The sequence below is a fragment of the Neltuma alba genome, unplaced genomic scaffold, assembly GCF_004799145.2.
Source record: "Neltuma alba isolate B1F8T4 unplaced genomic scaffold, ASM479914v2 tig00003988_pilon, whole genome shotgun sequence".
Taxonomy (NCBI): domain Eukaryota; kingdom Viridiplantae; phylum Streptophyta; class Magnoliopsida; order Fabales; family Fabaceae; genus Neltuma; species Neltuma alba.
Genome location: NW_021633509.1, coordinates 326,773 through 389,076, shown reverse-complemented (window position 1 = coordinate 389,076; position 62,304 = coordinate 326,773). Strand labels below are relative to the sequence as shown.

The 62,304-nt window shown below is 31.7% G+C and overlaps 6 protein-coding genes and 1 pseudogene across 6 annotated transcripts; 5 read left to right on the top strand and 2 right to left on the bottom strand.

Moving 5' to 3' along the window:
* Positions 1 to 1,707: 1,707 nt before the first annotated feature.
* LOC114743279 (UPF0481 protein At3g47200-like) lies at positions 1,708 to 3,599 on the top strand. The gene is made up of 2 exons (XM_028931481.1): positions 1,708 to 2,495; positions 2,779 to 3,599. The coding sequence occupies exons 1-2, from the start codon at positions 1,708 to 1,710 to the stop codon at positions 3,461 to 3,463; spliced, it is 1,473 nt and encodes a 490-aa protein (XP_028787314.1). The 3' UTR covers positions 3,464 to 3,599.
* A 7,563-nt stretch (positions 3,600 to 11,162) lies between these two features.
* On the top strand, positions 11,163 to 24,213 carry LOC114743278 (UPF0481 protein At3g47200-like). The gene is made up of 3 exons (XM_028931480.1): positions 11,163 to 11,313; positions 22,456 to 23,263; positions 23,547 to 24,213. Exons 1-3 carry the CDS (start codon positions 11,163 to 11,165, stop codon positions 24,211 to 24,213), a joined length of 1,626 nt encoding a protein of 541 aa, XP_028787313.1.
* A 2,945-nt stretch (positions 24,214 to 27,158) lies between these two features.
* On the bottom strand, positions 27,159 to 28,788 carry LOC114743277 (putative UPF0481 protein At3g02645). Its single transcript, XM_028931479.1, has 2 exons — positions 28,532 to 28,788; positions 27,159 to 27,795 (listed from the first exon to the last, which is right to left on the bottom strand). Exons 1-2 carry the CDS (start codon positions 28,786 to 28,788, stop codon positions 27,159 to 27,161), a joined length of 894 nt encoding a protein of 297 aa, XP_028787312.1.
* Positions 28,789 to 36,707: 7,919 nt separating this feature from the next.
* LOC114743274 (uncharacterized) lies at positions 36,708 to 42,098 on the top strand (annotated as a pseudogene).
* Positions 42,099 to 47,206: 5,108 nt separating this feature from the next.
* LOC114743273 (uncharacterized) lies at positions 47,207 to 50,605 on the top strand. The gene is made up of 3 exons (XM_028931478.1): positions 47,207 to 47,375; positions 49,677 to 49,889; positions 49,950 to 50,605. The coding sequence occupies exons 1-3, from the start codon at positions 47,207 to 47,209 to the stop codon at positions 50,603 to 50,605; spliced, it is 1,038 nt and encodes a 345-aa protein (XP_028787311.1).
* Positions 50,606 to 50,764: 159 nt separating this feature from the next.
* LOC114743272 (UPF0481 protein At3g47200-like) lies at positions 50,765 to 51,485 on the top strand. Its single transcript, XM_028931477.1, has 2 exons — positions 50,765 to 50,783; positions 50,869 to 51,485. Exons 1-2 carry the CDS (start codon positions 50,765 to 50,767, stop codon positions 51,483 to 51,485), a joined length of 636 nt encoding a protein of 211 aa, XP_028787310.1.
* A 3,343-nt stretch (positions 51,486 to 54,828) lies between these two features.
* Positions 54,829 to 55,665, bottom strand: LOC114743271 (putative UPF0481 protein At3g02645). The gene has a single exon (XM_028931476.1). It carries the CDS (start codon positions 55,663 to 55,665, stop codon positions 55,030 to 55,032), a length of 636 nt encoding a protein of 211 aa, XP_028787309.1. The 3' UTR covers positions 54,829 to 55,029.
* Positions 55,666 to 62,304: the final 6,639 nt, after the last annotated feature.

The window sequence follows — 62,304 nt, the reverse complement described above, 5'->3', positions numbered from 1 at the left end:
TTAAATTTGGAGTTTTAAACTTAAGTATTAGGTTGTAATAAAATAGTTTAAAGATTAATCCATAATTTAAAAAGATATTTCAGAAAAACTAACAAATATTTTTTTATAAATAATTAATTTAAATATTTTTTTATCCAAATCAATTAAATAGATCTTTTTATGTGTATGTGTAAGCATCACATATTTATTTAATCTTATAACGGTGTGTATAGTAACAATAAATAGATGAAAAATAAAAGATGGATGATGCTCTTTATATAACTACGCATATATAAAGTGCTTAATTACATAATATGAATGAGGCAATGTTACGTGGAATTTGAGGTCTAACAATATTATATGGTATATTGAGAATTTTATGGGAAAAAAAAAGACGGGTTAGAGTAGCCAACCCGCCAAGACAAAACACTGATCTGAGCCTGGCCCCATGGAGCCAACCTGTATTACTGGCTCTTCTTGTTATCAAGATTTTTTAAGAGAAGATTCTATCTTCTACTTCACAATGATTTTTCTTTAATATTAAGTGCGTCTCCTATTCGGACCATGAATGTGATGATTGAGCAGCAAGCCGTAAAATGTCGGTAGGACTATTATAAGTGGTTGAGTCTGATCTTATTTGATTAATTTCGATTATTTTTTGAAAAGAAGTATAAATAATAACAATTAAATTTAGTTATATTTTTTCAAGGGAACTGAAAGTTTATAAATAAAAAGGATCATACGAAAAGTCACTTAAGATTTCTACAAAACCCCTCAACATCCATCACCTCCTCGGAATAAAGGGAGTTTTAATTATACTATAAGCCTTTTTAAAACATTAGTCACTAATCATGTTTCATGTTATACTTATCATCACATAAGTTAATTTTAAATAACTCGAGATAATTCTAAGAAGTCGGAGAATTTCTCTTTCAGTAATAATATTAAATTTTTAGCTCTGAACAAGATCATCAAGATGAGACAAATTGATTAGTAAATTAAGGACCTTCGCATAACAGCCAACATACTGCTGACTCAGAACGCACGATCCAACAGAGCTATGTCATATCTATCCATATCATATGTTTACTAATTCTTTTACAATATATTTTTTTCGGCTATAATGAAGCTTGCTTGGAATCACTTTTTGGGTGTCAAAAGGTGGTTTTGGCGAAAGAAAAACAGCTAGGAGAGTCGAGGGGATCATAAACACATTTCCTTTTTAGCCAAATACTTCTTAGCTTGAAAATTCAATATAAGAACTAGTATTAGAGAACTAGTAGAAGGATTTATCTTGATTTTAATTTATTTTGTCTTCTAAATTAATAATTTTTCCCTCTAAGCTTTTACATATTGACTGCGCTTTTACATATTGATCGCATACATGAACAGAGCTAATACAAATTATTTAAAGAGTGCTTTCGAAAAATCAACAAATAATTATCTTAACTATTTTTTTTAATGTTTACAAATTAATTATTTAGTCCTTACATTTAGAACTTGAGAGTATCATATATATGTCTCAATAAAAATAAAAAAGGCTTTGTGCAAATCAAGGGCTTGTCTAACTTAAATTTCACTTTGGCATACAAGAATTGCTTTAATTTATGACTACTTTTGTCGCTGCTCATCGTCATTTCACTTGCAGGTTGGGATTCAATGGCATCTAATGATCACGAAAACGTCTCTGTTTCATCATCTCCTAAATACGAGATAGTGAAACACGTTATGATCGATATAGACGAACCGGAAGATCTGAAAACAACGGAGTGGAACATCTATAAGGTCCCATGCAGTCTTCGGAGTTGGAAACCAGAGGCCTACACTCCTCAGTTGGTCTCAATAGGACCCCTTCACTATCGCCCAAAAGAAGACCCAAAAGAAGACCCAAAAGAATGCCCAAAAGAAGGCCCAAAAGAAGACCCAAAAAAAGAGTTCAATCCAATGCCAATGCAAAAGCAGAAACTACGATACCTTGATTTCTTCAGGGGTCGTATCAAGAACACTCCTGAAGCCATGGACAATTTCAAGAGGTTCCTTAAAGATCAAGTAAAAGACATACGCCAATGTTATGCAGAAAAGCTCTGTGATAAGATCCATGACGAAAAGTTGGTGGATATGATGTTATTAGATTCTGTATTCATCATGGAGCTGTTTCTGAGGATTCAAAGGCAAAAATCAGAAGAGGACAGGAATGATGACGAACTGACCGATCAAACATATTCAGATGATATTATACTGAAACAATCATGGCTGAACAAGAGTATCCAGAGAGACTTGCTTCTGCTTGAAAACCAGATCCCAATGTTCATCTTAAAAAAGCTGTACAAGACTGTTTTCCCTGACACAGACCCTTGTAAGAAGCGACCCTCATTTATTGGACTTGCCCATGACTATTTCGACTGTTTTCATGCCTGTAAAAAGGGCGACCCTTCTAAACAAGAAACTAGAAGCTCAAATTCCAACCGGTGTCTTTTCTGGGATAGTAAACCACAACATTTCACTGATCTGATTAGGTACGCATTTTTCAATATTACTACTGTTTATCAGCATGCTATTGCTGTTTTCAAGGACTAATTAATGACTGATCGGCTATAATATACTGTTTGTTGCTTATAGTGCTGCGTTCCTACAAGTTTTGGTGATATTGTCATAATTAAATCGTAACACTTGATTAGCCATTTGGAGCATTATTATCGTTGAAAATTTAATGGCAGAATCCAAATAACAAGTTTAATGTACATACGATACTATGGTGTTCACTGACTGACATGTTTTGTGTTGATTTGGTTTGACTAGGTCTTTCTACATTTGTAGGTCTTCCTACATTTGTAAGGGTCTTATTGCTTGCAAAAAAGGGTCTCCCTTAAGCACTGCAACAAAGTTGCGGCAAGCAGGAGTGAGCTTTGAGAAAGTCATCAACAGGCCCTTACTTGACATAAATTTTGAGAAAGTTCGACCCTTAAGCTGGTTTCTGTGTCTAGGTTGTATTCCAAATTTCACTCACTTCAAAGCTCGTTTACAAATCCCAGAGTTAAAAATAGAAGACTCAACCGAATGTGTTCTGAGGAATCTGATCGCCTTCGAGCAGTGTCATTACCCAAATCAACCTTACATTTGCAACTACGTCTCCTTCATTGACTCTCTCATTCACACCAAGGACGATGTTGAATTGTTGGTTGAGAAGGAAGTCATCGTCCATGAACTTGGAAGCGACAAGGAAGTTGCAACGTTGGTGAATAGTCTCTGCAAACATGTTGTCACAGACAAGACATGTTATAGAGGACTTATAGATAGTCTGAACAAACATTACCAGAGACAATGGAATCGTACTATGGCTGCATTGAGGTTAGTTTACTTTAGAGATGCTTGGAGAGCAAGCTCTACTTTGGTCGCAACGGCTGTCCTCGTATTCACAATCTTCAACTTCTGGCGAGTTGTTAGATTGGTCCTCGACCTTGAAGCAGGCGGCCGGCAACCTTAATTAGTTATATAATGTAGCATATAGTATCTATAATTTGAATTATAATTAGGAAACCAATTAATGGGTGTGTTTTGTGATAAAATAACGTGAAATGATCTTCCCCTTGGGTCAAGTTTGGTTGTAGAATCATCTTCTTGCTGGTGTTTTGTTCAGTGTTTCACGAATCTTAGCAATGCGTGTATTATTTGTGGATGTGTTGTAAGACTTAGCCATCATCTATTTGTGTAATTTATAAATAAAGCATTCATGGTGCCACTTTATTTCTAGGAAATTGTTCTCAATGAACTGACATAAGATAAAAATAAAGCAAAGAGTTTTTAAACCTAAAAAAAAAACTTTTTTGAATGTTAAAAATTATACAACAATCAATGAATTAGGTTTTTTGGAAGAGGCTGGTCTCTTACCCATATTTAGTACCTGACAATATGTTGAACAGTATGTTTGAATTCCTATTATCCACATTTAATACCTGACAGTATGTCGAATGGGAGGATACTACGCATAGCAAAAAAGTGTTCAACAGTTTTTTTTTCTCACTTTATGATGTATGATATTGTCGACAACCTCAACCTGTCTTCCGATTTCCTCAGAAAGTGTGAATTGAAGAAAAGTTACTTTCAAAATAAAGAGACAAATTTGATATTTTCACATAAAAGTGATATTAATTAATTCATCATGTGTGGGTTCTTTCACCTTTCCTCTGGTCTTGCGGAGAATTTGCCTTTGCAGAAAGAATGAAGATTAAAGTAGAAGAGAATGAGATGTCATCTCACAAAGGTGTTGAATAAAACTAATAGAATAGACTTACCATAGAATGACCTTAAAATCTTTATTATCATAGGTGGGTTAATCATTCGGGTGAATTCTGACCAAAACCTATTGAACTGGTAAAGCACAAAGTCATCCAAACATATAATAAAACCGTAAGTTTGGTTATCAAAAAAAAAAAAAAAATCCAACACCTTAAGGACGGAGGAGGAGAGAAGAGAAGCACAAAGATATATAAAAACTACTTCCCCTAATCTTAAATGTAAGAAGTAGCTGGTAAGTTTATTTTTTTGATTTTAAATATAAAATCTCATCCAAATTTATATAATTTTTCTCCAAACATTTTTTTCATTGATGGTACATATTATGAAGTTTTTGTTTTTAATAATATATATAGCCGAAAAATATGTTAATTAAATTATAACAAGTTACGGGTATATCAGTAAATTATAAATTAGCTAGTGTTTTGCATGCTAATCACTTCAAGCTAGTTCCTTTTTTTTTTTCCCGTTTTGTTTTGGCCGTCTCACTTTAAGCTAATTCAAGTGATAAGAATAGGGTAAGATGTAGATATAAATGAAGAATTCAAATCCTCTTAATAAAAAAAAATTCAATTCTTTGCTAATTAGTTGTTGATTTACCTTTAAAGAGATAACGAAATGGTTGGTGAGGATATGAATTCTACGTACCTATAAACTTTATTGACCCAATTCATAAATTCCGAGAAGTATGATATTTGATATATAACGTATGCGAAAATTATAGAGATGTGGTCATTCACGTCCTCGGTCAATAATCAACTTAAATTATAAAAGCAGACTTCCCTTTCGACCTTTATTCAGCCTGGTAAAACTTTCTTTTCGTTTAATGCATTTTGTCTTTGGTAAAACGAAAACATATTTCCTCTAATCTTATTTGATTAATTTGGATAGATTAAAAAATTAAATAAATTAGTAAATTATAACAAAATGGGATACGATCTCCTTAAAATATTCATATATACAACGTTGAATTATATATTAGTTTACAAGTTAAAATAAATTAGTTTAAAAATATAAATATAAGAGATAAAACATGTATATTTATGACCAAATTTAACTCCTAATTTTTATATTAAGTACCAAATATAGCATTATTCATCAAATATATTTTTATTTAAAGAGAGGGGTAAGTGTTGACCAAAAAAAAAAAAGAGAGGGGTAAGTGAGTGGGAAAATAAGATAGAATTGGTTGGAAAAACAAATCAGTAAAATAAGAAAAATGACGGTGGCTGAAGCAGTTGAGGGCGGAGACTATTTGTTAGTCTGTGGGTGACTCAAAAACCATTACATTTTTACATCATTTAAAAATCTTATGTGTATTTTTGCACTTCTTTTTAATTGACACGTCTGCTAATGATTAATATTGATTAATGGTTGTGATTTTTTTTTTTTGCAGTTAATAATTTTTATGTGTATTTTTTACTTGAAACACCATTATGATGTTTGGTAGTGTAGAATAATACTTTGCACGTAAATTTATACCTTAAATCAAATTTATACCACACACCTACCTAATAATAGCAAAAACGTCTATGATAACTGACGTGAATCTAAATTGATTTTAATTACAACCACTTGAATGTGACAAATCACTCGGATGAGCATTCATTTATGTTTTGATAGTACTACACTACTTTCGGTCTTATTTATAAACAAGGTATTATAAATAAAATTGAAGGTAGTATTAAAATTATTGTATCAAAAAAATACTCATCTAGTTCTATTTATAAAGCATTTTCAACATATGTCATATATAATAAGAAAAATCTTAAAATAGATTAACTCTCAATTAAAATGTAACAACTTTTCAAATTTATCCTTATTTAATATATATATCCTTCAAAAAATAACTATTTATATTATAATAAATAAAAAATAAAATAATAGATTTACATAAAAATTTAATAAAATAACTTATAAATATGATCTAAAATTTTTTTTTCTATTTTATAAATAAGATAAGACAAGCATATATTTTTAAATCAATTTTTTTTTGTCAACAATACTAATGTATTCGTTGAAGGCACATGGGTTATAACGTGGAATCCGGAGGCACACTATCTTACGGCTCAAGAGGTGACAGAGCATCATTATTGTTACAAACGTCACTTGCTCCTCCTCTAGTGGATTCGATGCCCCGCAGAATTAGGATGACACATGCGAAAATGATACGGGTGACGTTACTCAAATTCATCGCCTACTAATACTCCCAATATTATTTATAAACTTCAAGTATATGATTTATTTATAAGTTTTGACTTGTTGTCTAAATATTTAATATATTTTTTTATAATTTTATTCTTAATTATTTATTTTCTCTTTTTTGCTATACCTTCTTGTTATGTCTTCCCATATATTCTTTTTCATTCTTTTCCTTATTTATTATAAAGATATATTTGAAAATAAAATTATATTTCTAACATATTTATTACTTTTAACTAATTTAAAATTATTGTTCGTTATCTGTAAATTAGTTATTTGAATAATAAGCACCAGAGGGAGTATAAAATATGGATAGAATAAACCGCCAACGTTTTGAAACCTTTTGGAATGATTTATAAGCAGCATTTCAATTAATTTACAAAATACGAAATAAATAAGTAAGATAAATTTTATCTCAACTCAAGTGCTAATAAGTGTTTATGAATGTGATTCCAAAGAAGTCCCAATTCTAACACGGTTGATGAATATGCAAGGCAAGATAGATAAAAACATGATATTTAAAGTTAAGTCTAACATACTAATATGAAAAGGGATAACGCGCTTAAATACTCTGGAAGTATTTATAAAGGAGCATTTAGGACCTGAATTTTTTTCTTTTTTTGCTTTTATATGCCTTAAAAATTTATTTTCATAGCAAAAATATCCTGATCGTTATTCATCATTAAGTTTGATCGTTCAATTATATAGTTTGACCAGTGTCTTTAACAGTCAAACATAATGACGGATAAAAGTTCAAGATAGAAATGCTCCAAAATAAAACTTCCAAGACATATAAAGGTAAAAAAAAAAAAGATTTCAAATACTGGGTACTGCTTTATAAACATTTTTGGGATATATAATCATCTTATCCCATATGAAAAGTACAAACACTAATTAGCGAGGCTCTTTTTCATTATTTGGAATAAGTTAGGCTCCCACCTTTTATTGAAGTTAGGGGTAAAAAATCAAAACGCATGCCAATTTTATTTGCATACAAGTTTAAAATCTTGAGTTAAATTAGCTAAAAATTCCAAATGCTATTTCTTTATTTCAATAAAAGAATTTATACCCTTGATATCTAATCACATTTTATTTTATTGTTATTGCTTCGTCAAGCTCCAAATGACAAACTGAAATTTTGATATCTATTTTTATTTCTTTGGCACCAGTACTTGAATTTTGATTCGCAAGAATGTTAATAGTTACTCCCTCCGTTCCTTATTATAAGAGACATTTGATGCTTATGGCATGTTCCTATATATAAGAGACACTTACAAGTTGTCTCTACTTTTTTGTGTTGATTTACTATTTTACCCATATTTATTATCTCCAACTCACACTCTCTCTCCCTCCCATTTGTCTTTCTTTTAATAATTTAATTGTTATCTCTCATGCTCTCTTTTCTTATTAATGAGTGCATTTTTGAAAAAAAATTATACTTTTTACATATTAATTATTCTCAACTAATTTTAACTGTTTTTTTGATCAACGTACTTCGGTTATTTGTCTCTTATAATAAGGAACGGAGGGAGTATTACTTATGGAACATTATTTTTAAACCAGGAATTTCATTTTTCTTTTCTCATTACAAAAATTTCATTTCGTTATTTAAATATAAATATAAAAAAATTTAACTTCATTATACAGGGTTTCCCCTTTGTTTTTTTAACATGTCAAACATAATTTGCTGAATGAAATTAAACATTGCATTTCATTTCAAGCATGTGCTCTTTTCTTTTCTGTTCTTTTCTTCCACCTAATCCCGAGCAAATTAAACTTTCTCTTTAATAATACTCCTTCCAATTCAAAATATAAGCTAAATTTTATCTATTACGTTTATTAAGAAACTAATTAAAATTAATTTAAAACAATAAATGTCTAAGGCATATATTTGTTTTTCCTAATATACCCTTATTAATAAAGAAAATAAGTAAAAGATATAATAAATGAATTAAAGAGAAAACAGAATATACAGGGATAAAATTAGAAAAAACTCATTAAATATTTGGATAAAAATAAATGTTATCTTATAAAAAAAATCAACACTTTTAAAAAAAGTTTAGTTTATTTTGAACCAGAACGAGTAACGATGTGAAGTATCTGGGTCCACCCCTCGGAAATAATCTAGTATTCATTAAAAACCAGGAACTATATGGCGCCGTCGTCAGAATTCTCCACGCAACACATTAAAGATCCTCTCTCTCTCTCTCTCTCTCTCTCTCTCTCTCTCTATATACAGAGCTAAGGAAATTATTCCTGCAACTCAGATTTCAGACGGCTCATCCATATTTTTTTTGGGGAGTGATTTTCAAGTTTATACTTGTATATTTTCTTGGAGGGAGAGAGAGAAGACTTCGAAGAAACACCTGGGGGGTTGCATATATACTTGTATTTTTTTTTTCCAAGTTTCTTTTTTGGGGACTGATTTTCAAGTTTATTAAAGGTGCACAAGATGCTGATGAAGTAGATCCGTATGAGATCTGAGATGATACAAACACGACAAAATTGTAATAGTAATAAGATACTTGGAGCAAAATGATTGTCACTTCTCGTATCTTGATAAGGTTGAAACATGAAAGGGCATTGTGGTAAATTTATTTGGGCAACATCTTTAATATAGTTGTCCAAAGACACATTTGGAAGAAATCTAGACAACCGTAGGTAGTCCCACAAATCAGACAATAATGAATGGACAAGTTTTTCCCCCACAAGTAGGACCAGCCATATACAAAGCAGATAGATAATAAAATGAGTCTCCTATTTCTTTCTTTTGTTTTCTTTTTTTCTTTTAATCACTATAGCACTTCATAACACTACAAAAAAATTGACTTTCAACGGCCACAAAAAGTCGCCGTTGAAAGTTTTCAGTGGCGACTTGTCGCCGTTGAAAAGTCGTTGCTGCAGCAACCGTGGTTGAAAACTTTCAGCGACGACTTTTAGCTGGAAGACACTTTTAGTGGCGATATTCTTGTCGCCGCTAAAAGAATTGTTGCAGCCAAAAAGGATGTTTAGCGACGACTTTTTTGTCGCCGCTAAAAGTGATAGCTAAGAAGAATTGGCTTTACCAATGTCACGTCATTACCGCCAGCCACCACCTCATCATTGACCAGGTGCCACGTCATTGTCACATCACTCCTCCTCACCACATCATCGTCCAAATGTTTTCACCTTAAATGCGTCTTCTTCAAGGTTCGAACTCGTGACCACCTTCTTTCGGTTTCAATTTTCTTGCCGTTGAGCCAAATTGAATTTGTTTATTAATATTGTAAAATAATATATATATATTATTATATTAGACTTTCAACGGTGACATTATAAAGTCGCCGCTAAAAGTCAAACCTTCAGCGGCGACACTAATAGTCGCTGCTGAAAGTGAACCCAGTGGTTACATCACCTTCCACTCAAAGGTATATTTTCAGCGATGACATTCTATGGTCGTCGCTGAAAGTTAGACCTTCAGCAACGACACCAATAGTCGCCGCTAAAAGTAGACTTTCAGCAACAACAATAAAATGTTGCCGCTAAAAGTCAGACCTTTAGCGGCGACACCAATAGTCACTGCTGAAAGTCTACTTTCAGCGGTGACCATAGAATGTCACCGCTGAAAGTGAACCCAATGATTCTTAAAGGTATACTTTTAGCGGCGACAAAAAAAGTTGCCATTGAAAGTCGTCGCTTAAAGTCTTTTTTTTTGTAGTTTAATGATTTATCCTTAGTAACAAGTGCGTCTCCTATTCTTTAGTAGCGAGTATTATAAGAAATGGCCGAAAAGACTGCCGAAATTTGATATCAATAATAAGGAACCAAATAGAAATTAAGAATGGGGAGAGAAGAGAGAACTGAGATTGATAAATTCCCCACAGCTGTAAATCTTAGTGAGTTAATACAATTTACGATCTTTATTATCATATCTTATGGATGATAGATGATATCTTATGGATGCCGCGAGCTTGAAGGACACCGAAGGAGGCAGAGGCGGCGGCGCCGACGAAGAGAGATGCAATGACGAAGGCCTTGAATGGCATGAGGCGTGAATCTCTGGGATATCCTTTAGCGTAAAAACATACTTTTCTGTCTTTTATTATAAGATCTAATTTTTTGGATGGATCTATCCTTTTTATAATATTCTTTTTGAGTTTGTTTGAGTATTTAAAATATTATTACATATTTTATCTCTAATTTAATGCATTTAATAAATTTTTTTCTTTATTTATCTCACTATAACTCTCACATTTACCCATTTATATATTTATATATATTTAAAAAAATTATATTTTCTATATATTAATTGGTTTAAACTATATTTAACTGTTTTTTTAAACCACATAATTTAGCTAAAATGATACTCCTCCGGTCCTTAATATAAGACCCATTCAACTAATTTGATTAGATTAAGGAAGTTAGGTAAGTTAGTTAATTATAAAAAATATGACACGTTTTTCCTAAAATACCATAATCATATTTCTTAATACCTCATCTTTCTCTTCTACTTGATTATGGTTGAAAGGGTATCTATAGGGGTAATTTAGAGATAATTGATAAATATGAGAAATGAGTCTTATATTTAGGACCAAAACCAACTCACCAATTGGGTCCTATATTAAGGACCGGAGGAGTATTATAATAAGGGAAGGAGGGAGCATGCCCCACCCGAACTGAGTCGCACTTGCAAGAGCCCACCACCAGGGATGCCGATCACCACCGCTGGCAACGGCTCCATCCATCTGATCCAATCCCTCGTCGATCCCTCTCAGCATCTCGCCCCCGGGAACAAACGAACTCGATCACAGAGCAGGGGGGCCGAAGGCATTTCGGGCTTTGCACTCTATTCTTGGGCCTGTCTGTTGGATTTAATTTTGAATAGACATTTAGTCCGCACTTGTCACTACTTAAAAAATTGTAGTCTAATGACATATAAGTTCTTATTGTAAGTAGAAAGTTATGGGTTTGATCTTATTTGAAATCTCAGATTGCCCCTTTAAATCCCAAAAAATAGATGTATAAGGGCTAATTAGTTCGCTATTATATTAAGTAGTGAGGACTAAATTTGATATCATTATTTCCGATCATTAATACAGGAGTTAGTTTGACTTTCAATTTGGTCTTATATATAAAATGCCAATATACTTTATCTCTCATATTTATCTATTTTTTCAAGGTATTTCTTGTAATAGCTACAAATGTTAAATGTTTCATCACATAGTAGTTCTAACTAATACACATAATTAGTAAGGATATTTTAGAGAAGACAACACATATTTATTACAAATAACTAACTTAACTAATTTACTTAATCTACTCAAATTAGTCAACCAATTCTTATATTAAGGATTGGAAGTAGTAGTTAGTTATGGGTCATTCCCGGGTTCAGCAGATACTTGGATAGACATGTGAGCGTCTATTTAGCGTTTTGCTCGGATGGATCTAATATGTGAGTAAAGGAGCTAACCATAATTCCTTGTGTCTATTCTAGTAACTCGTTAAATGACGCACTTTTACTCCTCAAACTCAGACTTATATATTCCAATAGGCATGAGTGGCTTTTGATTAATTTCCTTGTTTAGTGATAGCAAGCTATTGCGAAGGTTAATTCAATTCTTAGTTATTCTTAGCTGTCAAAATTGGGGGTTTCAAACATGAAAAAAAGAAGCTATGGTTCCTGTTTTGTCTTTTTAAGAAGGGTAAGCGAAATGGTGTTTTGATTAATGCTTATATGGCAATACGCAATTCGAAATAGAAGCTAATGATGGCGGCATATAGAATCTTCACGTATATATGATGGAGTGGCATAATTTAGTGCAATGGTTTATTTTGTGTCTTATTCTTGACTTTTGTTTTTTGGGTACTGTCTCGTTCAAGTTGAACTGAAAAAAGAAATAGTTGATTTGCCAAAAAAAGAATAGTTGATTGCTCTTAATACAGTGGGGTTTATGATTAATATTGGTTTGATGGTAATGATTGCATCTACGAATTCTTTTCTCTGTGTGAAATTTCTCCCTCAATTAATTATATCTTATATTGGCGTTAAACCATTGCTTTGGCAGGAACTTTTCAATCCTGATTTATGGTGTACCAAAAAAGTATATGAGAGGAGTTTTGTTTAATTTACATAAATGTATCCAAACAAGTATCACCATATATGGGTACGTTTGTGTGTGGTGCGGGAGAGAATATACGTACACACCAAATTGGTATTATGGATTTCACCAAAAAAAAAAAAGTTTGGTATTATGGACAATGGTACTGCCGTTATTGTTTGGTTTCTTTGATAGGAAATGTTTAACCGTATGATAATTTCTTTTATTGATGTCTGGTCCTTGCTCCTATAAACGAAAATTGATGTTGATGGTATGGCCGGGTTAATTGTTGGATTTGTCTTCTTTTGACTTGTTGGCTGGATTGGTTTGAAATCATTATTGTTATTATTATAATTACCCTCATCATCATCCTTCTTATTTATTTGAGGAAATATCGTTTGTACCTTTCCCATTTTTGAAAACATCAATTGATTATACCATTCAACTAGAACGTAATACTGCAAATAATTAATGCTCCACTCCAATTCATGCCCATCTTTTTCGCCACTCTCTCTATCTGGAAAAAAAACCGGACTGGACACTAAACTGATCAAGATAGTGGGTTAAAGGTTAATGGGTCACATCGGGATTAGACCGGGTTAAACCGGTAAAAATTAAAATAATATAATTTAATTATAAAATATTTATGTGTATAATTTTTATTCTTATTCTTATTTCTTTTTTCTCTTTTCTCCGTCTTTTTCTTGATTTCCTCATATGATCGAATACAATCCTCTTTTTTTTATTTATTATTTTATAGGTTACACTTTTATCTCTTCCTTCTCTCTCTCACGTGAATGTCCATCACAAGGTCACCTTTTTGACTTTTTCTTCCTCTTTCCTTATGAACAGCCGAGTACTTTATCTTGGTTCTTCTCTTTTTTATTCAAAACTTCAAAGCCTGAAAGTTGTTCCTCCCTCTTCATCTTTCTTTCTTTCTCAGATAGAGAAGATAAATAGTGACCTTTTCTTTCGTTCTGCACATCTATTCTACTCTGGTATTTATCCTCCTCCTTGCCTTCAACTCTTTGACAAGCACAGGGTTGAGACTGCACACAAGAGGCTTCCAAATGTATCTTTCTTTCCATGATTTTTTTTGCTTCTACCACTTCTCTCAATCATGTTCATGTCTTCTTTGGCGGTGAGACGGTAAGAGTAAAGAAGAAGAAGGGAAGGAAAAGAAAACCGGCAACCCACCCAACCCAACGGTTTTGCCAGTTCTTACTGGTTTTTTCCGGTTTTTTTCGGTTCATTCCGGTTTGATTTGAAATCGGTTTATTCTTCAAACCAGACCGGACTGGAGGCTAGTTCACCGGTTTTTTCGGTTGAACCGGCCTTTTGGTCCAGTTTTTTCTTCATTGGTCTTCTCCACCTTGTCATGTGGCCACAAAGACTTGGCAAACTCTAGACTTTCTTGGTTGTTATGTTACAATCTTTGACACAATAAAAGCTTTTCAACAATTATCACATCTCTTGTTTTCATTGCTTTTTCACAAGGCTCTCCTATGCTCAATGCTAACAACCTTTTTCGCATGAATATGGTGGATTATATTCAATTAATAACTACATGTGAGACTAGTATTCCACATAAAATCTCATCAATAAAATACATTATTAAAAAATGATATGAATAAGTCAATAAGTTGTTACCTATAAAGTTATAAGTGACCTCACTCCATAAAAATATAAATATATATAACACAAATTCAAATTTTGAGAAACATATTTATTGAGAGATATGAAAACCTTTTGCATTCTAAATCTCGAATCAGATCAATCTCAAATCCAAAATGATTTAAAAATATATTTAATCAAATAAAAACTGATATGAATAATGTGATTAAAATTTGATGATTAGTTAATATATCTAAAGGCAAACCCACTTGTTATAAAGAGTTGCTATTGCGTATGTATGTTTCCACAAAAATCATCAATTTTTCTGTTGTCTTATCAGCAATATCTCTACAGGAAAAACACAGATTTCGATCCTTTCTCTTGGGAAAAAAAAAAAGGAGTAATAGTGGGGGAAAATTCAAGGAAACTCTTTATTAGGATATTGGTGAGGAAGGTTGGCGCTAAGTATATTTGAGAGGGGGAGATACTATTGAAGAAAAGTCACTTTCAAAATAAAGAGAGAAATTTGATATTTTTACATTAAAATGATATATTAATTAATTCCTCATGTGTTGGTTCTTTCACCTTTCCTCTGGTCTTGTGGAGAATTTGCCTTTTGCAGTTTGCAGAAAGAATGAAGATTAAAGTGGAAGAGAATGAGATGTCATCTCACAAAGGTGTTGAATAAAACTAATAGAATAGACTTACCATAGAATTACCTTAAAATCTTTATTATCATAGGTGGGTTATCATTCGGATGGATTCTGATCAAAACCTATTGAATTGGGTAAAGCACAAAGTCATCCAAACATATAATAAAATGTGTGATCTTCAACTCCAACCTCGAGTTTGGCTACAAAAAAAATTCCAACACCTTAAGGACAAAGGGAGAGAGGAGAAGCACAAAGATATATAAAAATTACTTCCCCTAATCTTAAATGTAAGAAGTACCTAGTAAGTTTATTTTTTATTTTAAATATAAAATCTCATCCAAATTTATATAATTTTTCTCCAAACTTTTTTATTGATGGTACATATTATGAAGTTTTTGTTTTTAATAATATATATAGTTGAAAAATATGACAATTAAATTATAACAAGTTATATCAGTAAGTTATAAATTAGCTAGTGTTTTGCGAGCCAGTTCTTTTTTTTTTTCCCATCACATTTCAAGCTAATTCAAGTTATAAGAATAGCGTAAAATGTGGATATAAATTAAGAATTCAAATCTTCTTAATAAAAAAAAATCTGTTTTTTTTACTATTAATAAAATGGACTCTGTTTTTTGCCAAAAAAAATAAAAAAAATTCATTGCTTTGCTAATTAGTTGTTGATTTACATTTAAAGAGCTCATGAAATGGTTGGTGAGGATACGAATGCTGCGTACCTATAAACTTTATTGACCCAATTCATAAATTCCCAGAATAGTATGATATTTGATATTACATAGGCAAAAATTATAGAGATGTTGTCATTCACGTAGTCGGTCAATAATCAAGTTAGATTATAAAAAATACTTCCCTTTGGATCTTTATTTAGCCCGGTAAAACTTTCTTTTTATTTAATGCATTTTGTCTTTGTTAAAAGGAAAACATATTCCCTCTAATTCTATTTGATTAATTTGGATCAATTAAAAAAATTAAATAAATTTGTGAATTATAACAAAATGGGATACGATCTCCTTAAAATACTGATATACACAACGTTAAATTATATATTAGTTGATAAGTTAAAATGAATTAGTTTAAAAAATTATAAATATAAGAGATAAAGCAGGCTCATATGTTATATTTATGACCAAATTTAACTCCTAATTAGTTTTTATATTAAGTACCAAATGTAGCATTATTCATCAAATATATTCTTATTTAAAGAGAGGGGTAAGTGAGTGGGAAAATAAGATAGAATGGGTGGGAAAAACAAGTCAGTAAAATAAGAAAAATGACGGTGGATGAAGCAGCTGAGGGAGGAGACCATTTGTTAATCTGTGGGTGACTTAAAAAACATGACATTTTAAAATCATTTGAAAATTTTATCTGTATTTTCACACTTTTTTTTTTATTGACACGCCTGCTAATGGTTAATATTGATTAATGGTTGTGACATTTTTTTTTCGGTTAATAATTTTTATGTGTATTATTGTACTTGAAACACCATTATTGTGTTTGGTAATGTAGAATAATACTTTGCACGTAAATTTATACCAGCAAAAACTTCTATAATAACTGACATGAACATAAATTGATTTTAATTACAACCACTTGAATATGACAAGTTACTCGGATGAGCTAAAGCATGACTCACTTATGTTTTGATAGTTCGATACTATCTTTTTTATAAGATATTATTTTGTAGTTTATAAATAAGGTATTATAAATAGCACCAGATATAATATTAAAATTATTGTATCAAAAAATACTCCTTCTGTCCCTTTTTATTTGGATTCTATTACATAGATGAAAAAGAAGTTAGTTAAAGATAATAAATAAGTAGAAATTAAAATTTTTTTTCTTCAAAATACTCTTATTTATGAGGAAGAGATAGTATGAAAAAAAGAATACAAAAATTATTATAATAAAGAGAATTATGAAAAAAGAGAATATGTGATGAAGAAAGATAATGGTTTGAAAAATGTGATAATAAATATATTGAGTATTAAAATAAGTAATTAATGGAAGTAAAACAGAAAATTTGCCGCAAAAATTTAAGACAATTTGTAAATGTTACTTATATTTAGAGACAAGAAGAGGATGGAAGTTGTTGCTTATAAAAGAGACGGAGGAACTACTCCTCTAATCTTATTTACAAGATATTTTTAACATATTTCATATAGATTAAAAAACTTTAAAATAGATTAAATTTTTATTAAAATATAATAACTTTTCAAATTTATCCCTAGTTAATATATATCCTAAAAAAAGATAACTATTTATATTATAATAAATAAAAGACAAAATAGTCATTTATATTAAAATTTTAATAAAATAATTTATAAATAGGATATAAGAAAATCTTTTCTCTCTATTATATAAATAAGATAAAAATAAGATAGGAGGGGCATATATTTTTAAGGGAAAACCATATTGAAGGTACCTATACTTTCTCTCAATTTTTAATTTGGTACCTATGTGTTTTTTTCCCTTTAATTAAACATTTAATTTTATCTTTTTAGCAACATTAGCTCTTATAACTTTGTTCTATTGATATTTTTAGTCTCTGCATAAGGATTAATGATGTTAATAGAGGAAAAATAAAGATTTAGTTAAGAACAAAAAAACATATAGGTACCAAATTAAAAATTGAAAAAAAGTATAGATACCTCCAATATGGTTTTCCCTATTTTTAATTCAATTAATATAGTGGTTGAAGGCAGATGGGTTGTAACATGTAATCCCGAGGCACATATCTTACGGCTCAAGAGGTGACAGAGCATCATTATTGTTACATACCTAACTTTCTCCTCATGCAGTGGATCCAATGCCACGCAGAATTAGGATGACACATGCGAAAACGATGTGGGTGACGTCACTCAAATTCATCAACCACTAATACCCCAGTGTTATTTGTAAACTTTAAATTTAAAAAGGTATACAATTTATTTTATGAGTTTTGATTTGAGATTTGTATACATATTTAATATATTTTTTATAATTTTATTTTTATTATTTATTCTCTCTTTTTTATCATACCCTTTTGTTACTTTTTCTCATATATTCTTTTTTTATTTTTCCTTTATTTATTATAAGAACATATTTAAAAATAAAATTATATTTCTAACATATTTATTACTTTTAACTAATTTTAACTTATTTTTAAATTTTTTATTTGAATAATAAGCACTAGAGGGAGTATAAAATATGGATAGAATAAACCACCAATGTTCTGAAATAATTTATAAGCAGTATTTCAATCAATTTACAGAATACAAGATAAATAAGTAAGATAAATTTTATCTCAACTTAAGTGTTCATAAGTGTCTATAAACACGACTCCAAACAAGTGCCAACTCTAACACAGTTGATGAATATGCAAGGCAAAATGGATAAAAACATGATATTTAGGACTAAGTCTAACATTGTATTTATTCTTATATTAAGAATCGGATGGAGTATAAAACATTAATGCCATCATATTAATGTGAAAATGGATAATGTGCTTAAATACTCTGGAAGCATTTATGAAGGAGTATTTAGTACATGAATTTTTGTTTTTGGACTTTTATATGCCTTGAAAGTTCATTTTCATAACAAAAATATCCTAACCGTTATTCGCTATTATGTTTGTCTATTTAATTATACAGTTTGACCGGTGTCTTTAATAGTCAAACTTAATAGTGGATAAGGGTTCAAGATAGAAACGCTACAAAATAAAACTTCTAGAGCATATAAGGATAAAAAAAAAATTCAAATACTGGGTGTTACATTTTAAACACTTTTGGGATATTTAATCACCATATCCCATATGAAAAATACAAACACTAATTAGCCAGGCTCTTTTTCATTATTTGGAATAAGTTAGGCTCCCACCTTTTATTGAAATTAGGGGGGAAAAAAATCTAAACGCATGCTATTTTTATTTGCATACAAGTTTAAAATCTTGAGTTGAATTAGCTAAAATTCCAAATGCTATTTCTTTATTTCAATAAAAGAATTTATACCCTTGATATCTAATCACATTTTATTTTATTGTTATTGCTTCGTCAAGCTCCAAATGACAAACTGAAATTTTGATATCTATTTTTATTTCTTTTGCGCCTGTCCTTGAATTTTGATTCGCAAGAATGCTAATATTTATTAATTTATGGAACATTATTTTTAAACCAGAAATTTCATTTTTCTTTTCTTATTACAAAAATTTCATTTCGTTATTTAAATATGAATATAAAAAAAATTTAACTTCATTATACATGGTTTCCCTTTTTTGTTTAAAACGTGTCAAACATAATTTGCTTAATGAAATTAAACATTGCATTTCATTTCAAGCATGTTCTCTTTTTTCTGTTCTTTTCCTCCACCAAATCCCTGGCAAATTAAACTCTCTTTAATAATACTGATGTGAAGTGTCTGGGTCTCCCCACTCGGAATTAATTTAGTATTCATTGTCTCTACCACAGATGGATCTATATAATAACCCGGAACCATATGGTGTTGTCGTCAGAACACATTAAAGATTCTCTCTCTCTCTACAGAGCTAAGGAACTTGCTCCCTGCAACTCAGATTTCAGACTGCTCATCTAACCCAACAGGCCATTTTCTGAGAAGAGACTACTTCCAGGTTCACAATCTCTCTCTCTCTCTTCGTTTTTGAAGAAATGGAAGCTAGTTTTACTGGGTTTGGTGTTGAATAGACATAAGCTCTGTATTTTCTTGCCTTCTTCTTATGCTGCTGCTGCTGCTTCTTCTTCTTGTTAATGATCCATATTTCTATCTCTTTAAATATTACTGCTGGCACTGTAAAGTGGAAATCCCTATTCTCAGTACCTCTGTTAGTTCAGCTGCTTAAGTGATACTATCTGTTTTTCCCCCCAGAAGCTTTACATAATATTATCTTATTATGTAAAGTTAGTGACATGGGTCATACGTACGGTTTCATTATCTTATATTAGGCCGTTTATTAATTTTGTTGGATATTACCTATCTTGATGTTTTTCCGAAGCATTTTATATTTTCCTAATACTATTCATAACTTAATTTCTTTGTATATATCTGAACTACATCAAAGTGACTTAATAAACACCATGCACACGTCAGTGTAACTTTTCTTACCTTGCTATATGTTCGTTGCACATTTTTTTCAACCACTAACTTATTTTAAAAGGGAATAAATAATCTTTTATCAAATAAAAAAGCACACAAATAAAATGAGAGCATTAAAAGCAGTCAGGGGGGAGAGAGGGCAGACTTCGAAGAAACATCTAGGAAGTTGCATATATACTTGTACATTTTTGTTTTCAGGTTTTTTTGTGGGACTGATTTTCAAGTTGATTAGAGGTGCACAAGATGCAGATAAAGTAGATCCGTATGAGATCTGAGATGACACAAACACGACAAAATTGTAATAGTAATAAGATACTTGGAGCAAATAATGATCACTTGTAATATCTAGATAGAGTTGAAACATAAAAGGGCATTGTGGTAAATTTATTTCGGCAACATCTTTGATATAATTGTCCAAAGACACACATTTTGAGGAAGTCTAGACAACCATAGGTAGCCCTATAAATCACACGATAATGAATGGACAAGTTTTTCCCCCACAAGTAGGACCAGCCATGTGTAAAGCAGATTGATAATAAAATGAGTCTCCTGTTTCTTTCCTTTTTTTTTTTTTTAATCACCATACGGTTTTGTGGGGAAAAAAATATCATTACCAGAAAGTTTTATAACAAGTGAATAATAAATTTCAGTTCACTTGTTACTATAACTAGTAAAACAGGGTAGCTGAACGGATATAGGTCAACTTGTAATGATGGGGCTGAAAGCAGTGCAAAAACAGTACGACCTTGGCGGGTAAATTTTTTTGAAGAAAAAGTTGCTATTATTATTAGTATGGGTTAGGTTTGATTTGAAATGTTGAAATTAAATTTGGGGTTTTAAACTTAAGTAGTAGTGGGTTGTAATAAAATAGTTTAAAGATTAATTCATAATTTAAAAAGATATTTTAGAAAAACTAACAAATATGTTTTATAAATAATTAATTTAACTATTTTTTTAATCCAAATCAATTAAATAGATCTTTTTGTGTGTGTGTATATAAGTATCATATGTTTATTTAATCTTATAACTGTGTGTATAGTAACAACAAATAGATGAAAAATAAAAGATAGATGATGCTCTTTATATAACTACACATATATAAAGTGCTTAATTACATAATATGAATGAGGCAATGTTATGTGGAATTTGAGGTCCAACAATATTATATAGTATATTGAGAATTTTATGGAAAAAAAAAAGGCGGGTTAGAGTAGCCAAACCACTAAGACAAAATACCAACCTGAACCTGGGCCTAGGAACCTAACCTGTATTACTGGCTCTTTTTGTTATCAATTTTTTTTTTTTTCTTACTTCACAATGATTTTTCTTTAATAATAAGTGCGTCTCCTATTCGGACCATGAATGTAATGATTGACAGTAAGCCGTAAAATGTCGGTAGGACTATTATAAGTGCTCGAGTCCGATCTTATTTGATTAATTTGGATTATTTTTTTTAAAAGAAGTATAAATGATAACAATTAAACTTAATTATATTTTTTTAAGGGAACTGAAAGTTTATAAATAAAAAGAATTATACGGAAAAAAACCCCTCAACATCCATCACCTCCTCAGTATAAAGGTAGCTTTAATTATACTATAAGCCTTTTTAAAACACTAGTCACTAATCATATTTCATGTTATACTTATCATCCCATAAGTTAATTTTAAATAACTCGAGATAATTCTAAGAAGTCGGAGAATTTCTCTTTCAGTAATAATATTAAATTTTTAGCTCTGAACAAGATTATCAAGATGAGACAAATTGATTAGTAAATTAAGGTTTAATGTCATTAGCATAACAGTCAACATGCTACTGACTCAGAACGCACGATCCAAGAGAGCTATGTCATATCTATCCATATCATATGTTTACTAATTCTTTTACAATATATTTTTTCCGCTATAATGAAGCTTGCTTGGAATCACTTTTTGGGTGTCAAAATGTGGTTTTGGCCAAAGAAAAAGGTTTTTTTTTTTTTCGAGCCATCGTTTTTTTTGTTGTTGTTATTTTGGACTTAAAACTAATTACAACTAATTACAGCTAGGATAGTGAAGAGGGGACCCTAAACCATTCCCTTTTTAGCCAAATACTTCTTAGCTTGAAATTTCAATATAAGAACTAGTATTAGAGAACTAGTAGAAGGATTTATCTTAATTTTAAATACAAGATTTAAGTTCATTTTGTCTTCTAGATTAATAATTTTTCTCTCATATTGATTGCGCTTTTACATATTCATTGCATGTATGAAGAGAGCTAATACAAATTATTTAAAGAGTGCTTTGGAAAAATCAACAAATAATTATCTTAACCATTTTTCTTGATAGTTACAAATTAATTATTTAGTCCTTACTTGAGGGTGTATCATATGTATGTCTCAATGAAAATAAAAATTAAATTAAAAGAAAACGGTAAAGCATCCCATGGCTCTGTGCAAATCAAGGGCTTGTCTAAATTACATTTCACTTTGGCATACAAAAATTGCTTTAATTTATATGACTACTTTTGTCGCTGCTCATCGTCATTTCACTTGCAGGTTGGGATTCAATGGAGTCTAATGATCACAACAACGTCTCTGTTTCATCATCTCCTAAATACGAGATAGGGAAACACGTGATCGATATAAAAGACGAACCGGAAGATCTGGAAACAACGAAGTGGAACATCTACAGAGTCCCATCCAGTCTTCGGGGGAGTTGGAAACCAGAGGCCTACACTCCTCAGTTGGTCTCAATAGGACCCCTTCACTATGACCAAAAAGAAGAGTTCAAACCAATGCAAAAGCAGAAACGACGATACCTTGATTTCTTCTGGCGTCGTGCAAAGAACAATAATATTGAAGCCATGGACAATTTCAAGAGGTTCCTTGAAGATCAAGTAAAAGACATACGACAATGTTATGCGGAAAAGCTCTGTGATAAGATCGACGACGAAAAGTTGGTGGATATGATGTTATTAGATTCTGTATTCATCATGGAGCTGTTTCTGAGGATTCGAAAGCAAAAATCAGGAGAGGACAGGAAAGATGACAAACTGATCGATCAAACATATCCAAATGATATTATACTGAAACAATCATGGCTGAGCAAGAGTATCCAGAGAGACTTGCTTCTGCTTGAAAACCAGATCCCAATGTTCATCTTAAAAAAGCTGTACGAGACTGTTTTCCCTGACATTGACCCTTGTGTGGAGCGTCCCTCATTTATTGAACTTGCTCGTGACTACTTCGACTGTTTTCATGCCTGTAAAAAGGGCGACTGTTCTAAACAAGAAGCTGGAAGCTCGAATTCCAGCCAGTGTCTTTTCTGGGATAATAAACCACAACATTTCACTGATCTGATTAGGTACGCAGTTTTCAATATTACTACTGTTTATCAGCATGCTATTGCTGTTTTAAAGGACTAATTAATGACTGATCGGCTATAATATACTGTTTGTCACTTGTGGTGCTGCGTTCCTACAAGTTTTGCTGATATTGTCGTAATTAAATCGTAACACTTGATTAGCCATTTGAAGCATTGTTATTGATGAAAACTTAATGGCAGAATCCCAATAACAAGTTTAATATACATACGATATTATGGTGCTTACAGGCTAACACATTTTGTGTTGATTTGACTTGACTAGGTCTTTCTACATTTGTAAGGGCCTTATTGCTGACAAAAAAGGGTCTCCCTTAAAGACTGCAACAAAGTTGCGGGAAGCAGGAGTGAGCTTTGAGAAAGTCAGCAATAGGCCCTTACTTGACATAAACTTTCGGAAACTTCGACCCTTAAGCTGGTTTCTGTGCTTAGGTTGTATTCCAAATTTCACTCAGTTCAAAGCTCGCTTACAAATCCCAGAGTTAAAAATAGAAGACTCAACCGAATGTGTTCTAAAGAATCTCATCGCCTTCGAGCAGTGTCATTATCCAAATCAACCGTACATATGCAACTATGTCTCTTTCATTGATTCTCTGATTCACACCAAAGATGATGTCGAATTGCTGGTTGAGAAGGAAGTGATTGTCCATGAACTTGGAAGCGACAAGGAAGTTGCAGCATTGGTGAATAGTCTCTGCAAACATGTTGTCACTGACAAGACATGTTATACAGGACTTATAGATGGTCTGAACAAACATTACCAGAGACAATGGAATCGCACCATGGCTGCATTGAGGTTAGTTTACTTTAGAGATGCTTGGAGAGCAAGCTCTACTTTGGTCGCAACGGCTGTCCTCGTATTCACAATCTTCAACTTCTGTCGAGTTGTTAAATTGGTCCTCGACCTTGAAGGAGGCCGCCGCCAACCTTAATTAGTTATAATGTATATTGCCTTCAATCTTAATTATAAGACCTCGTTTGTAGACTATAAATGAGATCTTATAATTAGGACCGAAGGTAGTAACATATAGTATCTTTAATTTGGATTATAATTAGGAAACTAATTAATGGATGTGTCATGTGATAAAATAACGTGAAAGGATCTTCCTCTTGGGTGAAGCTTGGTCGCAGACTGCAGAGTCATCTTGCGGGTGTTTTGTTCAGTGTTTGGCGTGTATTATTTGTGGGTGTGTTCTAAGACTTTAAGCCATCATCTATGTATGTAATTTATAAATAAAGCATTCATGGTGCTACTTTATTTCTAGGAAATTGTTAATTAACTAATCCTTCGCTTGTACATAGATTAAAATAAGGAGGGGATAGGGAGGCTTTCAAAAATAAATAAATTGATATTTTTGAAAGTTATTTTCTTCCTTAGTTTCTTGCTTAATTAAGCTTAACCCTTGATTTGGGATGGGAAGAAAAGAGAATACTATGAAGGAAAACTTTCTAAGAACAGCAAAAAATTTTACTAATTTTGGAAGTGTTTCCTCCTAATATCTCCCCCCTACACTAGTACAAAAAGGCATTTCTGCATTGGGGCTTTTGTATTGATTGTTGCAAGGACGGCGTATAACTGTACAAGGTGTGACGAATGGCATTTTCATAAATAAGATGTGATACTAATGACTCCCCCCCCCCCACACAATTCCGTTAGCAACCCGTGTAGAGAATTTTTTAAATTATTTAATTTCTTAAAAATATATCTCAATGTAATTGTTATGTTGTATATTGATCATTCTGTTTGTTTCAAGTGTAGAAACAAGGATTTGGGAAAGCATAACAGAAGGAATTATTAAAAGAAAAAACACAAACTTAAGTTTATTTTCTACATTAGTTCTAGTTGTGACATTAAGGGGGCTTTTCTTTTCTTAGAGAGAAGTATGTTTGTTTTATTGAATAAAATCAAAGATGGTCAACATAAAGTGTGAAATAAAACCAAAACACCAAACAGGCTAAAGCACAAACTACATATAGTTTTGGTATATGTCAGTAGTTTTGGTGGCATTGCTATCGTCTTGTGAAGTGATAAAACTATGCATTTTAAACATGTTATAACTCTATATACTCACTACTTTTCATTTATGTCTTTGCACCTTCAAAAATATTGGCCATTTATTGAATTACATATTTGTCGTCGATCTAAGACGCCTATAGATTGATTTAATTTGATGAAGGATTGGTTGAGCGGTGAAGAGAATGAATGAGCAATATATCAAAAGTCCATTAAAATCCAGAATGAGTGTTTTAATAAGGCTAAGATAAAAGGCCACAATCCGGAAAAGGAATCGCGTTCTTTTAACACCTTGTTGGATTAATTTATGTTTTGCTTGGATTTGGGATATTTAAGACTTGGATTTGGACTTGGGCCAAATCATATATTTTCAATCGATAGAAATTCATGGACCCAAGTAGACTTCCGCGTCATAATTTTTCAAAATTTCAAATTCTCACTCTAACGGTCTAACCTAGAACCTTTTGCATCATTATCTTATGTTTTGTACAAAACCACCAACCTTTGAAACATTGGAATTTGAACTTTACAGACGAAATTTTAAAGGGTAAAGTTGCATCCATCATTATGATTTTAATTTTTTGGTACATACATGACCCTGATCTTATTCTTAATACATCTAGCACTCTAATTTTTAGAGTGGTGGATGCTACTAAAAGAATAACATCGAGGTGCTGGATGCTCAGTAAAAATAAAATTAGGATGCTAGATGTATTATGTAAAAAATAAGGGTGTTAGATACACTTGAAAAATAAGATTAGCATGATAGATACACATTTACCCTATTTTAAATACAAAATCCAAATTCAGCTACCCAAAGGCATTCTTAATTGATTTGGCATTGATTAGTATGAAATAATTATTAGCTAAATTACAAACTTAATTAATCAAATAATCACTTTGCTTAGTACGAGAAGTTAAACCCTAGTTAATTCTAGAGGTAATTCGTTGAACATGCAAATTCATACAGTAGAAACTCTAATTTGAAAAGGCATGAATGAAAAACTACATTAAAAAAAAAGACAAAAGACAAATTTGTGTACTAACAAAAAAATAATCTTGAGAAAAGGAGAAGTAAAACATCTCTAGAAGACTAGAACCATTGGTCAAAAAAAAAAAAAACCTCTACAACCCAAAATTTTTGCAAACTATCAATTCTTTTTTAAATGTGAGCCATCTTTTCACATTGGTCTGTCATGATACGAGGAACTAATCATTTTCACTTAACCCAATCTAACTGTCAATTCATGTAAGTATTAAATTCTAACAATTTATAACTCAACTGCCCATTGAAATCTATGGGTTCCAGCCCAATTTTGAAAACATAGATCTTCATACAAATCACCAATTCATTAAAATTTCCAATTTCTCTAATTCGGATCCAACACCAGATTTACCTATATGTAAAATTCAACATGGAACATTAAACTGAACCGATTAAATCTCAATACTACTTTAAATTAAAATAAGTAAATCATAAAACTATAGTTTAATCAATGGGAAAGTCGTTATTCATGAAAACCTAATAGAACCCGAACTTAAATTCTCATCAGAATCAACAACAAAAGCACAAGAAGTTGTTGAGCCACACTTAATAAACTCTCTCAATCAACACTAATCCAATCCAGAAGGTAATTATATTAAAGAAAGAATCATTCTGGGTCCCTTAATCATCATTCACCATCCCAAACCTCTCCAATAAAATCGCAAGAACTGGAATAAAGTAATAAGCACCATGAATTTCTTTTGGCGGAAGTTCTGAACCTATCATTTTAGATACATTTCACCATTCGTTTCTTAAGAGTAAATAATTAACCTGCTGAATCAACTATACTATATGTCAGATGACAACTATATATATAATCAAAACCAATGTGGAGCTGTGGGATGCAGATATATTGATTTAACAACCCGATAAAAGTTGAAAACTGCAAATATGAGAACAGCAATTCCGACCACAATTGAACTTGCTCTCCAAGGATCTCGAAAGTACACCAACCTTAAGGAAGCCATTGTATGATTCCAAACCTTCTGGTAATGTCCATTCAGACCATCTATGATGCTTTTATAACATGTCTTGTCGATCACAACATGTTTGCAGAGACTGTTCACCAAAGTCGCTACTTCCTTATCACTCCCAAGTTCATGAACAGTGACTTCTTTCTCAACCAGCAATTCAACATCTTCTTTGGTGTGAATGAGAGAATCAATGAAAAAGACATAGTTGCAGATATAAGGTTGATCTAAGTAATGACACCACTCGAAGGCAATGAGATTTCTTAGAACACATTCCGTCGTGTCTTCTATTTTCAATTGTGGGATTTGTAAACGGGCTTCGAAGCATGTGAATTTTGATATACATCCCAAGCATAGAAACCAGCTTAAGACAGGATCATTCAAACAGTTAATATCAAGCAAGTATTTCTGGAACACTTTCTCGAAGCTCACTCCTGCTTCCTGCAACTCCGTGACAGTCGTAAGACCATTACAAGACGATATCCTTTTTCACGCAACGTCAGATCCTTTTAGAGGTAGAAGTACCTGGTGAAATCAAATCCTCACAAGAATATGTGTTAGTTCTTTGTGTTTAATTATAATATGCAATTAATTGTTAATATACATCTGTGCATAAATTATACTCCCTCCAATCGCAAATATAATATAGCTAGTTAGGAGGTTTGCTTTAGTACTACTTTAGGATCTCAATTCATATGACCTCTCAAATTTATAATTTTTTCAGAAACTATATCTATTTATTATATATATTAAAAAGGTTTTTATCAATGGGTAATTCTAATACAAATGATTGAATATAGTATTTTGAGGAAATCAACACAAAATTTTTAATCAAAATTAACTAATTTAACTAATTTCTTTAATTTCTATGACAATCAAGTTAAATTATAAAAACATACCACTCTAATAGTAAATGTAACTTGAGAAGTTTTAAGGAGTATTTGGGTAGAAACCAAATCATAATCTTAAAAGTTATTTTACGATATATAAAGTAGATATGTTAGAGGAGTTTTATCCCAATTTACATGAAAGTGCTTTTAAAAAGTATTTTATCATTGAAAAAAACCCCTTAGTACTAAATATAAGCTACTTGTAATATATTTAATGTTTATTTTTAAATTTTATCTTTATTTAATTATCATTGAAAAAAGAGAAAAAAGAAAGAAATATGAGCATCATTTGTACATATAGAGAGGAAACACTTACCACCTCATGCTTACTGTTTGCCACCATTTTTCCATTTCCAACGCGTCACTCTCTTATCCTGGTCAAATTCTTCATCCAAACCCTCAACACTCACAAACCCATCCCCATTCAAGCATGCAGCAACAAAACGAGTCAAGAAATCAAGTGATACTAGCGTTTTAACGGAAAAATTGCTTACCTTTTCCCTCTTTCCAGATTTCGACCCTTGCTCCAGCTTCGTCTTCTCAACTCTCTCTCTCTTCTGGTATATTATTGTTTTCTTACAGTTCATATCTTCAGAGAGGTTCAGGGGTATTTTAGTCTTTCTACCGAATTGACAAAATTCCAGATTGATACTTCATGCCCATTTAGTCATTTCAATTATTTGCATGCCCATTTTGTCATTTCAAAATTCAACAGTACTTTTTTTATCATTTTCCCTTCTTTTTATTGGGCGAATGAAATCATTTAGAATCTTAATCAACAACTTATTCGTCCTGTACCTATTACTTCTTAATATAGTATCTAATAACTAGTTTATAAAAATTAATAAAATTCAATAATTTAATTATTTATAAAAATTGAAAATTGATTTTTTTGAAAATATGAAAAATATATCTAAATTCAACACGCCATCTAATTAGAGAGAGTTGAGTGAAAAAATGCCTTGAAAATAATAAAAAATACGACACTAATTAGCTAGGCGCTTTTTTTTCTCAATTTGGAATTAGCTCGGCTTCTATCGTTGACTTAAATAGAAAAACAATAAACCGATACACTATTTTTTGAGTTAAGATGCGCTTAATATCTCGAACTATTTTTTCAGGTGCATCTAATGTCTTAGAATAATTTTTAGTGCATCCAGTATTCCAAACTAATTAAAACGGTATATCCATATTCCACACTAATAGAAATGTTATCTTTGATTGTTAGCCTGCTAACTCAACTTAGGATGTGTTTGGTTGGAGGGGAGGGGAGAAAAGGGAAAATGAGCTCTTCCCCTCATTTGGTTAAAAATTTTGGAGGAGAGGGGAGCTAAAATGTTCCCTCCCTTCCCCTCCCTCCTCCCATTTTAGCTTCTCTTTAAATTGGAGATTTTTAGAGGGGAGCTAAATTTTTGAACTATTATATCCTCATGATTTTTTTGATATTCCACAACCACCCATAAAATATGTTATTATAATATTTATTTTAAATACAAAATATATTATCCTAAGTAAAAAATAAAAAATATAAATTATTATAATTAAAAAATGTATTATAATAAAAATTAATATAAATTATTATAAAAATAAAAAATTATTTAAATAAAAAATTATAATATTATAAAATTAATTTTTTTATACATATATTATTTATTAAATATATTTTAAAACTGAAAAAAGGCATAGCCTAAAGAGAATAAAATTTCAATTTTTTTATAGCATATAAAATTTGTTAATTTGATTATTTCAAATATATTATTATATTAATTAGAATTAAAAAATATTGTACCAATTTTTTAATACACATATTAACATATAAGACTGAATTTTTATTAAATTATATGATTTAAATTAAGATGTAAATTAATTTATATAATATATTAATAAAAAATATAAACTAATATATAAGGATAAAATGATAAATTGACTATTACTATCCCTTCTTTCTCTTTTTTGAACCAAATAAGAAATTATTAAATATCCTTCCCTCTTTTTCTTTTTAATTAAACCAAACAAACGAGAATGGAACCTCTTTTCCTTATTCTCCTTTCAAACCGAGCAGCCTTAAAGTTCACTTCAATTATCACATATGGCGGACACAGGCATTTGTGTCAGATTCACTTTCACAATTTTCCACTCCACAATCGAAACCTGTCCCTGCTTCACCTTCTTCGAACTCTTCCAATTCTGTGACAACATTATAGCCTCCTGCTGCGGCGCCGGTGGCGGTTCCGCCACATTCTCCGGCGTAGATAAAGGTTCCGGCACCTCATCATTTCAACCTCTCACAATATTGGGCTTCTCGTTAAACTCCTTCCTCTCAATTTCCTCTTTATTGATGTTAACTTCTTCGTCTGCGGTGCTCAAGCTCGTTCCTGGCGTGTTCTCCATCTGCGGAAAGAAGTAATCAAAAGCAGGATGCGGCGGAGGCATAGGATGATTTGTCTCAAATTGACTCGCTGGTTTAGATTTTGATAGAGGAGGAGGAGCAGCAGGAGGCCGAGCCTCTTCTTCTTCTCCTCCTACCATTTCCTTAGCCTCACCCCTGCTACTTCCCCTACTATTTCTCTTACTTCTCCGTCTCCTTAATCTATTATTCAAAGCACCATCGTCCTCCAATTCTTTGTCCTCTTCCTCCTCCTCAATTTATTTCCTTCCTCTGCTTCTAACGTTTATTTCTCTGTCACTTCACGGCCTAAAAACCGAACACCACCGATCCAGAGCAAAGGAGAGAATGTACACATCAGAACACTTACGTGTCTGTCATGTAGGATAATTAGAGTCAACTTTAACCTGAGTCAGCAGGCTAACGATCAAAGATAATATTTCTGTTAGTCTGAGATATGGACGCTAATTAGTTTAGGATACTGGGTGCACCAAAAATTATTTTAAAACACTGGATGCATCAGAAAAAATAATCTAGGATACTGAGTGTATTTTAACCCCTATTTTTTTTTCCCAAGTGAATTGGTCCACTATTTCTATTTGTGTACAAGTTTAAAATCTTGAGTTAAATTAGCTAAAAGTACCCTTGATGTCTACTCACATCTTAATGCTGTTACTTTTCATTTAGTTTCAAATGACAATCTGAACTCTTTATTCAAATCACATTTTCATTTTCTTCTCCGACAACATTCAAACTACACTCATCAAGTAAAAGAGGTGCTAATACTTTTTAATCCATGGAATATTATTTTTAAAGCAGGAGTTTGATTTTTCTTTTCTTGTTATAACAGTTTCATTTGATTATAGAGATATACATATATCAAAACAAATTTAACTTCATTATGTTTCCCTTTTTTTACATGTCAAACATGATTCTAGTCAAATTAAAAATATCATTTCATTTCATTTCAAGCATATCATCCCCCCCAACATATTTCTCGTCCTTAAAAAAAAAAAAATCTTTTATCTATCAAATCCTGAGCAAACTAAACTTTCTCTTTAATAATATTGATATGAAATTTCTGGTTGTCCCGCTCGGAAATATTTTAGTACTATTCATCATCTCCACCAACATCTCCACCAAGATGGATCTATATAATAATGACCAGGAACCATATGGTGTCGTCTTCAGTATTCTCCAACAAATTGAAGATCCTCTCTCTCTCTCTCTCTCTCTCTCTCTCTCAACAGAGTTTTTTTTTCCCTGACTCTCTCTCAACAGGGTTAAGGAAATTACTCCCTGCAACTCAGATTTCAGACTGTTCATCCAGCACAAGACAGAGACAGGGCATTTTCTGAGAAGAGACTACAAACTGTTCCAGGTTTACAAGTCTTCTCTCTCTCTATCTCATTTCGTTTTTGAAGTAATATAAGCTTAGTTTTACTGGGTTTTGTGTTGAATAGACATAAGCTCTGTATTTTCTTGCTTTCTCCTCCTCCTCCTCTATTTAATGATCCATGTTTCAATTTCTTTAAAGATTACTGGAGCTGGAAAGTGGAAACCATAAAAATTAGCGTAAGAGTTTCTCAACATCTGTTTATTAGTTCAGCTGCTTAAATGATACTCCTCCGGTCTTAAATATAAGACCTTTTTTATAGTGTAAATTATACTACAAAAAGGGTCTTATATTTAAGACAGGAAGATTACTATATATCATCTCATAATGTATGATCCCCTCATTCTGTGTTAATTTTGGCCAAAATAAAAAAAGTTGTTAATAAGTTTTTATTTTACCAAAATAACAATAAATATTATCTCATTAGATATAATTACCTATATAAGTCAGACGGTGTTATTGTCTTAAATTTAACAATTTAATCTTTAAATATATTGTGAATTAAAAAGGTCGTCTTTCATAACTCTATTGAGCATTTTTTTTATGTTTATTAATACCTTTTCAGATGATTTCATTCTGTTCACTCTACTTTCTTCACCGATACCTTCAACAATCGCTTTTTCACATGATTTCATACCATTAAATTTACTCTTTCTTCACCTATGCTTCCAATAATTTTTCCTTCACATGTTTCAACCATCTCAAACAATTCAATAGTTCCTTTAGGATCCTTGATCAACCTCCTCCTTTTCACCAAGAGGCGGAAGGTGACGAAGGAGTTCAAGCTTCTTTGCTTTGTTTTGCATTGACTTGCTATTCTAGCTCTATATCCAGTTTTCACTAAAAAAAAAAAAGAACAATTCAATATTAAAAATCACATATCATTTTTCCTATATAGGTTGATTACAATATCACATACATTTGATTCTTATAGAGTTAGTAATTAACGTTTAATTTGGTGCTAAATATAAAAGGGAAAATTTCACTGTGGGACCGCAGAAGACAATTAATTTCAAAGAGCCCCCAAAACTTTCTGAAACTTCACTGCAGGACTAAGGGGGCAAACTGATATTAATTCCACAAAGAAAATGACGCTATTGCCCCTCATAATACTTATTGCAGGGTGACATGTAAATGGACTAATTTCAGTTGTAAATAAATGTATGTATGTTGCAAATTGACTAGTCCCACTTACAAATGGGCTCTCTCACACTTATTCACTCACGGGCACCTTTTTCAGGTGAATGAGGTGATATATAAATGGACTAATTCTAATTGTAAATAAATGTATGTATGTTGCAAATTGACTAATTCCACTTGCAAATGGGCGCTCCCACACTTGTTCACTCACGGAGACCTTTTTCAGGTAAAAGAAGTGACATGTAAATGGACTAATTTCAGTTGTAAATAAATATATGTATGTTGCAAATTGTCTAGTCTCACTTGCAAATGAGCTGTCCCACACTTGTTCACCCAGACACATTCTTCAGGTGAAGAAGGTAATATGTAAATGGACTAATTTTAATTGTAAATATATCTATGCATGTTGTAAATTATCTAACCTCACTTGCAAATGGGTTCTCCCATACTTGTTCACATGAGGGGCAATAGAGTCATTTTCTTTGTAGAATTAATATCAGTTTGCCCCCTTGGTCCTGCAGTGAAATTTCAGAAAGTTTTGGGGGCTCTTTGAAATTAATTGTCTTCTGCGGTCCTACAGTGAAATTTTCCCAATATAAAATTCTAATTTATTTGGTTAGTTTTTAATGTTTAATTTGGTGTTAAATATTAAATTCTAATTTATTTTATCCATATTTATTCATTTTTCTTGCAAATAATCTTTATGATGATTGCACATGGACATTTTAAAAAAGACAACACATATTTTTTTTTACAAATAATTAACTTAATTTTTTTAATATTTAGAAATTAGTCATCTAACTAGCTGACTAGCTGTGAGAGACGGTATCGTTGTTTTCATCATCCTCATTCTCTTCTCTTCTCAAAGAAGAGATAATTTTAAACTGTCTAATGAGGCAATCTTGAAATGATCAGAGCACTTAAGTTATTTTAGAAGGAAAGAAACAATCTTTGATTAAATAAATAAATAAATAAAATGAAGCATTTAAGTTCGATCTCTCAAGCAAAAAGTCAAGGCCGCCTAGAGATCTAGAGAGGACTTGGATGAAATACCTAGGAGGTTACTGATGGGAGCCTTTGTCGTTCGCCTTGAGGTTCCAATCAAAAATAAATCCAAGCAATGCAATATAGTGCAAAACTCGGGTCGTTTCACTTTGAGGAGCCGAAAACAAAATTAAATCCTAGTAAATAAATGCAAGTAACCTAAACTATAAAAATGATTTTTGATTTGATAATTGCTAAGTAAACACCTTGAATTAAATTGAAATTAAAATATTTTTTTATTTTTATATAAAAATAATTAAAATGAATGAAGATTAAAGAAATGAAAATGAAACACATAAATAACAATGATAATAATCAATTTTCCAATTCAACAACACAGGCAATCCTCACTCCAAAAGATATGGGAGTTAAAACAATGAATTTAGAATTATAATTAAGCTTTTAATCCAACAACCGAGTCACCTCAAATTGTCACAAAATATTTTCCTAAAATCCCAACTTACTAACTGCAACCAGAATAGTAAAATGGGATTAAGGATGCTAAAACCAATGCTTAATTAGAATCCTTAAATCCAAAACAACGGAATTAAAGCTAGCAAGAGACAATATGATCCAAGATTCCAAGCCACCTCAGAAAATTATAATATATTAACTCTAAAATCAATACAAATGTCATAATCACAACATTATAATTGAAATTAAAGTTACAAACAGCCTAATGTCAAATGTTAAACAATAATCCAGTCACAATAATCTCCAAATATAATCAGATTAAACAATAAAAATTTTCTAATAATCAGAATAACTATCCTAAGACCTAAGAATTATTAAATAATTATTAGATAGGAAATTAAAGTAACTAAATTCCAATCCAAACTCATGCCATTGTTGTTGAATTAAAGAATCATAGAACTCTAGCCACGCATGATTTCAGAATCTACTTCAATCAGCTCCCTCATACCGTCGGCCATAGCACCGTCAAGCTCTGTTCTGCTCGCTGGCCGCCCTCTAGTTCGCTGCTCACTGTTGATTCTAGACAGAAGAAAAGAAGAAGATGATGAGTGTTGCCGTCGAGCTCTAGACCTCACTCAGCTCCCTCGCCTCTCTCTCGCGCGCGCGTCTCTATCTCCCTGTTCACGCCGCTCTCCTCTGTTTTTTTCTTTTTTCGCCGCCCAGCTCCCGTGTTCGTCTTGTGGGTCTTGTGGAGATGAAGAAGAAATACAGTATATTAACATTTTGCCCTCCCCTTTTATTATTGTTATTTTTTTTCCTTTTTTTATTTTTTCTTTTCTTCTTCTTTTATTTATTTTTAATTCTTTCAAAAACCTGCAAACAAAATTAAAAAATAAGGTAGCATTAATTGTCCTAAAAAAACCAATTACTCACAATTAAACCAAAATATGACAATTTTACCCCTATAAAATAATAATTCAAAATAAAATAAATTAAATCAATTAAGGCAAAAAGGAACCAATTAAGCTGACAAAACTCATATAAAAGATACCAAAATATATAAAAATAATTCAGTTTGTCAGTTACATGCTTGCACTTTTAAGCTCATTTCGTTACCCATCTTTTATAATTTGTTTTTTCCTCAATAATTAAAAAAAAAGTGCACGAGATGCACATGAAGTGGATCTCCATGAGATCTGAGATAATCCAAAGACGACAAATTTTTAATAAGATACTTGTAATATCTTGATAAAGTTGAAACCTAGAAGGGCGTCACTTATAATTGTCCAAAGACAGACATTTCCAAGAAGTCTAGAAAACCATGGGTAGTATAAATCAAACAATAATGCTTGGTCAAATAAATAAATAAATCAAACAATAATGGACGGGTTTTTTCCCCACAAGTAGGACCAGCCATGTGTAATAAAGTAGATAATAAAGTGAGTCTCCTGTGTTTTTTTTCCCCCCCCAAAATCACCATGTGATTTTGTCAAAAGAATGTAATGAGAAAAAATTTAAATAATAAATAAATAGTAATTTCAATGTGGAAATGAATAACAAAATTCATATTACTCACTTATCTCAACTCTTTTTTAGTAATTATATCCTTCCTTTCATGATGATTTTTCTTAATAAGTGCTTCTCTTATTCAGTTCTCCATTACGACATTAATTTTGACATTTTGAGAAGGTATGTGATTCCAAAAATTCGCAGGATAATTAATTTGCATATCCTTTTAATTCACCTCATTTTTAATTATGTTCTTGTAGTGTTTTTACTTTTTCTCAGATCTTATAATTTTACTTGTTTCTAATAAAGTCCCTGCATGCATTTTTCTTCTTTTTATCAGATCCTCGTAGTTTTACATGTTTTTAGTTGGATTCTGGTAGTCTTCTTTTCATTTGTTTTCTTTTTTCACCAGATAAAAAGAAAAAAAGTATAGAGATGTGATTAAAAATTAGCTGAATCTATAAAGATTAAGAGAAATAGGCAAAGCAACCCCATGGCTCTGCGCAAATCATGGGCTTCTCCAAATTAAAGTTTAGTCATTTTGACATACAAGAATTGCTTTAATATGAATTTTTTCCTCACTTTTCATCGTCAATTTTATTACAGGTTGGGATTCAATGGCATCTAGTGATCACACAAACGTTTCTGGTTCACCAGATCCTGCATATAGGCTAGTGAAAGGCATTGTGATGGATATAAAAAACGAACCAGAAGATCACAACACAACCAAGTGTGACATCTACAGAGTTCCATGCAATCTTCGGAATTTGAATAAAGATGCCTACACTCCTCAATTGGTCTCAATAGGACCCCTTCACTATGGCCAAAAAAGGCTAAATCCAATGCAAAAGCATAAAGTTCGATACCTTAATCTCTTCTAGGGTCGTCTCAAGAACAATAGTACTGAAGCCAAAATGGACAAATTCAAGGAGTTCCTTGAAGAAAAAGAAGAAGCGATACAGCTACGTTATGCAGAAAAACTCAGGGAAAACATCAAAAAGAAGTTGGTGGAGATGATGTTATTAGATTCTGTGTTCATCATGGAGCTGTTTCTGAGGATTCAAAAGCAAAAATCATCAGGAGAAGACAGAACATATTCCGATGATATTAACTGAAACAATCATGGCTGAACAAGAGTATCCAGAGAGATTTGCTTCTGCTTGAAAACCAGATCCCATTGTTCATCTTGGAGGAGTTGTAAGATACTGTTGTTCCTGAGACTGATAAAAAGCGTCCTACGTTTGCTGAACATGGCCATGACTACTACGAATGTTTTCATACTTACAAAAAAGGCGGCTCTTCTTCTACTGAAGAAACTGATGGGAGCTCAGATTTCAATTCCAAGCCCCCAAAAAATTGCAATAATAATTCGGTTTCCGGTTTCGAAAAGAAGTCTTCTTTATCAAGGTTTAAGCAGTTGCAGGAGAACTGGGTTATTAACGAACAACAACATTTCACTGACCTGATTAGGTACGCATTTTCCAAATACTACTGTTTTCAAATGACTAATTAATGACTGCTTGTTACTTATAGTGTTGCATTATTTCCACATTATCATATAATTAGATCATGGTACTATCCCACAAAAAAAAATTTAAAATTACTAAATTCCAAATAAGAAATTCTTACAAAATTGTGATGTTATTTGCAAGCCAAGTGTTTTCAAAACTTATTAAAATATAAGGACCAAACTTGATTTAAGATTTAGTAATTTTAAGCTTCTTTTTGTAGGAATTCTTCCTAGATACATACCATTATTTAATATATAGTAATTTCTTTGATTATTTAATATTTACAACTAAATCTAGGTCTCTGTAATATAAAAATTTGGCATTCCTATAAGTCTGTTGATGTTATGATAATTAAAACATAATCCAAGATTAGCCATTTGGAACGTAATTATTTATTGATGAAAATTTAAAGGCAGAACCCAAGTAACAAGTTAATATATACTCCCTTTGATCTTAAATGTAAGAACTAATTAAAAGGGTTACTTTGATCTTAAATATAAGATCTCAATTTACTTGTTTTTCAACTTTATAACCTTTTCACAAACTTTTCATATTAATTACACATATTAAGAGAGTTTCTATCAGAGGATAGTTTCAATGCAAATAATTAAAGATTGTGTTTTAGAGAAACCAGCACATTTTTAACAATAAACTAATTTAATTAAATTTTCCTAATCTTTACACATTAGTTATTTACTTTCTATATAGGGACCGGAATATATATATATACACACACACACACACTACTTAGAAATTCTTACATACACTCAGAGCACCACCTCATCTGTGCTCTGCCCAATTAAAACACACCAACTCACACCATCATTATTCTAGCTAGCATCCACCTAATTTAGGTTATTATTTTCTTTTAATTCTAGCGGGCGTCTTCCTCACTCCTTCGTTTGCCTCCAGAACCCGGCTTCCTCACCTCAACCTTTTTCCACGCCTCATCCTCCATCCTCTTTCTTCGCAAACCAAATTTAGAGAGGGTAGAAAAGTCTAGATTGAGCCAACGTCGTCTATTGCTCTCGTCGTTGATTACTCGGGGAGTGGCCGATTTCTCCTCTTAGGCACGATACAATGAAATCTTCTCTTAGCCCTAACTTGGAACCTTTTCGTTCAATTTTCTTTCTAATTAGAGCCAAAGGCAAATCATAGATTTTCAAAGAAGATGGATGATTTCTCAAGAAAAACTGTGTTAAACAAGCTAGTCTCCTGCAACGACTCTCTCATACGAGTCATCAATAGCTTGATGCCTGAACAGTCAAGTTCCTTTTTTTTCCTCCTGTAATGTCGATGAGGTGGCTTAGGAAGATATTATTAATTTATGGTATTCTCCGATCAATTGGGTTTATTATGTGATAGTGTTGTTCAAATTGTATGATTGTTATGGCTATCTTCACATCTAGATTTTTGGATTAAAAAATGTTGTGCAAGATACGCCTGCAAAATGCTCCATAAATTTTTGATGGAGCTTGTGAGAAAATGTGAAGAGAGATCTCGGGGTTACAAGTACAGGAAAAATATAAATTTTTGTGGGTTAGCTACCCATGACAGGCTTCTCACTAACTTCGAAAGGCTGGAGGTGGATTGGCTCTTAACAATAACACTTTGCATGTGGTGAGGAAGAGACAGTTTTGCATCTAGCTCGTGCTTGTTGAAGTGGAAGACTAGAAGCAGTTCATCTGTTAACTGGTGGAAAAATGAGAAGCATCCATATTATAGGATTATTGAAGACTGAAAGAGGCAGGAAGACTTCTAGATATAGATTTGTTGGCTAGGAGAGCATGATAGTCTAGGTTGGATTTTTTCGATGTATTGTTTAGTGTTTAGTGACTATGAATATGCTGTTAGAAGGCCAATTTTAAGCAGATGTATTTTGAAATAATATTGTTCCTTTTTTTTGACAAAAAAGAAAACTCAAATGATACGTCAGCTTGAAGCAAGTTTTTCACCTTGCATTACTACCTCACTTCAAGAGCCCCATTTTCAGTTATTAATAATCCTGTTTTTGCAACAATTGCATTTGAACTATATCAGCCAATTAATTTAGTGTATTTTGCTGATTGTGTTGCTATATTTCCCAACTGCCTTGTGCTATTATATAAGACCTTGACATGGTTTATGAAAAGTTTGGTCCATGCCATGATGCAAGTATCGGTACTCCCTAAACTAAATTCACTACAAAGCTTTTTCTAGTTTTTTCAAAAGACAATTTGTATCGATATACACCCCATATCATAGGGAATATACGTAATAGATAACACAGACACACACAAAGCTGTCATCTTAATAAGTTTTCTAATATACTGCTGAAACTGTGAAAATCTACCCAGATGTAATGTAATATAACAGAGAAGAAAGTGTACACAACTCATTTATTCAATCTGATAGAGTTTCCAAACTAAAATCATCACCTCAATATCTAAAATACAAAGAAAAACTAAATACAAACTACTATGATCTTCCCAATAAAAAATCCTAAACTAACCACATTGACTTTTTTCCCATAGCACAATCACTATGTACGCTGTTTAGCCCAATAAAATCCTCAAACTAAGACTTTCAAAAAACACAATTCTGCAAAACAAGATTACTATGTTTGAGACTTGCTTCCCCCGTCTAAGAGAATTTGCTCAATGAGCTCTCATAATTCCACTAATATCACCTTTACTTGATGTCAAAGGTTGATGGCTTCAACAAATTTCTTGCATACCCCGCACTTTGACATTCAAGAATCAACTATAACATTTTTGTCTCCAAATTGTTGTAAACAAAATTCAGCATAATACTAGTGAAGAAGAATAATATTGCAGCAAGAAAAAAAAATTAACAAAGAAGAACAATACTAGTGAAAAAATTATTTGTATGCTGTATACAAAATATTTATTTGCATATTCAACCACCTTGTCAAAAACCTTTGTCAACGAAATTTCCTAAACCTAAATGTAAAAGGAAAAGAATTCTTATATATTGACTGAACAACAACAAACCAACACACTTGAAACAGAACTAGAACACAAGATTTTAGCGCAAACAAATAGCATTTTTTACTAGAAATATAATCCAAAACAAGAGCATAATTACACAGAAATCTATCATAGCAATCTCATCTAGAAAATGAAATATCAATTTCATTTGCAGCACCGTGACCTTGTACAATTTAGGGAAAAAATGAAATATCATTTGTAAGCCATAGATAGTGTCAGTATCCTCAACACAAAACACTAGTTTCTTAGATCAAAGGCTATAATGAAAGAGAAAAAAGAAGAATATAAGTAAATCGATAAAAGAATCAAGTAACTACAGCCAACTAATCCAACACATGACTTTGCAGACCAAAATGTAGAAGCCAAAATTGTGAAGAAAATTCCTAGCTTTTCTAGTCAAATGCATCACCTTCGCATACCTTCAAAAATCTTTGACTCTAAATTAGGAAGAAAATTGAACAAAACGGTTCCCAGTTAGGACAAAGAGAAGATTTGGTTGTATTGTGCCTACAAGGAGAAATCGGCCACTCCTTGCGTAATCAACGGCGAGAGCAATAGACGATGTTGGCTCAATTTGGGCTTTTCTACCCTCTTCACATATGGTTCGCAAAGAAAGAGGATGGAGGATGAGGCGTGAACAAGTGTTGAGGTGAGGAAGCCAGGTTCTAGAGGCGAATGAAGGAGGGAGGAAGATGCCAGCTAGGATAATGATAGTGTGAGTTGGTGTGTTTTAATTGGGCAGAGCACAGATGAGGTGGTGCTCTGAGTGTACGTAAGAATTTCTCCTACTGCTTTGGCGATCACAAACTAACACGTTTGTGCGGATATTTGATTTGACTAGGTCTTTCTACATCTGTGAGGATCTTAGATCTTATGAAAAAGGGCCTCCCTTAAAGACTGCAACAAAGTTGCGGGAAGCAGGAGTGAGCTTTGAGAAAGTCATCAACAGGCCCTTACTTGACATAAATTTCCGGAAACTTCGACCCTTAAGCTGGTTTCTGTGCCTGGATTCTATTCCAAATTTCACTCACTTCAAAGCTCGTTTGCAGATCCCGGAGTTAAAAATAGAAGACTCAACTGAATGTGTTCTGAGGAATCTCATCGCCTTCGAGCAGTGTCATTACCCAAATCAACCTTACATCTGCAACTACGTCTCCTTCATTGATTCCCTCGTTCACACCAAAGACGATGTTGAATTTTGGTTGAGAAGGAAGTCATTGTCCCTGATCTTGGAAGCCACAAGGAAGTTGCAACGTTGGTGAATAGTCTCTGCAAGCATGTTGTCACCGACAAGATGTGTTATAGAGGACATATAGATGATCTGAACAAACATTACTTGAGACCATGGAATCGTACTATGGCTGCATTGAGGTTAGTTTACTTTGGAGATGCTTGGAGGGCAAGCTCTACTTTGGTCGCAACGGTTGTCCTCGTATTCAATATCTTCAACTTCTGTCGAGTTGTTAGATTGGTCCTCGACCTTGAAGGAGGCAGCCGGCAACCTTAATTAGTTATATAATGTGGCATGTAGTATCTATAATTTGAATTATAATTAGGAAACTAATTGATGGATGTGTTTTGTGATAAAATGACGTGAAAGGATCTTCCTCTTGGGAAGTTTGGTTGCAGAGTCATCTTCTTGCTGGTGTTTTGTTCAGTGCTTGGTGAACTTGGTAATGCGTGTATTATTTGTGGATGTGTTATAAGCCTTGAGCCATCATTTATGTGTGTAATTTATAAATAAAGCATTCATGGTGCTACTTTATTTCTAGAAAATTGTTCTCAATGAACTGACATAAAATAAAAATAAAGCAAATAGTTTTTAAACCTAAAAAAACTTTTTTGGATGTTAAAAATTATACAACAATCAATAGATTAGGTTTCTTGGAAGAGACTAGTCTCTTACAAAGTGATGAACTAATATTCGATTTTTATTACTCATATTTAGTATCTGATAGTGCTTCGAATAGTATGTTTGAATTCCTATTACTTACATTTAATACCTAACAGAATGTCGAGTAGGAGGATACTACGCTTACAAAAAACATGTTCAACAGTTTTTTTTCTCACCTTATGATGTATAAAATTGTTGACAACCTCAACTTGTCTTCCGATTTGCTCAGAAAGTGTGAATTGAAGAAAAGTTACTTTCAAAATAAAGAGAGAAATCTGATATTTTTACATAAAAGTGATATTAATTAATTCATCATGTGTTGGTTCTTTCACCTTTCTTCTGGACTTGCGGAGAATCTGCCTTTGCAGAAAGAATGAAGATTAAACTAGAAGAGAATGAGATGTCATCTCACAAAAGTGTTGAATACTATAAGAATAGATTTACCATAGAATTACCTTAAAATCTTTATTATTTTTGGAAGGAATCGATGATGATATGGAGTTCTGTGTAAAGCTGGCCAAAGAGGAATCTGTCGTCGTTTTACCAGGCATGAATTTTACATCTTAATTTTCTATTCTATGATATCATAACATCATTCAACTCCGTGAGTTCCAGTATGTTTCTCCTCGTAGTCCTGGAATTACATGTTTCTGTGATCACATATGACAAAGCTCATGAATTTGCAGTCGTGGCTATGGGATTAAAGAACTGGTTACGAATAACTTTTGCAATTGAACCTTCAGCACTTGAACAAGGCCTTGAGAGGATTAGAGTCTTCTGCCAGAGGAATTCCAAGAAGTGATTTGGAGCCCATTCTTTTGCATTATCAATGTATGAAACAAGTTAATAAAAACTAGCGATGAACCAGTGCTTTGCATGGGATATCATAAATGGTGAACTTGTTATGTTATTGACAAACTTCCGCATGATATTATATTTTTTCTGGCCTCAATATATGATATTATACTGGTAGTTGATTTCTACAATAAAATGAGTGGAGTTAGTATGTATGTTGCTTAACTCAAGATATAAAAGATGTATTAATGAAACCATAGGCCCACAAATCATGCAGGGCAACAATGTGGTGTGTTTTTTGGGGCAACAATTCGGATGAATTCTGACCAAAACCTATTGAATTGGGTAAAGAACAAAGTCATCCAAACATATAATAAAACCTTAAGTGTGGTTACAAAAAAAAAAAAATTCCGACACCTTAAGGACAAAGGGAGAGAAGAGAAGCACAAAGATATATAAAAACTACTTCCCCTAATCTTAAATGTAAGAAGTAGCTAGTAAGTTTTTTTTTTTTTAATTTTAAATATGAAATCTCATCCAAAATTAATAATTTTTCTTCAAACTTTTTTTATTGATGGTACATATTATGAAGTTTTTGTTTTTAAATAGTTTATATAGCTGAAAAATATCTTAATTAAATTATAACAAGTTACGAGTACATCAGTATATTATAAATTAGGTAGTGTTTTGCATGCTAATCACTTCAAGCTAGTTCTTTTTTTTTTCCCCCCGTTTTGTTTTGGCCGTATCACTTCATGCTAATTCAATTGATAAGAATAGGGTAAGATGTAGATATAAATGAAGAATTCAAATCCTCTTAATTAAAAAAAATTCAATGCTTCGCTAATTAGTTGTTGATTTACATTTAAAGAGATAATGAAATGGTTGGTGAGGATATGAATGCTACGTACCTATAAACTTTATTGACCCAATGCGAAAATTATAGCGATGTGGCCATTCACCTCGTCGGTCAATAATCAACTTAAATTACAAAAACATACTTCCCTTCGGATCTTTATTTTTAAAGCATTTTGTCTTTGGTAAAAAGAAAACATATTTCCTCTACTCCTATTTGATTAATTTGGATCGATAGATTAAAAAAATTAAAAAAATTAGTGAATTATAACAAAATGTGATATGATCTCCTTAAAATACTCATATATACAATGTTAAATTATATATTAATTTATAAGTTAAAAGAAATTAGTTTAAAAAATATAAATATAAGAGGTAAAACGTGTATTTATGACCAAATTTAACTCTTAATTAGTTTTTATATTAAGTATCAAATGTAGCATTATTCATCAAATATATTCTTATTTAAAAAGAGGGGTAAGTGTTGACCAAAAAAAAAGAGAGGTGTGAGTGAGTGGGAAAATAAGATAGATTTGGTTGGAAAAACAAATCAGTAAAATAAGAGAAAATAATGGTGGGTGAAGCAGCTGAGGGAGGAGACTATTTGTTAATCCGTGGGTGACTCAAAAACCATGACATTTTCACATCATTTGAAAATCTTGTGTGTATTTTGCGTTTTTTTTTTTTATGGACACATCTGCTAATGGTTAATATTAATTAATGGTTGCGACATTTTTTTTTTTTCAATTAATAATTTTTATGTGCCTTTTTTACTCGAAACACCAGTATGATGTTTGGTAATGTAGAATGATACTTTGCACGTAAATTTATGCCTGAAATCAAAATTATGCCCCATACCTACCTAATAATAGCAAAAACTTTTATGATAACTGACATGAACCTAAATTGATTTTAATTACAACCACTTGAATATGACAAATCATTCGGATCAGCACTCATTTATGTTTTGATAGTACTACACCATGACTGGTATTATTTATAAGATCTCGTTTATAATTACGAGATCTTATAAATAAGACCAGAGATAGTATTAAAATTATTGTATAAAAAAATATTTATCTAGTTTTATTTATAAGGTATTTTTAACATATGTCATATAGATTAAAAAAACCTTAAAATAGATTAACTTTTCATTAAAATACAATAACTTTTTAAATTTACTCCTATTTAATATATATATTCTTCAAAAAAAATAACTATTTATATTATAAGAAATCAAAAACAAAATAATAAATTTACATTAAAAATTTAATAAAATAACTTATAAATAGGATAAAAAATTTTTGTTTTTATTTTATAAATAAGATAAGATGAGGATATATTTTTAATTCAATTTTTTTGCCCACAATATTTTTAATTCAATTAATATATTGGTTGATGCCCCATATCGTACGGCTCAAGGGGTGACGGAGGATCATTATGGTTACGTACTTAACTTTTTCCTCATCCAGTGGATTGAATGCCACGCGGAATTAGGATGACACATGCGAAAATGATATGGGTGACGTCACTCAAATCCATCAACTACTAATACTCCTCATATTATTTATAAACTTCAAATTTAAAAGGGAATATGATTTATTTTATAAGTTTTGATTTGAGATTTATCTAAATATTTAATTTTTTTAAATTATTTACTCTCTCTTTTTTGCTATATCCTCTTGTTATGTTTTCACATATACTTTTTTTCATCCTTTTCTTTATTTATTATAAAGGCATATTTGAAAATAAAATTATATTTTTAATCTATTTATTACTTTTAAATAATTTTAAATTATTATTTGTTATCTCTAAATTAGTTATTTGAATAATAAGTACCAGAGGGAGTATAAAATATGGATAGAATAAACCACCAACGTTTTGGAATGTTTTGGGATGATTTATAAGTAACATTTCAATCAATCTATAGAATACGAGATAAATAAGTAAGATAAATTTTATCTCAACTTAAATACTTAAAAATGTTTATTAATGTGATTCTAAACAAGTTCCAATTCTAACATGTTGATGAATATGCAAGGCAAAATGGATAAAAACATGATATTTAAAGCTAAGTCTAACATTTTATTTATTTTCATATTAGGAATTGGATGGAGTATAAAATATTAATTCCTTCATACTAATATGAAAAGAGATAACGTGCATAAATACTCTGGAAGTATTTATGAATGAACATTTAGTACCTGAATTTTTTTTTTTGATTTTCTATGCTTTGAAAGTTTATTTTCATAGCAAAAATATCCTGACTGTTATTCACTTTTAAGTTTGATTGCTCAATTATACAGTTTGACTGGTGTTTTTAACAATCAAACTTTACGGCGGATAAGGGTTTAGGATAGAAATGCTACGAAATAAAACTTCCAAAACATATAAAGGCAAAAAAAAAAATTTCTTTTAATATTGGGTGCTTCTTTATAAACACTTCTGGGATATTTAATCACCTTGTCCCATATGAAAAATACAAACACTAATTAGCCAGGCTCTTTTTTATTATTTGGAATAAGTTAGGCTCCCACCTTTTATTGAAATTAGGGGGAAAAAAAATCAAAACGCATGCCATTATTATTTGCATACAAGTTTAAAATCTTAAGTTAAATTAGCTAAAAATTCCAAATGTTATTTCTTTATTTCAATAAAAGAATTTATACCCTTGATATCTAATCACATTTTATTTTATTGTTAATTGCTTCATCACGCTCCAAATGACACACTGAAATTTTGATATCTATTTTTATTTCTTTTGCACCTGTACTTGAATTTTGATTCGCAAGAATGTTAATAGTTAGTAATTTATGGAACATTATTTTTAAACCAGGAAGTTCATTTTTCTTTTCTTATTACAAAAATTTCATTTCGTCCTTTAAATATAAATGTAAAAAAATTTAACTTCATTATACATGGTTTCTTTTCTTTTTTTTAAAAATATGTCAAACATAATTTGCTGAACGAAATTAAACATTGCATTTCATTTCAAGCACGTTTTCTCTGCTTTTCTGTTCTTTTCCTCCATCTAATCCCGAGCAAATTCAACTCTCTTTAATAATACATCGATGGATCTATATAATGATGTCGTCGTCAGAATTCTCCACACAACGCTTAAAGATCCTCTCTCTCCCTCTCTCTCTCTCTACAGAGTTAAGGAAATTACTCCCCGCAACTCAGATTTCAGACTGCTCATCCAACCCAACAGGCCATTTTCTAACAAGAGACTCCTTCCAGGTTCACAATCTCTCTCTCTTTCTTCGTTTTTGAAGAAATGGAAGCTTAGTTTTACTGGGTTTGGTGTTGAATAGACACAAGCTCTGTATTTTCTTGCTTTCTTCTTCTTCTGCTGCTGCTGCCGCTGCTTCTTCTTATTAATGATCCATATTTCTATCTCTTTAAGTATTACTGCTGGCACTGTAAAGTGGAAACCACTATTCTCAGTTCCTCTGTTAGTTCAGCTGCTTAAATGATACTATCTGTCCCCCCCCCCCTCCAAAAAAAAAGCTTTACATAATATTATCTTATTATGTAACATGTAAAGTTAGCTACACGGGTCATAGGTACGGTTTCATTATCTTATATTAAGCCGTTTATTAATTTTGTTGAATATTATCTATCTTGATGTTTTTCCGAAGCATTTTATGTTGTCCTATTACTACTCATAAATTTCTTTGTATATATCTGAACTACATCAAAGTGACTTAATAAACACCATGCACACGTCAGTGTAACTTTTCTTGCCTGGCTATATGTTCGTCACACATTTTTTCCAACATCCTCAGTACCGAAGAAGAGAATTTTAAACTATCTAATTAGATTCCTAAGTTATTTTAAAAGGAAATAAATAATCTTTTATCAAGTAAAAAAGTACATAAATAAAATGAGAGCATTAAAAGTAGTCAAGGAAGGAGAGAGAGAAGACTTCGAAAACATGTAGGAGGTTGCATATATACTTGCATATTTTTTTTTCAAGTTTTTTTTCGGGGACTGATTTTCAAGTTTATTAAAGGTGCACAAGATGCAGATAAAGTAGATCCGTATGAGATCTGAGATGATACAAACAAGACATAATTGTAATAGTAACAAGATACTTGGAGCCAATGATTGTCACTTCTAATCTCTTGATAAAGTTGAAACATAAAAGGGCATTGTGGTAAATTTATTTGGGCAACATCTTTAATATAATTGTCCACAGACACAGTTCGAAGAAGTCTAATGAATGGACAAGTTTTCTCCCCACAAGTAGGACCAGCCATATGTGAAGCTGATAGATAATAAAATGTGTCTCCTGTTTTTTTTTTTTAATCACTATAGTAGTTCATAATGATTTTTCTTTAATAATAGTGTGTCTCCTGTTCAGACTATGAATGTGATGATTGAGTAGTAAACCGTAAAATGGAGGTAGGACTAGTTAAGTCCCATCTTATTTGATTAATTTAGATTTTTTTAAAAAGAAGTATAAACGATTAATTAAATTTAATTATATTTTTTTAAGGGGAATGAAAGTTTATAAATAAAAAGGATTATACGAAAAATCACTTAAGATTTCTACAAAACCCCTCAACATCCATCACCTCCTCAGAATAAAGGCAGTTTTAATTATACCATTAGTCTTTTTAAAACATTAGTCACTAACCATATTTCATGTTATACTTATCATCACATAAGTTAATTTTAAATAACTCGAGATAATTCTAAGAAGTCGGAGAATTTCTTTTTCAGTAATAATATTAAACTTTTAGCTCTGAACAAGATCATCAAGATGAGACAAATTGATTAGTAAATTAAGGTTTAATGTCCTTCGCATAACAGCCAACATACTGCTGACTCAGAACGCACGATCCAAGAGAGCTATGTCATATCTGTCCATAATATTCCATATCATATGTTTACTAATTCCTTTACATATATTTTTCGGCTATAATGAAGCTTGCTTGGAATCACTTTTTGGGTGTCAAAATGTGGTTTTGCCGAAAGAAAAAATATTTTTTATTTGGGAACCACGGTATTATTTTTTTGTTATTTGGGACTTGAAACTAATTATAACTAATTACAGCTAGGATAGTCGAGGGGATCATAAACACATTTCCTTTTTAGCCAAATACTTCTTAGCTGGAAATTTCAATATAAGAACTAGCATTAGAGAACTAGTAGAAGGGTTTATCTTGATTTTAAATACAAGATTTTAATTTATTTTGTCTTCTAAATTAATAATTTTTCCCTCTAAGCTTTTACATATTGACTGCGCTTTTACATATTGATCGCATATATGAAGAGAGCTAATACAAATTATTTAAAGAGTGCTTTTGAAAAATCTACAAATAATTATCTTAACTATTTTTCTTAATGTTTACAAATTAATTATTTAGTCCTTACATTTAGAACTTGAGAGTATCATATATATGTCTCAATAAAAATAAAAATGGCTTTGTGCAAATCAAGGGCTTGTCTAACTTAAATTTCACTTTGGCATACAAGAATTGCTTTAATTTATATGACTACTTTTGTCGCTGCTCATCGTCATTTCACTTGCAGGTTGGGATTCAATGGCATCTAATGATCACGAAAACGTCTCTGTTTCATCATCTCCTAAATACGAGATAGTGAAACATGTTATGATCGATATAGACGAACCGGAAGATCTGAAAACAACGGAGTGGAACATCTATAAGGTCCCATGTAGTCTTCGGAGTTGGAAACCAGAGGCCTACACTCCTCAGTTGGTCTCAATAGGACCCCTTCACTATCGCCCAAAAGAAGACCCAAAAGAAGACCCAAAAGAATGCCCAAAAGAAGGCCCAAAAGAAGACCCAAAAAAAGAGTTCAATCCAATGCCAATGCAAAAGCAGAAACTACGATACCTTGATTTCTTCAGGGGTCGTATCAAGAACACTCCTGAAGCCATGGACAATTTCAAGAGGTTCCTTAAAGATCAAGTAAAAGACATACGCCAATGTTACGCAGAAAAGCTCTGTGGTAAGATCCACGACGAAAAGTTGGTGGATATGATGTTATTGGATTCTGTATTCATCATGGAGCTGTTTCTGAGGATTCAAAGGCAAAAATCAGAAGAGGACAGGAAAGATGACGAACTGATCGATCAAACATATTCAGATGATATTATACTGAAACAATCATGGCTGAACAAGATTATCCAGAGAGACCTGCTTCTGCTTGAAAACCAGATCCCAATGTTCATCTTAAAAAAGCTGTACAAGACTGTTTTCCCTGACACTAACCCTTCCAAGAAGCGTCCCTCATTTATTGAACTTGCCCATAACTACTTCGACTGTTTTCATGCCTGTAAAAAGGGCGACTGTTCTAAACAAGAAACTGGAAGCTCAAATTCCAACCGGTGTCTTTTCTGGGATAATAAACCCCAACATTTCACTGATCTGATTAGGTACGCATTTTTCAATATTACTACTGTTTATCAGCATGCTATTGCTGTTTTCAAGGACTAATTAATGACTGATCGGCTATAATATACTGTTTGTTACTTATAGTGCTGCGTTCCTACAAGTTTGGGTGATGTTGTCATAATTAAATCGTAACACTTGATTAGCCATTTGGAGCATTATTATTGATGAAAATTTAATGGCAGAATCCAAATAACAAGTTTAATGTACATACGATACTATGGTGTTCACTGACTAACACATTTTGTGTTGATTTGGTTTGACTAGGTCTTTCTACATTTGTAAGCGTCTTATTGCTTGCAAAAAAGGGTCTCCCTTAAGCACTGCAACAAAGTTGCGGCAAGCAGGAGTGAGCTTTGAGAAAGTCATCAACAGGCCCTTACTTAACATAAATTTCCAAAAAGTTCAACCCTTAAGCTGGTTTCTGTGCCTGGGTTGTATTCCAAATTTCACTCACTTCAAAGCTCGTTTACAAATCCCGGAGTTAAAAATAGAAGACTCAACCGAATGTGTTCTGAGGAATCTCATCGCCTTCGAGCAGTGTCATTACCCAAATCAACCTTACATTTGCAACTACGTCTCCTTCATTGACTCTCTCATTCACACCAAGGACGATGTTGAATTATTGGTTGAGAAGGAAGTCATCGTCCATGAACTTGGAAGCGACAAGGAAGTTGCAACGTTGGTGAATAGTCTCTGCAAACATGTTGTCACCGACAAGACATGTTATGGAGGACTTATAGATGATTTGAACAAACATTACCAGAGACAATGGAATCGTACTATGGCTGCATTGAGGTTGGTTTACTTTAGAGATGCTTGGAGAGCAAGCTCTACTTTGGTCGCAACGGCTGTCCTCGTGTTCACAGTCTTCAACTTCTGTCGGATTGTTAGATTGGTCCTCTACGCCGGCAACCTTAATTAGTTATAATGTATACTACCCCCAGTCCTAATTATAAGATCTTATTTGTAGGTTACAAATGAGATCTTATAATCAAGACGGGAGGTAGTAACATATAGTATCTTTAATTTGGATTATAATTAGGAAACTAATTAATGGATGAGTCATGTGATAAAATAACGTGAAAGGATCTTCCTCTTGGGTGAAGTTTGGTTGCAGAGTCATCTTCTTGCGGGTGTTTTGTTCCGTGTTTGGCGTGTATTATTTGTGGATGTGTTCTAAGACTTTATGCCATCATTTATTTATGTAATTTATAAATAAAGCATTCATGGTTTTCCTTTATTTCTAGGAAATTGTTAACTAACTAATCCTTCGTTTGTGCATAGATTAAAGTAAGGAGGGGATAGGAAGACTTTCAAAAATATCTAAATTGATATTTTTGAAAGTTATTCTCCTCCTTAATTTCTTGCTTAATTAAGCTTAACCCTTGATTTGGGATGGGAAGAAAAAAGAATACTATGAAGGAAAACTTTCTCAAAGGAGCAAAATTTTTTTACTAATTTTGGAAGTGTTTCCTCCTAATATCTGCCCCCACACTAGAACAAAAAGGCATTTCTGCATTGGGGCTTGTATATTGATTGTTGCAAGGACGGCGTACAAGGTGTGACCGGTGGCATTTTCATAAATAAGATGTGGTACTAATGACTTTTTTTCACAATTCCATTAGCAACCCGTGTAGAGAATTATCTAAATTATTTAGTTTCTTAAAAATACATCTCAATATAATTGTTATGTTGTATATTGATCATTCTATTTGTTTAAAGTATAAAACAAGGATTTGAGAAAGCATAATAGAAGGAATTATTAAAAGAAGAAACACAAACTTAAGCTTATTTTCCACATTAGTTCTAGTTGTGACATTAAGGGGCCTTTACTACAAGATACGTTTGTCAATGACCTTCTTGTTAAAAGAACTTTGAGATTGTCGCTACCAAAAGTAAAAGTTGGCTTTACAGACGCTACGTCATCACTGCCGGCCGCCACCTCATTGCTGCCAGGCGCCATGTCATCACTGGCCACCTCCACACCATCATCAACTGCCTGCATGCAGTTGTGACATCACTACTCTCATGTGACATCACTTCTCCCTACTATGTTACTGCCCAAATATTTTCACCTTAAATGTATCTTCTTCAAGGTTTGAACTCGTGACCACATTCTTTCATGTCCAATCGTTTTGCTGTTGAGCTAGTTTGAATTTGTTTATTACTATTGTAAAATAAAATATATATATTATTATATTACACTTTCAGTTGCGATATTAGAAAGTCACCACTAAAAGTAAACCCTTCAGTGATGACATCACCACCAAAGGTCTTATATTTAGCAGTGACACAAAAAGTCACGCAGAAAGCATAAAATCGACACATAAAATCTTTTTTTGGTAGTGTTTCTTGGACAGAAGTATTTTTGTTTTATTGAATAAAATCAAAGATCATCAACATAAAGCGTGAAACAAAACCAAAACACCAAAAAGGCTAAGGCTCAAACTACATATAGTTTTGGTATATGTCAGTAGTTTTGGTACCATTGCTATCCTCTCTTGAAGCGATAAAGCTATGTATTTTAAACATGTCGTAATTCTATATACTTACTACTTTTCATTTATTTCTTTGCGCCTTTTTCAAAAATATTGGCCGTTTATTGAATTAGATCTTTGTCGTCGATCTAAGACATCTATAGATCGATTTAATTTGATGAAGGATTGGTTGAGCAGTAAAGAGAATTATTGAGCAACATATCAAAAGTCCATTAAAATCCAGTGTGCGCGTTTTAATAAGGCTAAGATAAAAGGCCACAATCTGATAAAGGAATCGCGTTCTTTAAACATCTTGTTGGATTTAATTTATGTTTTGCTTGAATTAGGGGTATTTAACGTTTGGATTTGGACTTGGGCCAAATCATTTCTCTTTAATAGATAGAAATTCATGGATCCAAGTGGATTTTGGCATCACAATTTTTCAAAATTTCAAATACTCACTCTAACAGTCTAACCTGGAACCTTTTGCATCATCATCTAATGTTTTGTACAAAACCACCAAACTTTGAAGTATTGGAATTTGAACTTTAAAGATGAAATTTTAACGGGTAGAATTGCATCCATCACTGTGATTTTATTTTTCAGGTACATTTATATATCTTTTATATGGTACATCCCACGCTCTAATATTATTTTTTTGATGCGTCGACAACTGTAATCTTATTCTTATTACATCCAGTATTCTAATCTTTAAAGTGGTGGATACTACTAAAGGAATAACATTGAGGTGCTGGATGCTCAGAAAAAATAAAATCACAGTGCTAAATGCATCATGTGAAAAATAAGGGTGTTGGATGCGGTTGAAAAATAAGATCAGAATGATAGATATATATTTACCCTATTTTAAATACAAAATCCAAATTCATCTATCCAAACGCATTCTTAATTGATTTGGCATTGACTAGTATGAAATAATTATTAGCTAAATTACAAACTTAATTAATCAAATAATCACTTTGTTAAGTACGAAGTTAAACCTTAGTTAATTCTAGAGGTAATTCATTGAACATGCAAATTCATACGGTAGAAACTCTAATTTGAAGCCTTTTAGCTTAGAGAAAAGGCAAGAATGAAAACTATTAGAAAAAAAAAAAGCCTTTTAGCTTAGAGAAAAAAATAATCTTGAGAAAAGTAGTAGTAAAAATCTGTAAAACCATTGGCCAAAAAAAACCTCTAAAACCCAAAATTTTTGCGAACTGTCAATTCTTTTTTAAACGCGGGCAATCTTTTCACATTAAACTCAACTCAACTGCCCGTTGAAATCTATGGGTTCCAGTCCAATATTGAAAACCCAGATCTTCATACAAACCACCAATTCATTAAAATTTCCAAATTCGCTAATTCGGATTCAACACCAAATTTACCTAAACGTAAAATTTAACACGTAACGTTAAACTAAAACGATTAAATCTCAATACTACTTTAAATTAAAATAACTAAATCATAAAACTACAGTTTAATTAGTGGGAAAGTCATTATTCATGAAAACCTAACTGAACCCGAACTTAAATTCTCATCAGAATCAACACCCAAAGCATAATAGGTTGTTGAGCCACACTTAAGGGGGTGTTGGGGTAGCACTGGAAGTGCTTCTGAAAAGTATTTTTTCATAAATCGAGATAAATTTCTTCACATATTTACTTCATATACCGTAAAAACACTTTTAAAATCATGGTTTTGATTCCATCCAAACACCCCCTTAATAAACTCTCAATCAATACTAATCCAATCCAGAAGGTAATTATATTAAAGAAGAATCATTTTGGGTCCCTCAATCATCATTCATCATCCCAGACCTCTCCAATAAAATCGCAAGAACTGGAATAAAGTAATAAGCACCATGAATTTCTTTAGGCAGAAGTTCTGAACCTATCATTTTAGACACATTTCACCATTCATTTCTTAAGAGTAAATAATTAACATACTGAATCAACAATACTATATATCAGATGACAACTATATATAAAATCAAAACCAATGGGGAGCTGTGGGATGTAAATATATTGATTTAACCACTCGATAAAAGTTGAAAACTGCAAATATGAGAACAGCAATTCCAACCACAGTTGAACTTGCTCTCCAAGGATCTCGAAAGCACACCAACCTTAACGAAGCCATTGTATGATTCCAAACCTTCTGGTAATGTCCATTCAGACCATCTATGATGCTTTTATGACATGTCTTGTCGGTCACAACATGTTTGCAGAGACTGTTCACCAAAGTCGCTGCTTCCTTATCACTCCCAAGTTCATGAACAGTGACTTCTTTCTCAACCAGCAATTCAACATCTTCTTTGGTGTGAATGAGAGAATCAATGAAAAAGACATAGCTGCAGATATAAGGTTGATCTGAGTAATGACACCTCTCGAAGGCAATGAGATTTCTTAGAACACATTCCGTCGTGTCTTCTATTTTCAACTGCGGGATTTGTAAACGGGCTTCGAAGCATGTGAATTTTGATATACATCCCAAGCATAGAAACCAGCTTAAGACAGGATCATTCAAAAAGTTAATATCAAGTAAGTATTTCTGGAACACTTTCTCGAAGCTCACTCCAGCTTCCTGCAACTTCGTGACAGTCGTAAGACCATTACAAGACGACATCCTTTTTCATGCAACGTCAGATCCTTGTAGAGGTAGAAGTACCTGGTCAAATCAAATCCTCACAAGAATATGTGTTAATTCTTTGTGTTTAATTATAATATGCAATTAATTGTTAATATACATCTGTGCATAAATTATACTCCCTCCAACCGTAAATATAATATGGCTAGTTAGGAGGTTTACTTTAGTACTAATGTAGGATCTCAATTCATATGACCTCTCAAAGTTATAATTTTTTTCTAGAAACTATATCTATTTATTGTATATATTAAAAAGGTTTTTATCAATGGGTAATTCTAATACAAATGATTGAATATAGTATTTTAAGGAAAAAAAAATCAAAATTAACTAATTTAACTAATTTCTTTAATTTCTATGGCAATCAAGTTAAATTATAAAAACATACCACGCTGGTAGTAAATGTAACGTGGGAAGTTTTAAGGGGCAGTTGGGTAAAAACCAAATCATAATCTTAGAAGCTATTTTACAATATATGAAGTAGATATGTCAGAGGAGTTTTATCCTAATTTACATGAAAGTGCTTTTAAGAAGCATTTTATCATTGAAAAAAACCCCCTTGGTACTAAATATAAGCTACTTGTAGTATATTTAATGTTTATTTTTAAATTTTATCTTTATTTAATTATCATTGAAAAAGATAAAAAAGGAAGAAATATGAGCATCATTTGTACATATAGAGAGGAAAAACCTTTAATAAGGATAAAATTTAAAAATTTTGTCAAGTTAATGCATTACTTGATATTTAAAAATGTGTTACAATTGATTTATATTAAGTATGAGAGTGATACTTCATCTTTTTTTTTTTGCCAGCAAAAAAAAAATATTTCATCTAATTTTTAATGGAAGAGTTGTTTAATTAATTTGGATAGATTAATAAAATTAAATGAGTTAATTAGTTAATTATAACAAATATGACATGATTTTTTAAAATACTCATATATAACAGTAAGTTATTACTTTTCTAGTCTTATTTACAAGGCATTTTTAATATATTTCATACAAATATAAAAAAAACTTTAAACTACATTAACTCTCCCTTGTAATATAACAACTTTTAAATTTATATTTTCTCGAGTATAAAGTGCACACATAACGTTTCTAATTAGAACAAAAATGTCAAGGCCGTTAAATCCAATAACATTGATCTTATCAAACATGTCAACATATATACATAAAGGTTGTCAAATGGTGTAAAAATATCAAAACCATCAGGTTAACTAACACGAACATTTAGCAAAACAATATTGCACTTCTGGTTAAAAAAAAAAAAGCAAAACAATATTGCACAACATTTTCGCTTCCGGCCACCTCATTTGTCCGGTGGTGTTTTATAATCTTCTTAGGGGGTGTTTGGATAAAACTACCATAGTTTAGAGAATAGCTTTTGAGGAAAAAAATTATTTTTTAGAATAGATTTTGTGAAAAAGTAATCTTGATAAAATGATAGTGTTTGAATAGTCGTTGTCAGAAACACTTTTTATATATAAAAATTACTAAAAAGGATATAAATTTATATGATAATTATATAAAAGATATATTTTATAATATGTTTTTATTTGAAGTAATAAATTTTTTACTAATAAATTTTTTTTGCCAACATAATAAATAATATATAAATAATATGATTAAAAATAAGTAAGAAAATGACAAGTTCTAAAGGCCATCAGAATGATTTCCGGCCTGAGATTGAGAGATTCACTAGCCCTGTGTAGAAACAAAAACAAAAGAAATGAATCAGTTTAGATTAGCAGCTATGCTTTGATAACACATGAAAATAAATTTGAAACATACATTAATAAGGATTCTGGTTGAAAAAAATTAAGAATTGAGCCAAGTGATGGGTTCCTATAAGCCGAACCATGATGCGGACCGTATAGCTGTTGTAGCTTTCAGGGATAAAACCCTGGTTCCCGATGGTTCCTTTTTCTTTAAGAAAAAAAAAGAAAAAGAATCTACAAGTAAACGGAATACGAACCGAAGAAAGCTTCTGACAAGGGTAATTATTACTCCAACGAATTTTTACTCCCAAAAGTAAAAAACTCTTGCTTCTTGACAAATCTAGATTTGGGGGACAAAACCTTAGTTTTAAAAAAATTCTGAGAAGGTATTTAGATAAAATCAAATTATAATTTGAAAAATAATTTCTGAAAAATAGATTCTTGAAAAAATAGATTTTGTGAAAAAGTAATTCTGATAAATTGAGAGTATTTGGATAGTTATTATTATAAGCACTTTTATATGTGTAAATTACTAAAAAAATAAGTTAATATGATAATTACATAAAAGATAGATTTTATAATATATTTTAATTTGAAGGAATAAAATTATTAATAATATATTTTTACCAACATAATTAATAATATATAAAATAATATAATTAATAAATAATTAATAAGTATATATATATTTATAAAATACAAGATTAAATATGTTTTAAAAAAATAATTGAGAGGTGTTAAAGTTATATTATCATTGAGATCTATTCTGATAAGCATAATCATACTTTTCAATTTAAATCAGAAACAGAATAGATTTATTTTTTCTGAAATTATAGTTTTAAGTCTCCAACTACGGTTTTAACCCAAAACCATAGTTTCTATTTTTTCCTGGGTATTTGGTAAATCTGAAACGGTTTGGACCCACACCATGGTTTTCTATAGTTTTACACGATAGTGGCTGACCCTCGGCCCTCGCCATGTGAGAGCTGCCCAGACCCTTCTCCGTTGACTTGTTGAAGATCACGTGGGATGTAACTTGCAATCTGGAGGCACGCCATCTTACGGTTCAAGAGGTGACAGAGGATCATTATTGTTACTTTTTTTATCCTATTTATAAAGTATTTTCAGCATATTTTACACAGATCAAGAAAGATCTTAAAATGTATTAACTTTCTAGTAAAATATACTCCTACAATCCTTCATATAGAACCTAATTGTTAAATTGGTTTTCTGGTTATAAATATAAGACTCTATCATATTTATTAATTTTCTCTAAATTACCCCTATAGATACTCTCTCAGCTATAATCAAGTAGAAGAGGAAGAGAGGGTATTAAGAAAGATGATTATGATATTTTAAGAAAAACGTGTCACATTTCTCATAATTAACTAATTTATCTAAATTTTTTAATTTAATTAAATTAGTTAAATGAGTCTTATATTAAGAACCAGAAGAGTAATAATTTTCTAATTTTATCTCTATTTAATATATTTATTTTTTTTAAAAAATAACTATCTACATTATAATTAAAAAAAATAAAATAGTATATCCACATTAAAAATTTAATAAATTTAATGAGATACTTATAAATAGGGAAAAATATGATCAGAGGAGTACCTACCTAACTCTCTAACTTATCCGGCGGCTTAAAATAAATGCCACGCAGGATTACCGGGTTACTATGACCTAGGCAAAGGTATATAGGTGACGTCACTCACATTATGGGTCAGTGCTGCAAGTTGGAAGTCCTCTTCAATAAACACATTTTTTACGGGAGTTGAACTTGCGTTTTTTTTAGAGAGTATTATATTCAAGTCCTACTAAAAAAATAATTATCAAAAATTTTTAATAATAATCTGAACAATTTATAATGACAAGATTTACAAAAGAGAATGATAACCTTTAGAACTTATTTTTTAATTATTTTTTTTGCTTGAGATCTTATTATAATTTTTTTTTATTAGGGGAATAAAATCATTTATAACCTTAATCAATAACTTATTGGTCCTGTACCTATCACTTCTTAATATGATATCTAAATAACTAGTTTATAAAAATTAATAAAATTCAATAATTTAATTATTTATAAAAATTGCAAATTGATTTTTTGAAAATATGAAAAATATATCTAAATTCAACACTCCATCTAATTAGAGAGAGTTGAGTGAAAAAAAAGCCTTGAAAATAATAAAAAAATACGACACTAATTAGCTAGGCGCTTTTTTTTCCTTCTCAATTTGGAATTAGCTAGGCTTCTATCGTTGACTCAAATAGGAAAAACAATAAAGCGGTACACTATTTTCTGGGTTAAAATACGCCCAACACTTCAAACTATTTTTTCAGGTACATCCAATATCTTAAAATAATTTTTGATGCACCCAGTATTTTAAACTAATTAAAACAGTACGATCATATTTCATACTAACAGAAATATTATCTTTAACTATTAGATTTCTGATTCAATCTAAAGTTGATTCCAATTACCCTATACAGTGGAGACATAGGCGTCTGTGTCAGATTCACTCTCACAATTTTCCCCTCCACAATCGAAACCTGTCCCTGCTTCACCTTCTTCGAAGTTCGAACTCTTCCAATTCTGTGACAACATTATAGCCTCCTGCTGCGGCGCCGGTGGCGGCTCCGCCACATTCTCCGGCGTAGATACAGGTTCCGGCACCTCATCATTTCAACCTCTCACAATATTGGGCTTCTCGTTAAACTCCTTCCTCTCAATTTCCTCTTTATTGATGTTAACTTCGTCTGTGGTGCTCAAGCTTATTCCTGGCGTGTTCTCCACCTGCGGAAAGAAGTATTCAAAAGCAAGATGCGGCGGAAGCATAGGATGATTTGTCTCAAATTGACTCGCTGGTTTAGATTTTGATAGAGGAGGAGGAGCAGGAGGCCAAGCCTCTTCTTCTTCTTCTCCTACCATTTCCTTAGTCCCACCTCTATTGCTCCCCCCACTATTTCTCTTACTTCTCCTCCTCCTTAATCTATTATTCAAAGCACCGTCGTTCTCCAATTCTTTGTCCTTGGAATAAAGCTTTTAATTTGTCATATTGAGATTACTTTAAAAATTAATCGAATTAATGTAATATAGTGCACAATCCAAGTCGTATTTACTTTAAGGAGTCAAAAACAAAATTAAATCCTAGTAAATAAATATAAGTAATCTAAACTATAAAAAAGATTTTTGATTTTGATGAATTAGTAATTAAATACTATGAATCAAATTGAAATTAAAATACTTTTTTATTTTTTATATAAAAATGATTAAAATGAATGATGATGAAGAAAATAAAAATGAAACACGTGAGTAAACAATGATAATAATCAATTTTCTAATTCAACAACGCAGACAATCCTCACTCTAAAAGATACGGGAGTTAAAACAATGAATTAAGAATTACTCCCTCCGTTCCTTATTATAAGAGACGAATAACCGAATTACATTGATAAAAAAAACAGTTAAAATTAGTTAAGAACAATCAATGTGTAAAAAGTTATGATCTTTTTTCCAAAAATGCCCTCATTAATAAGGAGAGAGAGTATGAGAGAGAACAATTAAACTATTAAAAGAAAGAGAAGTGGGAGGGAGAGAGAGTATGAGTTGGAGACAATAAATATGGGTAAAATGGAAAATCAATACAAAAAAGTAGAAACAACTTTTAAGTGTCTCTTATATATAGGAACATGCCATAAACATCAAATGTCTCTTATAATAAGGAACGGAGGGAGTATAATTAAGCTTTTAATTCAACAATTGAGCCACCTCGAATTGTCACAAAATATTTTTCAAAATCCTAAGTTACCAATTGCAACCAGAATAGTAAAGTAGGATTAATGATGCTAAAAACCAATGTTTAATTAAAGCTCTTAAATCCAAAATAACATAATTAAAACTAGCAAGAGATATTACAATCCAAAATTCCAAGCAACCTCAAAAAATCACAATATATTAATTCCAAAAACAATACAAATTTCATAACCACAACATTATAATTGAAATTAAAGCTATAAATAGCCTAATATCAAATACTAAACAGTAATCCAACCATAATAATCTTCAAATATAATCAGATTAAATAATAACATTTTTTTAATTATCAGAATAACTATTCTAAGATCTTGGATTATTAAATAACTATTGGATAGGAAATTATAATAACTAAAACTCTCTTTTGATGAGCTCCTGCTATTATTATTGAATTAGAGAATTATGAAGCTATAACGCCACGTATAATTTCAGAATCTACTTCAATCAGCTCCCTCACACCGTCGGCCATCGTAGTGAAGAAGACGGTGGTGATGATGATCCTATTCACGCTTCTGGTCTCGCTGTCAACTCGCGCCTCTGGTCTGTTCACGCTAGTCGCTCTTTCTCCCTCTTCACGCCGTCGCTGATCTGTCTCCACCACCAGGAACATATCGTGGAGAAGAAAGAAGAAGGTGATGTTGTCGTGCCCAGGAGAAGAAGAGGGTGAAGGCGTCTGCGTCTACCTTGCTCCCTCTCTGCTCGCTGTTTCTGTCCAGCACCGTCAAGCCTCTTCACACTGATGATGATGATTTGGATTGATGGAGGTGAAGAAATAGGGGGTCGGAGCTACAACTGTCGCCCACTAGTCCTTCGTTCTTGCTCTGCCGCCATTGCTCTGTTCTCCTGTGTGTGTTGCTCTGGCTCTGTTCGCTCTTCCTCTTTTGTTTTGTTTTGTTTTTTTTCTTGTTTTTTCCCCTTTCCGCCGCCAGCTCACTCGCCCCTCTCCAGCTGCTCATCCCTGTCCCCTCTTTCCACGGAGATGATGATGATGAACAGTTGACTTAGGGATGGGAGCAAAACGTGCTTTTATTGTTATAACTTTTTAATTTATTTTTTTATCTTATTTCCCCCCCTTTTTTTCTT

Bases quoted from the DNA above. Each gene is read 5' to 3' on its own strand.
- LOC114743279 (XM_028931481.1), top strand. From the start codon at position 1,708: ATGATCGATATAGACGAACCGGAAGATCTGAAAACAACGGAGTGGAAC. The intron at 2,496-2,778 runs GTACGCATTTTT...TGGTTTGACTAG, and splicing joins CATTTCACTGATCTGATTAG to GTCTTTCTACATTTGTAGGT.
- LOC114743278 (XM_028931480.1), top strand. From the start codon at position 11,163: ATGCCGATCACCACCGCTGGCAACGGCTCCATCCATCTGATCCAATCC. The intron at 11,314-22,455 runs GTCTGTTGGATT...TTTCACTTGCAG, and splicing joins TGCACTCTATTCTTGGGCCT to GTTGGGATTCAATGGAGTCT. The intron at 23,264-23,546 runs GTACGCAGTTTT...TGACTTGACTAG, and splicing joins CATTTCACTGATCTGATTAG to GTCTTTCTACATTTGTAAGG.
- LOC114743277 (XM_028931479.1), bottom strand. From the start codon at position 28,788: ATGAACTGTAAGAAAACAATAATATACCAGAAGAGAGAGAGAGTTGAG. The intron at 27,796-28,531 runs GTAAGCATGAGG...TGCGTGAAAAAG, and splicing joins TGGAAAAATGGTGGCAAACA to GATATCGTCTTGTAATGGTC.
- LOC114743273 (XM_028931478.1), top strand. From the start codon at position 47,207: ATGGATCTATATAATGATGTCGTCGTCAGAATTCTCCACACAACGCTT. The intron at 47,376-49,676 runs GTTCACAATCTC...TTTCACTTGCAG, and splicing joins TAACAAGAGACTCCTTCCAG to GTTGGGATTCAATGGCATCT. The intron at 49,890-49,949 runs GCCCAAAAGAAG...GCCCAAAAGAAG, and splicing joins AATAGGACCCCTTCACTATC to ACCCAAAAAAAGAGTTCAAT.
- LOC114743271 (XM_028931476.1), bottom strand. From the start codon at position 55,665: ATGTCGTCTTGTAATGGTCTTACGACTGTCACGAAGTTGCAGGAAGCT.